General features: G+C 34.9%; 1 protein-coding gene across 9 annotated transcripts; it reads left to right on the forward strand.

Moving 5' to 3' along the window:
* The first annotated feature begins 1,461 nt into the window (after positions 1 to 1,461).
* POSTN (periostin) lies at positions 1,462 to 36,994 on the forward strand. 9 transcript variants are annotated; one of them, XM_033234708.1, is made up of 23 exons: positions 1,462 to 1,698; positions 3,020 to 3,118; positions 7,814 to 7,878; positions 9,754 to 9,911; positions 12,022 to 12,186; positions 13,073 to 13,219; positions 13,705 to 13,846; positions 15,048 to 15,260; positions 15,868 to 16,002; positions 17,451 to 17,599; positions 19,251 to 19,387; positions 19,949 to 20,079; positions 20,570 to 20,700; positions 20,807 to 20,909; positions 21,011 to 21,078; positions 22,126 to 22,171; positions 25,213 to 25,293; positions 28,391 to 28,480; positions 29,172 to 29,261; positions 30,016 to 30,093; positions 30,469 to 30,552; positions 35,082 to 35,123; positions 36,216 to 36,994. In XM_033234708.1, exons 1-23 carry the CDS (start codon positions 1,580 to 1,582, stop codon positions 36,251 to 36,253), a joined length of 2,511 nt encoding a protein of 836 aa, XP_033090599.1. In that variant the 5' UTR covers positions 1,462 to 1,579; the 3' UTR covers positions 36,254 to 36,994. The 9 variants fall into 9 exon arrangements, with proteins under 9 accessions (XP_033090599.1, XP_033090623.1, XP_033090617.1 ...); XM_033234732.1 differs by lacking the exon at positions 28,391 to 28,480; XM_033234726.1 differs by lacking the exon at positions 30,469 to 30,552 and having other exon boundaries at positions 36,216 to 36,867.
* The last annotated feature ends 35,095 nt before the right edge of the window (positions 36,995 to 72,089 follow it).

A 72,089-nucleotide genomic window follows, 5' to 3' on the forward strand; every position in this document is an offset into this window, starting at 1 on the left:
ATGTGCCATGTTGGTGTGCTGCACCCATTAACTTCTCATTTACATTAGGTATGTCTCCTAATGCTATCTCTCCCCACTCACCCCACGACAGGCCCTGGTGTGTGATGTTCTCCTTCCTGTGTCCAAGTGTTCTCATTGTTCAATTCCCACCTATGAGTGAGAACATGCGGTGTTTGGTTTTCTGTTCTTGCAATAGTTTGCTGTGTGCTTCTTAATAAACTAAGCAACAAGTTGTAGAATATTTTAATATCCCAGAGCGAGTTCAAGCATAACTCAGAATACTGAGAATGCTCTCTGGTCCAATCCAGTTCCCCAAAGGCCCTTCCAATAGAACAGGGAGAATTCCGACAAAATTTCTCTATCTCACCAGCGGGAAAAGAACATGGATATCACATTACAGAGGGAGCACTTTGTAACAAAATGGATTGGGATTACACTTAGGATGGTGTGCAGCTTGTCTTTTCACAGAAACTGATTGTGGTTACCATTTCAGCTCATTGTTTCCCTCTGACATTCAGATTCTTTTATCCAGAGTTTTCTGAACATTTGACTTATGTGTGGAGTAGTAAGAATGCACATTCCTTTGGCTAGGGGTTGCATAGTGTAACATTGAAAGGCTTTAGTTACTCCTGATAAAATCAGAAGAATCATTTTGGCAATGCCCCTGTTTCCTAATATGTATTTAATTATTCTAGTTATCTTTAGATTAGTAACACTTGCTTCCAGTAGTGGCTGCTTTTCACCAGTAGTTATCAGTAGATGTGCTTGCGTAGACATGTTCAACATCATGTGAAGTATGTCATGAGAAACAACAAAGCACCAATGTTTTTCCTTTCTGCTTCATTTCATGTTAGAGAAATTTGTCAGATTAGACTTATGTTCACTCTATATGTTCCTTGTTATTTGAAAAAGAAAGGAAATGTTGATATTTGAAAAAGAAAGGAAATGAGAAGTAGCTCTCCTTTTTGTAGGATAGCAAGGAAAATGTGGACTCCCACATGATTCTTCAGAAAGTTAGAATTCTTATTTCATATCTTACACAAGTTTTAAATCTATCCAGAGTTTGTTTTTAATCAACAGCCTTTACCCCCTTGTAATTGTCAGACTTGCATCTACCTTTGTTTCCTGGTAAAAATAATCATCATCATCATCTTTCAGTTCTGATGTGAACTGCAGTAAGACCTACAATAATCTTGAGCACACCGACATTATACATTCTACTCTGAAACGGACTGCAGAATACCTCTTACAACAAAAGAATTTTTCTCAAAAACTCTCTAAGATACAAAAGAATAAAACTGAGACATAAACATGCAGTGAGTCAATTGTTCGTATGATTAAAAATAAGTATCTTCTTTATAATGAAAAGGAAAAGTAGCTCAATGTGTTCCTTAAATATAACTAACCAAAACAAATCTTAGCTGGCAATTTGAAGTTGCTGATGTTTTTTGGAAAGAGTTCAGATTCTCAGGTTGATGCAGTGTTCCCTCCCACAACTCTGACATGTACATAAATTCAGAGCTCTGCAAAGCCCACTGCCAGTTCTCTTCGGGGACTAACTGCAACGGAGAGACTCAAGATGATTCCCTTCTTACCCATGTTTTCTCTTCTATTGCTGCTTGTTGTTAACCCTGCAAATGCCAACAGTCATTATGACAAGATCTTGACTCATAGTCGTATCAGGGGTCGGGAACAAGGGTAAGTGAGTGGTTTGATTTTATAAACCGTGTTTCTTTTTCCTTAGCTTGTTATATGTTCAAGTATGCATAAAGTTTCTCGTATATGCCTCAGGGTTTATTTTTTCTAAGTATTATAAAGTAATAGAAAAAAGGAAAATGTGAGTATTCTGTGATTCCTCTATGCACTTTAAGCTTTAAGATATAATTACTCTCTAAATAACTTGAATATAATTGCTTTTTTATGAAATATTATGTAATTCTAACACAATTTAGCTGGGCATTCTTTTATGACTCCATTTACTTATGTTTCTATTTTCTTCCAAAACATCTGAAATTGAGTTTTCAAAATTAAAAAATCTCTTGTTAGGAACTATCATATGTATGTGAACAGCTTTGAAATATCTCACATGATGTTAGAGAAAATTTTATTTAAATTACATATGAAGGTTAAATTCTGGGTAATGTAACTAGTTCTCTGAATTCTTTGAAGCATTTAAGTTACTTTTAAATTCTGAATTCTGTAAAATTTGCAAAAGTAATTTATATTTTACAGAACTAATGAAACTACAACTGAGCATTGTAAAAATCACACACAATTTTGTAACTCACCCAACCATTTATAATTTTTTAAGTGGATCTTGGCACTTCTTCCTATGCCCCACAGGGATTTTCATCATGTTCACAAGCTTCTTTGACTTACAGTGAAACAAGATCTCTATCCCTTTAAGAGAGGAAGGGGAACATTAAAGTTGTGACAGAGGATGTTCTAATCTGTTACTTCCATTCAAAAAGATAATTCTCCTCTGTGCAACCATATTGTTTCAAAGTTAATTTTAGCACTCATTTACTTCTGTGATTACTTAACCTAGAAAATTACAGAGTAGAGTGTCTGTGTACATAATAAATCTTGTCTCTTTTGCTCTCTGACCTCTCTTTGTTCCAGAGAGCCCTGAAGCTATGGCCATCCTCCAAGTGAGCACATGTTTGGTTTAAAAAGGGTCAGTAGATTATCTACTATTAAGAGTAACAAGGCACATAGAAATAAAATTATGTTCATACTGTTTGAATACTTCTATTTGGTTAACTTTTGGAAATGCTTGTATTTTTTACTCTCAGAAATGTATAATTTTTTTCTCTCTCTCCTCACCATCTCCCTTAGACTTTAGGTTTTCCAACAATTCAGTAGGATCGTGTCAATAGTCAGATTTGTGCAAGGCTAGAATCATATCTTTGAATATCAAATCCACATCTTAACATTTTCTTCTATCATCTGATCTTTAGATATGAAAAACTAGTCATTATTAGGACATTAACTTTTTTCCTTTCCCTCTATCCTCCAGCCCGAATGTCTGTGCCCTTCAACAGATTTTGGGCACCAAAAAGAAATACTTCAGCACTTGTAAGAACTGGTATAAAAAGTCCATCTGCGGACAGAAAGCGTAAGTCTCTTTTTTTTCCCATAACATGTCATTTCCAAAAACAACATCATGACGTATATGCCTTCCCCCTGGGTGTACACACCATTCTTCTTGAAAAGACTGACCCAAATTGTGAGTTATTTAAAGAAAAGAAAGGAATACATACGTGAATTTAAAAAGTTCTCCCTGCATCTCCATTATTACTGTTAGAACTCAGATTTCTTCCTGAATTCATGTGACGTGGAGGCCAGAAGGAAGCAGATCACATGGCTAAGGACTGGGTATAGAATCTGTGTGAGTGTATGATGTGGTTTCTACTCCTGGTTTGGCCCTCTTTTATCTTAGGCAAGTCACTTAACCTCTGACTTAGTTTCCTCGTTTTATAAAAAAGTGGGCCAGAAGAACAAACTGATTTAAAATATCAGAGTTTCTGAGGCAAAAAGTTCATGTTTTCCTCCAGTCATTTGGAAATTGTCTTAAGTATTCTTCCAGTTTACCTCAGAGTTTTTATCAAAGTTTAAAGTTAAAAAATACTTGACTTTATCTCTTTATTTAATCCAGTGATTCTCAGTTCAAGATGCTCCATCCCCAGAGGTCCACAAGGTGGTAATGGAAGCTCATCATTATAGTTAATATCTCAATAGCCCAAAGAATGATTATGTTTTCACATATGTTTCACTGATTACCTTAAAATTGGAAAGCATTATTTATTACTTAATAGACATGCCTTCTGGTTTATTTTACCAATAAATATTAGTAAAGAAAAGTAATAAACATTCTGGGCATATTAAGGTCAAGAACCACTCCTGTGATCCAAAATCTTTGTTTTACAATGAGGGAGCCCAGTCATAAATAGGGCAAGTAATACAATCAGAAAGGTTTAGGTGTCACCCCAGTCAAGAAAACAGTTCAAGTGACTTCTTCCTGCTTCCTATTAATTTGAAGTCCACCCTTAGTGAAGGATGCCTTGAGAATCAAAAGACCCCAGGAAGAACCTGCTTAATACATCAGCATTAAAATTCAGTTACTCTAAGTTCGGGTGGAAGAATTGATTGGAAACTTATTTCTAAGTTAATAATATTGGTATAAATACTAAACATGGGCCAGGAGTGGTGATTCACACCTGTAATCCCAGCACTTTGGGGGGCCGAGGCAGGTGGATTACTTGAGACCAGGAGTTTGAGACCAGCCTGGCTAACATGGTGAAACCCATCTCTACTAAAAAAAAAATACAAAAATTAGCCAGATGTGGTGGCAGGCACATATTTGGGAGGCTGAGGCAGGAGAATCGCTTGAACTTAGGAGGTGGAGGTTGCAGTGAACCAAGATGGCACCACCGCACTCCCAAGTGGGCAACAGAGTGAGACTCCGTCTCAAAAAAAAAATACTAAATATGGAATCACTTAACCTCTTGTAGACTTACCCGTAAAACATGGATCTAATAGCTGTATTAAAGAATTTCTGAGAAGATAAAATGAATTGATAAATGTGAAATTACTAAGTACCCATAATGCATAACATCAATTGTCCTTAAAATTAAACTCTTTTAACAAATGCGTAGATGTGGACAGGAAAGGAAGTTGTGACCAGATGCCTATTTGAAATGTACAAGATTGTCTTTATTTCTAAGTAAGAACACGTATACAAGGCATTTAACCTTAGCTGGGTTGCATCTCCACATGGTAACCAAGTCTAGGGCACCAGAGGACCTTGCTGATCATCCCCCTGCTCATTGGCTTAATAGAGTTTCGACTCGATATTATCTTTTGACCTGAACATTATTCCCATTATTGTGCAGACTTCTGCTAGACTTGTGAGTCATTCACACAATTATAATGCAATCAGTTGTTACAATGGTCTCTGGCATGCTGCAAGCTAGGCCCCAGTAGGGATTCTAAGGCTCTGAGTTTTCCTCTTTGTTCTTTATATTCATGGATACCATTAAGCATATTTGAAATGCACACTAACTAGATAAGAAAGGACCTTCACCCTGAAATGTTAGGGAGAATGCTTATTACATCCTTCCTAGAAGATAGAGAAGAATGCCATCCATTTACTTTAACCATCTAAATATATGAGAGATGTCAAGACTTTTACAGAGGATATACCAAATTCTTTCTTGCTTTCCATTAAAAAAAAAAAATCACTACTTTGAAGCCTGTCTTTTCTTTTTTTTTTTGTTTTTTTAAACCAGAAATGTAACAGTGTCTCCTTTGTTCAATTTTATCAGCTCAATTTTCTAAAGTAGCTTCATTTTCAAAAACATAGTTACATCTGGGCACTGAAATAAATGTAAATGCTAATTTCAAATGACCAAAGAAATCAATACTACTGACAGGAAGACTGGTCTGCTGTCTTCTTGCTTCGCTGAAATTTCCAGAGATATCTTCAGGACTTTACGATCAGATGACAGAAATGTTTGCCTTTCAGCTGAACAGTTGCTCTGGGGATTTGAGATAAGTAAACTGAGCAGGCCTAATGAAAAACATGAAGCCTCCTAGGGTCAAGATATTGCCCAAAATATATATTGGTCTAGTAATATAGTATTCTGGAAAATTCCTCTAGAGAATGTCTGTGACATTTTTAGCTGGCATCTCATGAAATATTAGATACTGTTCTGAAAGCAAAAATAAATCTCATGTTTAGAGCTATGTGTAGCAATCATATTTTTTAACTTTTGTTTTGCCCTACTGACCATATGGGAACATTGAGTTTTGGGTAGCATAAATGTTCTTCTGAAAAAAACTCCTTTCTTTTCAAAATATCTGCTCAGAGATAACCATATTGTTCAATTATCAGCTGATATTACAATGAACTGTTGGAATTTTATCTCATCTACTGCATTAATTCTCTACATTATGACTGACCCTTGTTATATTAGCATTTGCTGTATACATTTTTGTTAAATTTCCTTTTCTATTCACTATTTTACTTCAAGTATTATCAATCTATAGACTAAGCACATTTGTATCTCATTTTTTAAATTGTTTACAACATATGCTAAAGCTAATATATAAGCAATTCTTAATCTTTTGACATCCAATAATTAGATTTATTTACAAGAGCTCATGTAAATAAAATTATTTAGAGTCTCTATTATGATTTGCATAAGGCTCCTATGTACCTTGTATATGTTTCCAATACCAACTATTCTTCAAACTATATTAAAATTAGAGAATAACTTGAAGTGGGTATTTCCCATTTAATTTTGTCCATATTTTTAGCTATCTATGATTCTTAAGCCAATATTTCATGCCAGGAATTTTTTATTAACAAATAGAGAATATGGATTCAAGGTTATAAACAGGACTACAAATCCTAAGTAATTACTTAATGTACCAGGGTTCAATTTGAAAACATTTATTTACTTTTACTCGACTGTATAGAATTATCTCTTACATCATTAAAATTTTTGCTTCTTGATAGTTTGCTTTTATCATTTTTATCATACTAAAAAAATTTTATTCTTATACTTGGCAATCTCTTTCATGTATAAATTATTTGATTCATTCATACTTGATTACAATTATGACAACTAGATAGAAAGTCAGAAAAGAAATAGCATCCGAATTAGCTGATTCATGTTTAATTAGTGAATTACAAAATAACTAATCTATAATTGTCATAATCTGTTTGACACCATATGTATCAATTAAAAATTACAAAACTATGTGCATTTATTTTTTACTTGTAATAATCCCTGTTTCTAATTGTTAATTATTGCCTGTATAACTCAACACACTTTGTTAACTTTAAACAGGATGCCATTTTCTTGAATACTAAGCTCTAATAAAATAAACTTAGATTACTTTTATCAAATTTTACACAAATAAGACTTTAAAGTTTATATGTAATATAACACAGTTAATAATTATACTGGCAATTCAAACCAAATACAGCATTATTTTAGTTAGCAATGAGATAGCATGTTATGGATTCAAATAGTTCAATGTATTTTCTTATGTTTCCACTTCTATTAAAGCACATTTATACCCGTTTTTAGTTTACAAAATGATTTCAAAAGCATTATTTCATTTGAGATTCACAATTACTCTTTGAGTAGATATCATAGCTACTATATTCATGTTAAATACTTGGGGAAACAGGGACTCCAGTTGATTAAATGACTTGCTCAAGGTTCACATGTCAACCAAGTAGCAGAACTGGGACCCAAATTTCATTCTTCTGGATCAACATTCTGGAACTTTTCTATGGTAACATGAGACTGTAGTGAGAAATCAGATTCATATAAATATAGAAAAAAATCGGCCGGGCGCGGTGGCTCATGCCTGTAACCCCAGCACTTTGGGAGGCTCAGGCGGGCGGATCACGAGGTCAGGAAATGGAGACCATCCTGGCCAACACGGTGAAACCTCGTTTCTACTACAAAACATACAAAAACTAGCCGGGCGAGGTGGCGGCGCCTGTAGTCCCAGCTACTCGGGAGGCTGAGGCAGGAGCATGGCGTGAACCCGGGAGGCGGAGCTTGCAGTGAGCCGAGATCGCGTCACTGCACTCCAGCCTGGTGGACAGAGCAAGACTCCGTCTCAAAAAAAAAAAGAAAAAAGAAAAAAGAAAATATCAGGGGAGGAAAAAAAAACACCCTGATTTTTAGAATCTCAGCAAATCAAGGCAATAAGTGAAATATTTTGTCAAATTTTTGTCAAAATGTGTCCTAGTTTCTCATTTTAATATTAATTTTCTTCCAATGTACAGGACTGTGTTGTATGAATGTTGCCCTGGTTATATGAGAATGGAAGGAATGAAAGGCTGCCCAGCAGGTAAAATCTCAATTTCTTGAATTAAATAAGGAACACTTTATATGCAAGGAAAGGGTTGAGGTGGCTTGTGGAGAAGCCAATTGTGTATGTGTGTACTCAGCACCATCCTAAATCCAAATTATATCCCCTCCTATGTTTGTGTTAATCATGCATTTATCACGATGATGAAATGTAAGAACACATTTCTCATACACTGGATGCTGGGCAATACAACAGAAACTTAGTCATAAATTTAAATTAGTTCAGCTTCCCTTCAGGAACAAAACTCTTCATAAAATCCCGTTCTTTGAAGTTGTCTAGGAACATGGAACTTAACTACTTGGTGATATCTCATCTTCTCTAGTTGAACAGCTCTGATTTTATAATGTTCCTTATATTGAAATTTGGTTTCCTATACTTCTGCCAACTAGAGAAAAAAAAAAATAGTTCATCTATTTCCTCTTTGAAATGACAGCTGTTCAGATATTTCACGCCAATCATCACGCCTTTCCTCCGGCTACCCTCTCTTCTTGAATAAAATCTGTTTTCTGGGCTAACCATCCCCAATTATTTTAATATGACATAGACTTTGAAGCCCTCCCCATTATAACACCAAAAGACAGAAAGTCTCTAGTCCAGTAATCTTTTTTTCTGAATATAAACCTAGACTGATATTTAAAGTCCATCCATGTGGGTCTGAGCATTTAAGACAATACCAGGGGCCGGGCGCTGCGGCTCAAGCCTGTAATCCCAGCACTTTGGGAGGCCGAGGCGGGCGGATCACAAGGTCCGGAGATCGAGACCATCCTGGCTAACACGGTGAAACCCCGTCTCTACTCAAAAATACAAAAAACTAGCCGGGCGAGGTGGCGGGCGCCTGTAGTCCCAGCTACTCGGGAGGCTGAGAAAGGAGAATGGCATGAACCGGGGAGGCGGAGCTTGCAGTGAGCTGAGATCTGGCCACTGCACTCCAGCCTGGGCGGCAGAGCGAGACTCCGTCTCAAAAAAAAAAAAAAAAAAAAAAAAAAAAGACAATACCAGGATAAGTACCTGATTTGGGGAGGCCTTGCACTTTGTATAATGTCATTGGTAACCGTGTTACATCATTAGCTTATATCGAATTTGGAAACAAAATTGATTACCAGTTTTTTTACATACACCATTAAGTCAGTTCTCTAGGATTTGTTTTTCTCAATTTAGGCATAGGAATTACATGAAAACTTGTTAAATTTAACCTTGTTCATTTTGACTCAATTTCTCCATCTTTTTAGGGTCTTTTAAAATCCTGGTTTTATACTTAATAGTTGTGTCACCAAATCTAAGGATATTCACAAATTTAATAACCATTTATTCTATGCTATTAATCAAATTATAATAATGTTCAAATAGGGTCAGAAAAAATAAGGTGACTGCACATTACTAGATAAATCCCTTTAGGTTGACATTCATGCATGAATCTTTCTTCTGACGTTTGGAAGAAATAATCTGGAAGGATTAAATATTTTGAATTATTTGCTACCAGAAGTTATAATGAAAACAAGCAGGCCTACATATTTTTAGGGACTCAAATCTATACAAATGATAGATTTAAATAATATTGAATTATAATTGAATTATTATTGACATAGCAGGATTGACATCTAAACAGGTTAAATGTTAAACCAAGGTAAGAGTTTAAAATTTATCCTTAACACAAAGGATATGTAACAATGTTTTTCAGTAGCATTTTATTATTTAGCACTCAAGAGATAACTTTTATATAATAATGATTATTCACATAATTGTATTATTAAAATTATTAAATGTCTTGGGAAACATAGCATCAAGTTTAACTGATTATGAATCCTATCCTGAGAATATTATCCCCAGTACTGATTCATTTCTTGATTATTTCAGTTTTGCCCATTGACCATGTTTACGGCACTCTGGGTATCGTGGGAGCCACCACAACGCAGCGCTATTCTGATGCCTCAAAACTGAGGGAGGAGATCGAGGGAAAGGGATCCTTCACTTACTTCGCACCGAGTAATGAGGCTTGGGACAACTTGGATTCTGTAATTCAGTATTTTTATCAATAGATTTTTTGCTGTTATTGTTATTTCATTTTAACTGATTTATTAACTTGATATTAGTAGAAATTGTGTATCTTTCTATTGTACATATATGAGGATATCTAAATGGATGAGTTATTGAGGAAAGTAAAATATGTTAATACATCCGCAAATAGAATAACTCTCCAGGAAGCTTATACATTAATTTTTTAAAGAAGGGGAACCAAGAATTGGCTAAAAGGGCACTTGTTACTCTCTTTTGCTCCTTTCCTTTTTCCTGTTTGTTTGTGAGGATATGTATGTAATTTCAGATAACATGTCTAACAGAAAGGTAAGTTAAGAAGTCTACTGAAATTTAAAATTATCATAAGCTGTATTATATAGCACTATTTTATTATGTTTAATTATATGTAAATATACATGGATGTTCAGGTTGTCAAATTTGTATACATGTATGTGGATAGTTAAAGGAAATGTGAAAATACATTTGATTTTTAGACTTGTGCACAGTCTAATTTACAATGCCTTAAATTATTACTCAATTTCCGAATCTATAAAACTGATATAAAAATATATTCCTACTTTCTACTAGATATGGAGATGAAGTGATAGTTATTACTAGAGTCAAATATACTTAATAAAATGTAGGCTTATATCTGTAGGCATTATCTTGCTACATTAGCTGTGTGGTTGACTGCTTGATTATAGACCTCCGTCTTCTGGGTGTCTTTCACCACATCTGTAACCCCTTCTCCAGTCCCTTTTGCTGACTCCTCTTCTTCCTTGCCTTAAAGAATGGAACTTGTAAGAATTTCTTCCAGCAACTTGACTCTGCTCTTTAAATGCACTTAACATGGTTTCAGGTATTACTTCAGTGCATACAAACATTAAACCTACGCTTGTTGTTTGGACTTGTGTCTTCTTCGAACCTCAGTAGAATATTTCTACTGTTTATCTTAGTATTTATCCTTGGATATACCATCTGCATCTTTAAACAAAAGTTATCTAAAACATATGCAATTTTCTTTCACCCCATAAATAATTGTATTTTTAGTGCCTTTAACCCACAATTGGCAGTACCAGTCTCAATGTACAGGCTTGAAATTTGTAAGCCATCCTTACCTCCCGTTTCTCCAATTCTTACAAACTGCTTATCTCGTGTTTCATCTAAAGTGATCCCCCTAATACTCTCATTTCTCACTCAACTTTCCTGAAGCCTGGTTCTAATCATTAAATTTCAGTGCCACAAAATCTTCAGTGGTTCCTCATTGCCAGTTTATTTCACTCCTTCTTAGGGCATTAAAGTCATCCACATTATTGTCCAACATACCCTTCTGAATTTCTTAGTGTTATCTGAGAAACATAAAAGTATGTTTTAACCAAACTGGACAACTTTTGCTCTCTTGGCATTCACCCTATGTCAGTACTGGACTTAGAAGACCACTACATCATACTTATTGATTTAAATATCATGGTCTATCTACAAAGTACTTCTGAATAGCTGTTCTTTCTTATTTGAGCCCTGAAAGCACTTTTCCCCTGTGTCCTATATCTTATTGTGTCTAACTTTTACCTGCTGCTGATAAACAGTTGTGACTTTTTGATTTGTCATTATATTTCCCATAGCATTGAGTAAAGCTTAATATAATACATGGTGTTCGATAGATAAAAAGGTACAGGACGGTTGAATTCTTGAATTTGTTATGGAATAAACATGAAACCCTTGTTTAAAACTCTAGTGTTAGCATACAAATATGTCATTTTTGTTTTGTTTGCAACTTAAAACTTTTAAATATGTGATAATTTCATATCTTCCTAATTCTTACCATTTTATTTGTTATATCAAGATTGTCTCTTCATCAACATATTCACTTTAAAAATTGTGAGTTCTGTCTAAGTACTCTATCACATTCAGGATCCTTAACTAAGTATCTGAACTTATAAAATTCCTTACCCAATTTGAATAATATAATTTTAAGTTATTTATGTCAATTTTGTTTGACCATCTGATAATGCAATGAGAAAATAGCAAGAGAGTAGAAATAGGGTGATCATAAGACTTTTACTAATGTTCCACAATAAACTGAATTTCTATCATTGCAATTTTTCCTAGGATATCCGTAGAGGTTTGGAGAGCAACGTGAATGTTGAATTACTGAATGCTTTACATAGCCACATGATTAATAAGAGAATGTTGACCAAGGACTTAAAAAATGGCATGATTATTCCTTCAATGTATAACAATTTGGGGCTTTTCATTAACCATTATCCTAATGGGGTAAGTTTTATCAGTAAAAAGTACACTTATGAAAAATACCTTCTTTAATTTTGTGCATACTTTTTATGCAATGCTCACAAAAATAATAAAATATTAGTGAGAATAAGGTAAGTGCTATATTATGACTTTACCCTCAAATCTAGGGCATGCAAATTTCCAATCTGGTTATTAATTTCTACCGAAGAGTGATTGAAAAGGACAAATTACATGAACAGTTCATTGACAGTAGACAAGTATTCTAAAAAAGGAAATTTTAGTAGTTGATGTATTTGAAATCATTTATTGTAGAGCAAAAAGAATCAAAGAATGAGTGTTCTTTTACTACTCCCCCCTCTAGCTACTGTAGTACTTGTGTGTTTGGATCAGTTTTTGTGGAAAATTGCCAGTGGGGTCATAGAACTTTTTCCACAGCCAGATTCTCAGGAACAAAAGAGGTCAGTGACAAAGTAATATTTAGGAAGTTCTTGTACTAGAACTAATTATATCTATACAATAATTATTTCTTTCTCCTTCTCAAAACTTAGTTTTTAGGACTAGATTAGACTTCTTTACGTAATTCATTTACCCACATTAAAAAGTTTATGACTCTTTGTATAAAAGAGAGGAAAAAAGCAATCATTTGAAAGAGAAAAGCACCTTTGCCTTATATTGCTAGATACGTTAAGTATGAATCGACTTAGGTTCTCAACTGGTTCCCTTTTCCTTTACAGTTTCTTTTTTAGATACAACAACATGTAAATCTTCATCCACAGCATATCCATTTAGAATATAGTTTCCCATTTGTTACATTTACTAGTATCAATGAAAAACTGGGAATGGGCTTGCAGTCTCAGTGGTCAATGGATGTCTCTGGTTTCAGCACTTTGATTTTTCCAAATAATTATAGGTTGTCACTGTTAATTGTGCTCGAATTATCCATGGGAACCAGATTGCAACAAATGGTGTGGTCCATGTCATTGATCGTGTCCTTACACAAATTGGTACCTCAATTCAAGACTTCATTGAAGCAGAAGATGACCTTTCATCTTTTAGAGTAAGTCCAAGAGCAGATTGTCTTGAGTCATTGAAATCCCTCCTCTTCTCCTGTCAAAACCTAAAAACAATAAAAATGTTATTAAATCTGGTAAAAATGTAACAAACATTTTTTGAAATGGCTACTATTTTCATTTTACACAGGAGAAATATTCTCATATGAAATAATATTTCTGTGGAAATGACAGTAAGAATGGTTAGTCATGTGACTGGTGTGTATTTAGTGCATTTAGAACGCATTCATCTGTTATTGGATATTGCTACAGTCCCACAAACATGGGCAGAATTCCCATTCTTGCAGACACAATTTGAAGAAAGTTGGAAAAGACATGGTTGTGTCAAAAAGTAATATTCTGAAGATCGAACAACAACAAGCCTCTATAGTGTGGGAATCAGCTCCTTCATGTCAGCCTAGGCTTAAGTGTGTTGTAATTTTCTTTTGGATTTACAATGTGAAAGTCTCTGAAAAGCACATTTGTGTTTCAGGCAGCTGCCATCACATCGGACATACTGGAGGCGCTTGGAAGAGATGGTCACTTCACACTCTTTGCTCCCACCAATGAGGCTTTTGAGAAACTCCCACGAGGTGTCCTAGAAAGGATCATGGGAGACAAAGTGGCTTCTGAAGGTAGTTAAAATTCTTCCTCTCTAAGAAGTCTCCCAGCATTCTGAGAGGGGAATAAAAAAGAGGCTAGTTCTTGCCAATAATATTAGTTTTAATAAGCAAAGGCAAGGAAAAATTTTTATTCTGAGATGTACTATAAGTCTTCCAAAAGTCCTTGAAAGAGTAGGCAGAGTATAATTCTTAAATAAGAATATTCTTAAGATCACATTCTTTCATACTACTTTCAAGTAAATAAGTAGTAGATATTCAGAAAGATTAACAGGTATTGGAAATAAATATTAGATCATCAAATTTTAATATTGTATGCATGGTATGCAATGCTTTTAATTCTGTATTTATGCCAGAAGATACTGAGTTGTGAGAATCGTATGGTTCTCCTGGGCCTCAAATTACTGATACACAGAAGAATTTGGTGGCTTGCCAAGTTTCCTGTTGTCAGATAAGTTTTACTTTGTGCTTGCATACTTCACTTACTCAGCCTATCCCAAAATACATTTGACCAGTTTAAGATGAGAACATTTTAGGATGCAGGATAGACACAACGTAGCTGAGGCATAGATCCTTCCAGAGGCCCTTCAATAAATCAGCTTTATTTGGCTACTTTCTAGAAGTTGCCTTGCAGAAATAATTTGTCTTATCCTCAGCCTCTATCGACCTCATTACACGTTATGTACAAATATTCTGCCATGAGCAGCTATTACAAGATGCTGTTCTTGGGCATTTTGGAATTTAACAGGCCTTCCCTTTTTCTCTTTTGGTAGAGAGGGGTCTTGCTGTGTTTCCCATGATAGTCTTGAACTCCTGGCCTCAAACAATCCTCTCACCTAGGCCTCCCAAAGTGTTGAGATTACATGTGTGAGCCATTATGCCAGTCAAAGGTCTTCTGAAAGGAACAATTCTTGCTGTCACCCAGGAGTTACTTTCTTATGATAGCTGGAACTTAACCTCCCACGTTTTCTAATGCTGCACCAATCATGTCCTGAAGTTGATCTCCTCTTATTATTCCTACGAAGCTGAGCTGTTCCTATTTTGTAGTCGATAGGAAAAAACTTCTAGAACGTAAATAGGATTTTAAAGCTGTTAAGTGAATCCTCAGGTCTTACAACCTTTTAAGGATTACTTAGTTCCACAATTAAACACATCTTTTCAGGGTCAAATGTTATTTCCCTTGATCCGAAAGCTAACTTGTTATTGTGTTCTCCAGCTCTTATGAAGTATCACATCTTAAATACTCTCCAGTGTTCTGAGTCTATTATGGGAGGAGCAGTCTTTGAGACGCTGGAAGGAAATACAATTGAGATAGGATGTGACGGTGACAGCATAACAGTAAATGGAATCAAAATGGTGAACAAAAAGGATATTGTGACAAATAATGGTGTGATCCATTTGATTGATCAGGTCCTAATTCCTGATTCTGGTAAGCAACGTTTCTTTTTGTTTTATTTTACTTACTATGATTTACTAATTATGCTGTCTCAAAGAGTAAGTCCATAAAAAATGAATGTGCAGTATAAAGAATGTCATGCAAAGCACTAACACAACAAATGGTGAGCTACTTGCGTACTCCATAGATAGGCAGTGTAGTGACGGGCACTCCATGCATGAATCTTTGGCGTTCTAGGGTTTCTGACATCTAATATTTATAACGATTTTCACAGTGCCAGAGTTTTTCTTGGAAACAGAAGGAAAGATCTAACCAAGTGGTCAGCTTTGGATCAATGAAAAAGCTATGGAACTCACAGTGTAGAGAGAGATGACAGATAAACAATACAGAATTAAAGAAACATGTCGTAGGAAGACAGAAAAATATTTTCCTTCAGAAATTCATTGTGATTATCAACCCCCGCCAAAAAATGGAAGTGGAACTCTTTTATTAGGGAGCGGGAGGATGTCTTATCACATTGACATTGCAGTAAATAGCTTACAATATTAGAAAACAGTCAGGAATTGACTTACTAGTTTCATGATGGAGATAATAGCAATGATGACATTGTTGGGATGGTGATGGTTTATTTTTTTTTCAGCCAAACAAGTTACTGAGCTGGCTGGAAAACAGCAAACCACTTTCACGGATCTTGTGGCCCAATTAGGCTTGGCATCGGCTCTGAGGCCAGATGGAGAATACACTTTGCTGGCACCTGTGAATAATGCATTTTCTGGTATGTACTGGACACTGTTGTTCCTGCTCTCTGCCTACACTCTTTAATTTGTGATGATTGTTTGCAATAAGAAATAAGAGATGTTTCATGAGCCATTGATTAGTTCCTGCACTGGCTACACATACAGTGTGTTAGCACTGCATTGTCTCTACTAAAATGTTCTTCATTTCAAAACATTTCATTATAATGGATAATGGCCTACAGAGAAAGTTTGTAATTAGGAGTATTCATGCCAGGCACAGTGGCTCACACCTGTAATCCCAGCACTTTGGGAGAACAAGACAGGTGGATCACTTGAGATCAGGAGTTTGAGACCAGCCAGGTCAGCATGGTGAGAACCCATCTCTACTAAAAGTATAAAAGTTAGCCAGGTGTGGTGGTGTGCTCCTGTAATCCCAGCTACTTGGGAGGCTGAGGCAGGAGAATCGCTTGAACCCAGGAGGCAGATGGCGCCACTGCACTCCAGCCTGGGCAACAGAGTGAGACTCCATCTCAAAAAAAAAAAATTTTTTTTTAAAAAGCATATTCAGTTTCTCTGTGAATCTAATATTTCCAGCACAATAAGGATGCACTGATAGATCTTTAAAAAAAAAAAAAAACTGATTTATTTGCTACTAACATAATATTTAGAAATAAATAGGTGTATTTTGCATCTCAAAATTTGGACAGTAAGGGTGTCAAATTATAAATAAAATGAAGAGACCATTATACACTTCCATATCATGATGTAAAATAGTATATATAAAATTTCACCTAGTAGTTGCTATTCACAGACCATGATCAGATTCATGCAATCTGCCACCTTTCTCAGGACAATGATTTCACAGACATATTTAAATTGTTGGCAAAATTTATTAAAAATAGGTAATACATTTTTTATGTTTTTCCAAATGCTAAATTATGGTATAAAAAACGATCAACAACATTGAATTCCTAGATATCCTGACTTTCTTCTTTGTAATAATCCTACCCATGTGTTTTGATGGTAACCCATATTTAGGAGGTTGTTTCCTTTGATTCTCTTTCCAGTAATCAATATTAATTTACCAAGAATTCATCAATAGTTCTTTCATGTGACTAATGGATATCTAATTATCATACAAAACCCTGGCCACCATTAAGGTTTAGCATTTGCCAGTGACCACTATAAAACTATGTAGCCCTTACAGAGTTGAAGCTCATTGCTTGAACTGGTTGGAACTGTATTATTGTCATTTGATACAGTAGGTCACAGAGTTTCTACTTGGTGAATTGTCAGCTTTTAGCATTTAGTTGACTCATGTATTATATGAGTGCAAAATCCATATTATTATATTATATATTCTTATATACTATTATATTGATATATTATTATTAATGTCAGGGATTATCTGTTTATATGATTCTCTTACCAGGAGAAACTTTAATGTTTCTAAATAAAATAATGCTCTTTCTTAATTTATTTACAGATGATACTCTGAGCATGGATCAGCGCCTTCTTAAATTAATTTTGCAGAATCACATATTGAAAGTAAAAGTTGGCCTTAATGAGCTTTACAATGGACAAATACTGGAAACCATTGGAGGAAAACAGCTCAGAGTCTTCGTATATCGTACAGTAAGTGAATCAGAACAAAATAGTCTGTCAAATGACAGGTCAAAGAACGCGGTTTCAATGAATATTTCACAGAATTTTATGAGTGTGGTTCTAACAGCGAATATTCACAGAAGCATCAGGGAACTGGGTAGCGTGGGTGAAAAGACTGTGGGCAAAGTCCACAACAAGTGCTATGTATTAAAAACTCAGGCAGTTAGATAGTTCCCATGTGTTTCATTATGAGTAACTTTGTGTTCTAGAGCATCAATTATTTTAAATTCTAGAAAACGGTAAATTTTTTAAATAAACTTTTCATTTGCAGAGTACTTTACAATTTTTAAGGTAATTCTGTTCTCTGCCTACACACCATTTTTCTTTATGATGACTGTCTGCAATAAGAAATAATAAATATTTTACAAGGTGTTTATTAGTTTCTGCACTGACTACACATACAGTGTGTTAGCACTATATTGTCTCTACTAAAATGTTCTTCATTTCAAAACATTTCATTATAATGAATCAAATATGCAAGGTGGCCTCATACTGTAAAATAACCAGTCAGCATCTGAATATCTTTTGAATGGCTTTCAAGATAAACCTTTATTGACACATAGAGATTTCTGGACTCTATAAAAGGGTCTTAATGTACTTTTTTTTTTTTTTTATTAAGAGAGTTTCACTGTCTCTTAAAAGTGCAGTGGCACAATCATAGCTCACTGTAACCTTAAACTCTTTGGCTCCAGGGGATCCGCCCACCTCAGTCTTCTGAGTCGCTAGGACTATAGGTGCACAACACCACCCTGACTGATTTTTTGATTTAATTTTTCTTGAGATAGGGTCTCTCTCTACATTTCGCAGCCTGGTCTCAAACTTTCAGCCTCCAGTGAACCTCCTACTTTGGCCTCCCAATGTGCTGGGATTCTAGGCATGAGTCACTGCACCCAGCCCTAACGTACTTTTTGCTGCAGGAAAATTTATAGAAATATTGCTTATCAAAATTACAGTGCAGTACTTGTCCAGATAACACGTACAGCTATAGCTAAAAGACTTCACAGGAAGTCAGACACTACCTAGAACTGAATCTGGCACACGTCAGCAGCTCCCTACAGCTACACAATTCCAAACATTTTTAAGTATGCATTAAACGTGCTGCACTTTAAATTTTATATATACAAATATATGTGTGTATATATATATCACATTTGTTCAAAAAGCTATAAATATGTCAAAGATTTCACTTACAATGATGAATAGAGTCTTATAATCAAGAAAATAAATATTTATGAAGATCAATAAAAGCACTAAAGTGAGGAAGCCTTACAGATAGTATTGACCAAAAGAGGGTCTGGAGAAATAGTTCAAAACTGGATAGAAATTATAAAAATTGTAGAAGTGGGATTCCACGGAACTTTTGTGATTTGTTGACAAAATTACCTGCCTGATCCATAGGGTAAGCTTGACTTTTAATAAAAAAAAAAACCTGTCTAGGTAAGAAGTGTCTTGTGAGTTTGTGTGAGCCATTGAAAACAGAGGAAAGAAGCTGTTCCTGTGGCCTCAGACACTAAGCAACCTCTCAGAAGGGCCGATCTGGAAATTGAATTATGTAGTTACATCTATATGGGAAATTTCAAGCAAGGAAAAAGACACCCCGTACTTTTCTTTCCTTTCCTAGGCTGTCTGCATTGAAAATTCATGCATGGAGAGAGGGAGTAAGCAAGGGAGAAATGGTGCTATTCACATATTCCGCGAGATCATCCAGCCAGCAGAGAAATCCCTCCATGAAAAGTTAAAACAAGATAAGCGCTTTAGGTAAGCCTATTAGTGGCACCTCCACAAAGAATGAGAGCTATTGGCATATTTTTTTCATAGGCAGTATCCCAAAAGGCATTCAAAGTCTCCTATAGGGTTGAAAATGGAATTTAGAATAAAATGTTCATACAAGTGTTTCCAAAATTGATATATGTTTCCACTGATACTTTCTGGTACATCGTAACATGATTTCGTGTGTGAAAACAAATCTAACAGACTAAACTACTCCTTGATATTTTTCTTATAGTTTTTAGAAATTGATGGTATATATAGCAAAGTATTTTGTGAAGTATTAAATGGCAAAAATGCTTTTTGTTATGTGTGAACTTGTCAATTTTATAGGATGAAATCAGATGAAAAATTTAAAAATTATATTGTATATTTCAATCATTTTTCATGATAAAACTTTTAACAGGTGAATTGTATTTGAAACATGTGAAAACGTATGAGCCGTTCTCTCATGCTTTCCACAATACATGGATTCTATTCTATTACATGCACTGTAGGTGAACTTGCCTAAATCGAAATCTGACAAAATACATATACATTCTTCCCACTTAGCACCTTCCTCAGCCTACTCGAAGCTGCAGACTTGAAAGAGCTCCTGACACAACCCGGAGACTGGACGTTATTTGTGCCAACCAATGATGCTTTTAAGGGAATGACTAGTGAAGAAAAAGAAATTCTGATACGTAAGTAGAAGTGAATTCCAGATATTTTCCCTTTCATTTCAAGATCTCACTTACTTCTCAAGCTTTTCCTGTCCAGATGTCTGCCTTAAAAACGCCCCCTCTCTGGTATTTCATGGCTAGCTTTAGTTTCTTTTTATTTCCTCCACTTAGGATGTGTGGAGGGTCACTCAATCATGTTTTTAAACTGCTTACTGTTGGGCTAGATGTTTACTTACGTGGTTTCTATTAAAGACCATGTAATTAGGGGACAAAGAAGAAAAGTTATAATTTACAAAATAATTAGATGTTTTTCTCCCAGTAAGTTGGGTTTTTGATTAGGCTAATTGAAGTAACTGTTTTGACATAGCGTTGATATCTACTTGAGAAAATAATGACATTATGAGAAAGTACAATATGGAAAAAGATAAAGACAAATAAATGTTTTGTTTCCTAGTCTTGTCTATCAAAAAGACATATTAGTCAATAAAAATATACATATATTTTCCCCTAGGGGACAAAAATGCTCTTCAAAACATCATTCTTTATCACCTGACACCAGGAGTTTTCATTGGAAAAGGATTTGAACCTGGCGTTACTAACATTTTAAAGACCACACAAGGAAGCAAAATCTTTCTGAAAGAAGTAAGTTGTCTAGAATGAATTTATGATAGTGTTCATCCATCATTAAGTTATCTAAATATTCATCCTTAATTAAATTTCCTCGTTGAATTGCCTCCTATTTTGACAGGTAAATAACACACTTCTGGTGAATGAACTGAAATCAAAAGAATCTGACATCATGACAACAAATGGTGTAATTCATGTTGTAGATAAACTCCTCTATCCAGCAGGTTTGTAATTATTGAACTCATTGATGGACTAGTCTTAATATGAACCTAGATTTTTATTTTATGCTTTTTTACCAATATTTATTTAATATTCCTCTTCATAGATGCACCTGTTGGAAATGATCAACTGCTGGAAATACTTAATAAATTAATCAAATACATCCAAATTAAGGTACTAAAAGTTACTTGATTTATTTCTAATGTGTAGAACACATATTATAGGTTTAACATAACAGGCTAGAAATGTATGCATTAATAAGTAAATATATACTGGTCTTAGATTGCTCTTTGTTGTTTATGTAACAACTGGACCACTTGTAAAGAAATGACATCATTTCTTCGTGGTTTTGTTCAACAAATATCTATCAAAAGCTACTCAGGATCAAGTATTGTATAAAGTGTTATGAAAAGTATGTATTTAGGGCCGGGCGCGGTGGCTCACGCCTATAATCCCAGCACTTTGGGAGGCTGAGACGGGCGGATCACGAGGTCAGGAGATTGAGACCATCCTGGCTAACACGGTGAAACCCCTTCTCTACTACTAAAAATACGAAAAATTAGCCGGGTGTGGTGGCGGACGCCTATAGTCCAGCTACTGGGGAGGCTGAGGCAGGAGAATGGCTTGAACCCGGGAGGCAGAGCTTGCAGTGAGCCGAGATCGTGCCACTTCACTCCAGCCCGGGTGACTGAGCAAGACTGTGTCAAAAAAAAAAAAAAAAAAAAGAAAAGAAAAAAAAGAAAAATATGTATTTAAATTGGACATGGTCTTTATTCAAAAAGTTTACAGTCCAATTTAGAATAAGATGATACATAAATAACTAAAATATTTGTATCATTCAATGTTTTCACTGCAGAATATAAAGGAAAGAAACATTCACTTATAAAAAATTGTCACTAATCACAGATTAAAGGCAATGGAATATTTTTCTTTGTCAATGTAGGGTAAAAGTGGCAGAAAACATAAAGTAGTGTTTAATAAACATTTAACTTTGGATAAATTATTCTATAAATTTTTAAATCTCTGAGTAATGAATCCAGTGATTTTTATGCCATCTGACCTGATAGCATTGAATTGGATGATTTATATGAGGACTTCACTTCTATTAAATGTAATAACAGCTTCACTATTTTTACTTTAGTAAGAATTAAAATGGTGCCATGGTTTTTTTTAACACAACTATCGCAGTTCATGCTAATAAACATAAACATTTATTTTCAGTTTGTTCGTGGTAGCACCTTCAAAGAAATCCCCGTGACTGTCTATAGTAAGTATATAATAAATATTGGCCACATGGGTTGCAAGGTATGAAAAAAGAAAATATTTCTTTGTATTTACAGAGATTATTGATAATCTGGTATTTAGAATTCCAAACTACAGCCAATCTCATTTCACTTGAAAAAAAGGCTTGTGGTCTCAGATAACCTTCAACTCCAGTGAACTTCCTCCCTACTCATTGGAAAAACAGGAATGATATGACATGAGAAAGATGGCAAAATATAATATTAACGTGACAAAGAGCCAGGAAAAAAAAAAAACATATAAAAGGAAGAGATGGCGAAAAGACCCTCTAGACATATCTGAAAATTCAGATGTGTGGACGCAGAAATGACCTTAACAAAGACTTGTTTTATGCCACACTCAAGCCCCAAGCTATCTAAGGAGAGGCTGAGAACCACGTGTTAAAGAATACCAATGTTTCTGAAGTGCCAGTTCAAAAACTCTCCCATCCAAAACTGGACAAAGAACAAAAAAACTGCCATGTGACAAATCTAAAGTTTCCAAATTCCAGGGTTTTTTGATCTCTGACACTACCAGATTGTCAAAATTAAACCTCTACTACTTAACAATGGTAAAAGGTACTTCCATTCTCATAAGTGTATCTAGTAGGATGTATTTTCCATCATGGCTTTTTCTTTATCTTTTATCTCTTTCTTTCACTGTAGCTTTCAAGCAGAAATCCTTTTCATTTTGTTTTGGCTCTGTAATTAAACACTCAATATGTATCAGTAGCTAAAACATTACTTCAGTCCCCACATTTATTCTGGCTAGAAAATCATTCCATTTGATACCATGAGCATCCAGTCATTTAATTAAGAAAATTTCGCTTAAGGTTTATACTAGATATGGAAAAGGAGTAAAGCCAATGTAAGGAGCAAAACAAAATGTCTGCTGCTCTTGTTGATTCAATTATGTAATAATAACGTGAATTCCAGGATCAGGCCAGCTCAGCACTGTATTAAAGATTTAATTCGAATAATTATGATTCATCATGGGAATACAATCTTGTAAAAAAATATGTTTTCTGAAAATTAAGCAATCCTTATGGGCTCTATTCATCAGACATGTTATGTCATCTTTCTTCAAAGGTATACATATATATATATACACACACACACACATATACACACACACAGATTTCCACTATTTCTTTAGCTTTCCTTCTTTACCCATGTTAGTTTCACTCCTTTCTATATATGTGAATGCAGTATCTTGATTACAATGAGCAAAAACATAATTATTTTCTCCTACTAAATTGTATCCTCACTCAGAGAATAAGCCACATTTTATTAAGATATACAAGTTCAATGGTCCTTCCCTACCTACCCAGAGGCCTTGAAACAGCTCTAACATTTACATTCCAATGTAAGATGTTTCTTTTACTTGTCCTTAGATGATATGCTGTTATTAAGAAGTATTTTAAATAGAAGATAAATTAAACCAAATTTTCTATTTTTATATTTCATTGTTGACTTGTTTCTAAAATGCCTTTAATTTTTTGCTGCATATTATCCTCATCCCCAAAATAATATCCATTTTAAAGTGTATAGTTGAGGGGAAGGAAGCTGTGTTGGTATAAGTTATCAAATATGAAACATTTGACCTGGAGAGGGCTAAAAATCAATATTTAACCCTCAGAACTTCACCTGTCAAAACTATTTAAGTCTGCAGAAAATGAAGATTGAAATGAAAACTACCAACCAACTGAACATTCAAAACGTCAAATTCCTTAACATGATGTAAAAAATGTAAGCTAAAGTAATTAATCCATTCTGATAGTAGCAATAGAGACCCCTGTGTATTCGACCTTCATGGAAACTTTCTTCTGTGGCAAGACCACCTCTGGAACCAATACTTGAACACGCAGATTTGTTATATTTTAGAGCTTCACAATTTGAGATCTTAAAATACAAAATTTAATAAGGCTGAAACACAGTCTCTATGAAGGTTAAGAACCCTCATTAATTCAAACAGTTGACACAGCTAAACATCTTACAGCATGAGGTGAGAACTGCAGAAACCGAAGCTGTGCTACCATCTCACCTCTGCTGTTTTGATGTGATCTGGGTTCATAGTTAGCTTCAGTGTGGCCCGTTATCTAATAGAACCATCTTTTCAAGGCTTTTCATTAGAAATGACAAAAAGCCAGTAGCTCTGGCTTTGTGGCTTCAGAGGCACATTTCCAGTTAATCAGTATAACCAAAGTCAACCAAATAGTTGAATGGTGTTTAATTTAATTTACTTTTATTATAGATCCAAGGGGTACACATGTAGGTTTGTTAGATAGCTACATAGAGTAATGCTGGGGTTTGGGCTTCTAGTGAACCCATCGCCCTAACAGCAAACATAGTTCCTAGTTCAAAGACTATTATCTTCCTTAGGTAGATGACACACATTTAAAATATATACCTTTAAATTAAAAAAAAAAAAAGAATAGTGATAACAAAGCTGAAAATTAAAGACATAATACTGATCATATCACGTTTGTTGAAAAGAGCTCATGTCTGGCTGGCTGAAATGTAGTCTTACTTTTAAGTATTCTGAACTGCGTTTCATTTTTCTCTTTCTATGTCACTGTTATCAGATGCATGAAAAACATTTTAAAAGGCTTTTTCTTTCATTTTTTTTAATTGAGAAAGAATCCAGCAATGCAATTTAAGATATTATGAATTGCATGACATTAATCATATTTGTCTTCTGTTGCAATGCAGCCAGTATTTTCAAGAAGTACAAAAGAAGGTAAAGCGCTTTAGTGGTACAATTAAAAATTACAGATTTCTAGATATAATTCCTCACTTTGTGAGTATATATTTCACTGGATCAAATTCAAGTAACTAGACTTCAGAGTTCAACACCCGGACATCAGAAGATACTATATTATGTACCATGAATATTTCCTGTATCTGACTGCCTGAACATATTACCACATACTGTACCTTAGTACCCTACAGAGATAAAAAAGGAAAAACAAAAAACCTTTCTTCAGGTTTTTATATAAATGTCATGTTCCACTTTCTATACTTTCAGCAACTAAAATTATAACCAAAGTTGTGGAACCAAAAATTAAAGTGATTGAAGGCAGTCTTCAGCCTATTATCAAAACTGAAGGTAAAAATCAATGTTGTACATGGTTCCTTTTATTGTAAAAACATCCATAAAAATACTGATTTCTATGAATGTATCTACATTCTTTTAAAAACTAACATGTTAAATGTTATATAACCAATATTGTACCAATGGCATGCTCATGTAATTGCAGAATGCAGAGTGCAAATTATTTAGCAAAGTAGATGATGCATTCCTAATACTTTCAGTACATTTGCTTGTACTTGATTTAATTTGAATCTAATTGGCATTGCATTAACTTAGTACACAGATACTCAGTAAACAAATACATCATTTTTTTTTTTTTTTTTTTTTTTACTTTAGTCGGACTCCTTTAGGCTTTATACTCTTTATGTTGCTTTGTTTCCAATCTCCCCCATGTTCTTTTTTATAACAATACAAGAAGCTCTTCAAAAAAAAAAAAAAAAAAAAAAAAAAAAAAAAAAAAAAGAAGGCACAGGCATTTTTCATTCTGTAACCTAAGATAGCATAGAAGCTGTGTTTAATGAAAGGTTTTAAAATTATAACCACACGAGATATTTTTCAATCAGACCATCAGAACTATAAAACAAAATGAGTATTTATGCAGTGGATTTTTAAAACACTTAATTCCAGTCCTGAACATATTCTTACATACAGATGTATACATTATATGAGATATATAAATACATACACACACACACATTCTCTCCTGATGTTTCAGACTAGAACATTAAATAAGCAGTTACTTTTCTCTCTACTCCTACTACGTATGTTAGCCAACTTCAACACCTTTGATGTTACTTTCATGTATTTTAATTATGTCCAAGGATCACAACTTAATTTTAATTTCCATGTATAAACATCTTAATGTAGCAACTTACCCAGAGAAAAGAACTAGTTATCTTCTTTGTGCTATAAGAAAGCTAGAAACAGTCTTCCAAAAGGAGAACAGATTATATCTTTGATTGAATCTTCAGAAAACTATAATTGTAATTATGTTTGTTTTTGCTATTTCTTTTGGTGGTTTGAGAAGGTAACCTATTGAATACTTTTATCTGTATTTGTAAAGTAAGCCATTAATTTAAATTTATACATTGAAAACACATAGGTAAAAACTTATTTCCTAACTAGTTATCTATGTTAGTATTCATTCTTGAGACTTAAAATTGAGTTATTCCTTGAAATCTATCCTTGGTTTTAAAATAGTATAATTATAATTATATAATTGACTTTCTATAGTGGTGAAGAGAATCTGGTATTTTCAAAAGAAATCAGAAACTTTTGTTGAAAAAATGTTCCTTGATCATTGTAATGAAACATGACACAATGATCTTTGATAAGGCAATTGATTTTAAAATCAAATCTTGTCCTGTTTTTAAAAATCAGATTCCCTAAAATTTTGCACTATAATTGTGCACAGCTTCTTTACCTGAAATTATTTACATATACCATTGTTCTTATTTTCAAAGATTCTTCTCCTTTGAAGCTTCTTTATTCAGCTCATTTATCTCCTCAATCTTTTTCAGTAGGATTCTATCCTACTAATCTTTATTCAGTTAAGATCACACTGGACTGTCATCTCTACATGGCTTCTTAATAAAGGGAACATGGATGAAAAATGGAGTTGTGTCACCTACTCATTAATAACTTGAGTTCAGAAATTACACTCCTGTGTAGCATAATGAAGGAAACAAATATTTATCTTAGTAGTAATTTACAATGGTCCAGCTTCCAAGATTGCTATTGGCATTTCCTTCCTCCTGTTTGAACAATTATAGATTTATTGATGACTTTTAAATTCTTACGAAATAAACTCCAGGACACAATTTTAAAGTGCCTCTTATAAAAGATGTATAACAGCATTTTGGAATTAAGAATAAATCAGCTAAAATTCAATTCAACAAATACTTAGTAGTGAGCAGCTATTGTGCTGGGTACTTTCCAAGGTGTTGGGAGTGAATAGGAAAACAATTCTGAGAAAATCTCTTCTTTCATAGAGCTTAACTATAAAGGATGTCTCCAACATTTCAGTTTGGCTTTTCTAAAGAAATATTTAGATATTTTATTAACTCATTTTTGGTTCTTAAATTCCTTAGGCATCCTTTCTTTTGAAGTTACCACACCTTAAAAACCTGGCTTTATGTTTTGTGCTCAATATCCCTTGGCCTTATATATCAAATATTATGGCATGAAATACTTATGGTTTCAAAAAACTTTTATTTTATTTTAGATTGTTCTAGACTGGTTTAGTTTTGGTAGTCATGTACATTGACAATTTCCGAACAAGCAAAAAAAAATGCTCTCAAAGATAAGCAAACAACAGTTTCATTCCACTATTGAAGGTTATTACAGTATGAGATAAATGTACTGAACTTATTTTTCTTACTCCTCTGTGAAAGTCTTAATTAACTAATGTAGTAAGCAGCTTTCTAACCTTCAAAATGATTTTCTGTGGTAGCAAAATCATTTTGCAAGTCAAATGCAACACTAGTTTAACTTTTGCATTTGAAGGACTGTTTAACTAGTAATTGGTTAATTTTGTATCATTCCCATATAGAAGGTAAGTACTCAAATTCTTTTCCTCATAAAACCTGACATTCAGCATCTTAAAGGTAGGTATCCATTTGGTATTTTCTTATGTTCACTCCTATACCCAACTAAATCAAAAATATAAGGTACTGAGTGATTTTAAAACTTAAATGACAAATTTTAATAAGGAAAAATAGACAGTATCAGTATGATAAAGTGGGATCTACACCACTTATCAGAGAAACACAAATGTGTACATACTGCATAATTTGCAAAGTGTAGCCACATATAATATTTTGCATAATCATACTTTATAACTACCAATAAACAGATGGATTTATCCATCTGTTTAAAAGCTAAAGCAGATGAAAGTAATTTTAGTAGCACACCAACAGACTAAACTTTTTGTTCTCATAACTGTTGTCTATGTTGAAGACAATGGGAAATATTTAAAACTGATTTCATAGAGCCTGAAACCCACTTTGACATTTGAGTTGAGTAACACCGAATGTTGAAATAAATGTCCTATTCCGGTAAATTTAAAGGACTGTTTTAACATGATAATTTGTCTCCTAAAATAATGTCCCAGGACCCACAATAACAAAAGTCAAAATTGAAGGTGAACCTGAATTCAGACTGATTAAAGAAGGTGAAACAATAACTGAAGTGATCCATGGAGGTGCGTTCCATATGTTACCTGGTGCCGACTACCTTCGCTGTGATTATTTTGAAATAGTGTTGGTTTAGAAACATTGAACATCTGATATTTTCTCTTTGTTCTTATTTTGTAAAAATTGTGGGAATTATTTTCTCAGCTATGAGTTATTAGCTGGTCAGAAATAAAACAGTTAGCTTTTAATGGATCTAGTTGGAATTAATTTATCAATTAAATCACCAGGCCCAATAAAATGTCATTATTTTTGTATATACAAGTGAGGATTTAGGAATAAAATTGTAACACTAATGTCAGTATAAAAGGAAACATTAGAAACAGTAGGAAAAAATGAGCATTGCTTAAATCTCTAATAAGCCACTCCACTGCTAGGATTTATGGTAGGGCTCCCATGCCAATGATATAGAACTCCCTGGATTCTCACTCTAGCATTCATTCCACATCCAGAAAACAAGTATGACATGGAGAGTTAGCATGTCAAATGGCCCTCTCTCTTAACCAAGGTTCAGGACATTGCTATTACCTTTTAGATCCCTATTGATATGATTTTTTGGGGGTATGTCCTAAAAATGTTTATGATTGCACCTTAAATGGTAATATTTGTAGAAATATAGTTAATGGTTACAATATGTAGCTTATGGATGTATAGTCAGTATATGAGGGTAAATCAAATGCATTTGTATTCCCCTGCTTTTAGAGCCGATTATTAAAAAATACACCAAAATCATTGATGGAGTGCCTGTGGAAATAACTGAAAAAGAGACACGAGAAGAACGAATCATTACAGGTAGACATTAATTCCATACATGGATCTATGCCTAGATTATAAAGAACAAAGTATGGTTAATCCCCCAAAACAAGAATCATTACAGAAACCAACTCATTTTCATGGTGATTACTAAAGTTACTTCGTATTTTGGCAGATATAATATTATTCTAAATATGTAATCCATGTTTTACTCTCAATTGAAAATTTGTAGACAAATCTAAAAGCATTTGTTTTTATTACATGTATGCATACATACATTTAATATGATATACCATTGAGATGCTATACCATTTTCACTTTACTGTTTATTAATGAGTTAGAGGACCTGAGAAGAAAAGCCATTTTCCTCATTTGAGCTTCCATTCATCTTAAGGTCTGTACGTCTACATGCCAAAATAGAAGTTTATACAAAGCAACTGATCAATAATTTCAGTAAACCTCCTATCAGACTTCCAAACTAGTGTCCAGTTGGCCTAAATTAGCCTAAAATTAGCCTAAAATTCTTAATTCAGCTATTCTTTAAGTATTTGTTTCAACAATTAGTGAGCAAGTATGGCTCGTGCCACCTATTTATGGAAATAAAGTTTTATTGGAACACAGTCTTGCCCATCCACTTATATAATACCTAAGGCTGTTTTCACACTGAAGTATCAGATTTGAACAATTGCGACACCGACTACATGGCTCACAAGTGGAAAATACTTACTCTGTCACTTCTCAGAAGAAGTTTGCCTACTTCTGTTTTAGACCTTTTTCACTGTCTTTCTCATAGGTCCTGAAATAAAATACACTAGGATTTCTACTGGAGGTGGAGAAACAGAAGAAACACTAAAGAAATTGTTCCAAGAAGGTCAGCATTTCTAGAAAAACAAGAATGTGACTTTACCTAAGCTATCCATATACAAGTCTAAAATACTCTGTGAGGCATTCTACATGTTTTCCACTCTATCTCATTCTATTGTTCATTTCCAAACCAACAAGAAAAAAAGCACAAGAATAAGGAATTAAGCATAAATGGCAGTCATATTTGTTTTTTTATACAGTATTTTGTTCCACAACTTTATAAGAATATTGGTATGTCAGAAAACAGCACTAAAAGCTGTGAAAGAACCAAGTGTTGGACTGGAATTCATTATTGGGCAGATGCCATTATTTATGACATAAAGTCTGCTGTCTTTATTTTGTTATATAAACCAATTTCTGCTATAAACATGTATCCTCTCAGAGGTCACCAAGGTCACCAAATTCATTGAAGGTGGTGATGGTCATTTATTTGAAGATGAAGAAATTAAAAGACTGCTTCAGGGAGGTTAGTAAAAGGACAACAACTAACCCCCTTAACAGGTTGTAGTGACTGAGTTCAACTTTTTAAAGACTGAGCAAGCAGATTTTTTCTTTTAATTAAGTTAAAAAAAAAAAAAGACAACATCTGCTGTTGTCTTAATAGATGGATTGGTTCAATGGTAGTTGCAAAGAAATGATTGTTAGTTTAAACAGTCTTTAAAAAGTTCTATGGTATAAAGCTTGGGGAGCAATGAATATTTTTTTGCTTTGATTCAGATAATTTTAAGGACCTTTTAAGTAGGTGAAAGGGAAATAATTGTTAAATTGCTAGTTGTTAAACAAGCCCAAATTTGACATACGTTTTACATTTAAAAAATTATATTCACTGCCCCCATAAGAGCAATCAAGGCATGTCTTTAAATTGTATGCATAGATATAGCCAAAAACAGTGCATTTAGTAACATTCTTTTCCAAAACTACATTCTTGGGAATGAGTATCTTTTTCTTCTAACAGTTTGAGTGATAATCTATACCTGCAGATACAAATTATTTTGCATATAAAATTAATCTTAATCTTTTATGGAATGTTGTCTGTCTATGGCATTAATGGACCTTAAGAACAAAGAAAAGAATTCAAAATCTTAAATGAACCCTACATAGTAATTATTCAAAGATGCTTTAAGTGTTTATATAGATACATAATTTGTATCATTGGCATTTGAATAAGTAAATTTCTATTTTTTAACAAGGAAAGTATTAACTTGAAAAATTATTTTTGTGAAACATGTACTTAAATTCTTTAGAAAAACCCAAGAGGCACTTTGAAATATACTATTAATTGAGAAACATAACTGAAATTTGATGTTTATCCAAAACACAGTCCAGATGACTTTTCAGTTTATAATTTTTAAAACTGTATCACTATGTCCAAGAAAATGTAAACTATCTTGGGACTTTCTATATTTTTAGCAATTATTGTTTCTATATTCTGTAGTTTAATAAACAAAATCTCTTAAATAGTATTTAGAAACTTGTGACAGTTTAAAAAAATTTTAATTCAACCAGCGATTGAATTTTCCCTCAATAGAAACATACATGTCTGAAAAATACAAGTTTCCTCCCAGAATTCCAAGGGTACGTAGCACAACAGAGCCATAATGGAACCAAAGATTCCTGTAGGATCTAACAATGAATTCACCTCTACCCACAAATGCTCAACTGTCTGCTAGGAAAAAAATCTAAGGATTTGAGGGAAGAGACAAACACATTATGAAGATTAAATTGAATTCTTTTTTTTTCTTTTAGTCCTTGCCATAGTAAGCAGCTTTGTAGAATGGTAGTGCTTTTCAGGGAATCAATAAATTAGTAGCTGCATCAGTTTATATTGCTTTAATTCATCTAGGCTTAAATTTCAGGTAAGTATATTTTCTTTCCCTTTGATAAACCGGTTATTGAGGTCACTATGAAAAATCCAGCTAAATAACTAAGGAATTACTTCAGCCAAGAAAAGATATAACTGCTATAAGTCAAGTATATGACATTCAATTTTTAGTTAATGAACTCCTTTCTTAGCTGTTGTCTGTTCATTCCAGAAGTTTATTCCTTTAGTACCCAGTGTATGATCTCTCTACATATCTGTAAGGCATCAGTTTTCACAATGCCACATCAACTATTGCAGCATTGTGAAAAAAACAAAAAAAACATGAAAAGTTTTTATCAAACCATTTCTCCAAGGTTTTTCTTTTTGTAGGAAAGACACTATATGCAGTAGAGTTACTTGCACCAGCATTAATTGGACCTGCTTGTTTTTTTTCTAGCTATCTAAAACCATCAGGTCATTACTGAGTCACAAGTGTCCCCTTGTCTAGATCCTAAAAGACATTGATAAAGGAAGCTAGTAAAGATTACATTATGTAAGACTTTTTTCCCAAGGTCTTACCAATTGATGCATATCTGAATCATGCTCTTCATCTCAGTAAGTTCTACCTAAAACTCAATTTTCTATCTAAACAGTTCATATTGTATACATTGTGGTACATGTAGTACATTTTGTACTTTGGATAATTTGAGTGTATTTCTCAATCATTTAAGTCATGACTATTAACATGGCTAAGTGGTTCTTTGAGTACTGATGTTGTGATTTGTCACTGATATATTTCCGAGACCTTAACTGAAAAAATTTCTCATTAAATGCATAAGATTTGTGCTTACCTTAGAACTATGCATTCTGAAATGACTCAAGCAATTCAAGGAGAGTAACAGACTATGTTGAAAGGAACAACAACAAAAAGTCATTTTTGAAGATTTTTGCAAATCTGCCAATATAAGAGATTAAGATTTGCAACCTCTATAGAGAATAGTAGATTGGGTTGTAGGTCTGCATTCAATCTGAGCCCCAACTCAATCCCAAATTAGTTGCCTCTTTTCTGCTTGTTTCCTTTGTCTGAAAGTGAGGATAGTCATGATACCTACAGTCTAAATGAGTTAACGTATGACAAGCTCTTAGAACAATGTTCAGCACAAAGTAAGCTGTCATCAAATGTTACTGTCAGAATCAATTGACATTAACATGGTCAATTAAGTAATGTTTCACACTCAACTTTAAATTTTCATAGTAATAGCCATGGAAACATACAAAAAACACGCAAATAAGGTGTCCAAATAATTGGGCTGGGCACTTTGCATGCTTTAGAAAATATGATGTAGGGTGGTTCTTTGTGCCAAGCTATTCAGGTAATTGGTTTATCTTCCCATGTTTTGCTGATCTAAACATGATCTAATGTAACTCTCATATTGACGTAGCAGAGAGCTGCTAGGAGTAAACCTGTTTTCTACACATTAATCAAGCTGTTCTTTCAGTGTTTGACACACATTGAATGTTTTTTATTCTGGAATATTATCATAGCAAAACCTCATTAATTGGATGGTGTCAACATTATGAAAGGAAATCTAAGTGAGCACACTTGCTTGTTTTGAAAAGAAATTGATAAATACTTCTATGATGCAGTTTTAAGTTATACAATTAATTGCTATTTGGAATTTAATAAGTTCACTATAAGCAGTGTGTCATATAGCCAAAACTATTCATGGTGATTGTTTCATTGCTTACTTTTTATATGATTTCAGAGAATTGAAAACATATATATAATAGAAAAAATTGGACTTCATGCTGAGTATAGATGACATATATAAAAGAAGTCAAAATTTGGAGAAAAAATTTAAAAAGATAAGTAGAAAAATGAAGTACCAGTTAAAGATTGGATCTGTCTCTTCTTGACAATTTTTTAGAAGCCATTATTTTGTTACCAAATAAATCTGAAGTTAAGAAATACTTATATTTACATCGATTTATATCTGAGAATATTTCATAATTCAGACTTGGCTGTTTTACAGACTTCTCCCCATTACCCAACATAGTGAGATTTTTCTATAGTTCCATATTTTCCTCTAGTATTAATGTGGTTTTATAAATGATTATATGCCTTATATTCTGGGGGAAAAGACATGGGAAAATGTGCTAAGTAGACAGAAACAGAATATATAAGTTTTTTTAATGTTATTTCTTTTTTAAAAATTTGCTTGGTGTCATATAGCCAAAACTATTCATGGTGATTGTTTCATTGCTTACTTTTTATATGATTTCAGAGAATTGAAAACATATATATAACAGAAAAAATTGGACTTCATGCTGAGTATAGATGACATATATAAAAGTCAAAATTTGGAGAAAAAATTTAAAAAGATAAGTAGAAAAATGAAGTAACTGTAGAAACCATATTCACTCTTTGATCTCAAATGCCCAAAAACTAAGTGAAAATGTGAATTTAGGCCTACCCGGTGATCTTGTCAAAAAACAAAGAAAAACAGGAGAATTGAGAAATATGTTACAACTATAACACAAAACAGCATAGTTCTGAAACACTTGCAGTTCTTAAATATAAAAGCTTTTGTTAGTAAATTTTTTAAAAGGATTTCATAGGATTGACACTGAATCAGGTTGGGGGTGGAAAAGGGTAATGGCATATTCTTCCTGAATTGCTTATTATAACATTTCTAGAATCATTAGGTCAATGCTACTTTGTCGTCCTCATGTACAATAGAGGAATCACCAGTTGATTTGAATGATAATTTTACAGAGGCATACATTACAAATAGGTATGACTGCAAAAATAGGTGGCTAACTCTGGGAAGATGTGTTAAACTTTATGTGACATTTAATAACCCTTCATCATAAGGCAATGTTTTTTACAAAAAGGTTGAAAAAATCATGTAAGTCATTTACTCTACAAAAATGGCACATTATGTGGGACTCCAAAATCCATAATAAAACAATGTGTTTTGCAACTAAGAAACATTCATTATGATATATGGAAAACACTGTCTACTTGTCCTTTGTCAGAAAATGTGAAACTGAGGATCATAGAATTTACTACTAAAAATAATATTCATGTTTAAGTGATACTTAGACTTTACACTGTTCTGCTTAACCGTGGTCTCCTGTCTGATTTTAGCCATAATTGCAAAGTATTTCTAACTACAACAATTTAATTTTAGACACACCTGTGAGGAAGTTACAAGCCAACAAAAAAATTCAAGGTAAGTGTATTGGCTATAGGAATGTGTGTATACGGCCTCTTCTGTTATATGAAGAGAAATCAAACAGAAAAGTCTTTTAAAGTATTTTATTGAACCTTGCTATCGATCAGAGAAAAGTTAGGCAGTTTCAATGAAAAATATTTTGATATCAGAAAATAAATCTCATGTTCTATACTATCAGTAGAATTTAATAACAGATATTAAGGGAAAGGCCAACATACTAATGTAAACTGCTAGGCATATTGAACCCTTGAGATAGACTCAAGTGTATAATCTCCATATATATACATATATACGTAATGTTTTACATGTACAAGAGAAGTATACATGTAATTTTGTGTATGTAAGAGTTAAGTCAAAAAGAAATTTTTGAATAACAGAGATAAACAAATGTAGAATGCAGGCGGAGGGACCTGGATCCTCAAAAATGTTATTATGTGAGACGATGCTACAGTTTGAGACAAAGAAATATATATATGCAAAAAGCCATTAATACAGCTATTTACAAAATGTTCATTTAAATGTGTAGATTATATATGTATATATCACATATGCATTACAATTTATTTCATAATTACACTATGTGCATTTTCTAATTCCTCCACTTAAGTTACCTTACATTCCAATACACTAAGAGAGCAAGAATTTCCCTTGTGGAACCTAGAGTAAATCGCAAGCTTGGAATTACAAGTTTGGAATTTCCGGGTTAATTACATACTAGTAGTCAAAAGACGACGCAAGGCTTATCAATGCACTATAGGAACATCTTACTTTAAGCCAACCCAATGTATAGACCTTTGAAAGTAAAAGATTAACTGTGCAGATTTTTTTAACTAATGTATCAGTAAATCTATGTAAATATCCAAATTCACACAAATTTTCTAAAGAATTAAAGTTATTAAATTTCAAATTATTTTTATATACTTTTGATCAAAACATATTTGCTTCACCATAAGTTGATATTAAGAAAACATCAAGTTTATTACAATAAAAAATAATTACTTCTGATAGATATACAGAGAATAATATATTCTTAAATGTTAAAATTTCCTTACATTTACAGTCTATACATTCTCCTTTCTTTCTCATTAGGATCTAAAAGACGATCAAGGGAAGGTCGTTCTCAGTGAAAATCCAAAAACCAGACAAAAATGTTTATACAACCCTAAATCAATAACCTGTCCTTAGAAAATTGTGAGAGCCAAGCTGACTTCAGGAACTGAAACATCAGCACAAAGAAGCAAACATCAAATAATTCTGAACACAAATTTAGTATTTTTTTCGGAATGAGAAACATGAGAGAAATTGTGGAGTTAGCCTCCTGTGGTAAAGGAATATGAAGAGAATATAACACCTTACATGCTTTTTCAACTTAACATTAAAAGTTCTGGCTGACTTTGGAATCCAGAGAAAAATGCTTGTCACCAGATTCATTACAGTTCAAATCGAAGAGTTGTGAACTGTTATCCCATTGAAAAGGCCGAGCGTGGTATGTATGCTATGGATACATAGAATGTATGCAAGCAGTTACCTCTCCATGGGAAGCTAAGTTATAAAAATAGGTGCTTAGTGTACAACAAAACTTTTTACATAAAAGGCTTTGCACATTTCTATGAGTGGGTTTACTGGTAAATTATGTTATTTTTTACAACTAATTTTGTACTCTCAGAATGTTTGTCATATGCTTCTTGCAATGTATTTTTTAATCTCAAATGTTTCAATAAAACCATTTTTCAGGTATAAAGAGAATTACTTCAAATTGAGTAATTCAGAAAAACTCAAGATTTAAGTTAAAAAGTGGTTTGGACTTGGGAACAGGACTTTATACCTCTTTTACTGTAACAAGTACTCATTAAAGGAAATTGAATGAATTCAGTGTTTGAGTTTTTCTTTAACTTTTAAGTTCAGGGGTGTGCAGGCATGTGCAGGGCATGCAGGTTTGTTATATAGGTGAACGTGTGTCATGGGGGTTTTTGTATAGATTAAGTTATATAAAGAATCATTACACATCTGGGCACGGTGGCTCATACCTATAATCCCAGCACTTTGGGAGGCCGAGGGTGGATCATGAGGTCAGGAGATCGAGACCATCCTGGCTAACACGGTGAAACCCCGGCTCTACTAAAAATACAGAAACTTAGCTGGCTGTGGTGGCGGGTGCCTGTGGTCCCCAGCTACTTGGGAGGCTGAAGCAGGAGAATGACATGAACCCAGGAGGTGGAGGTTGCAGTCAGCCGAGATCACGCCACTGCAGTCCAGCCTGGGTAACAGAGCCAGACACTGTCAAAATAAAAACAAAAAAAACAAAAAAAGAATCATTCGAGAATGAATCAATTGTTAAACATCAGCTGAATGCTTAATATAACCCTAGGATTGTGCTAAGCCGTGAGGATTCGAAGGATGAATCAGGCACATTTACTGTCCTCAAACGATAAGGAGACATGTAACCCATTATCCTCAATACACCATGGGCTATGCTAGTATCATGAACAGCACGACACAAGCATGGATGCGTCAATTCATTATTCCTGGGTTAGGCATGGGGGAGCCACAGAGATGTCCTTATTTGATGTAACAGAGTCCATTGCATGGCAAAGAAGAAATTTGTTTGTTGGGAATGAAAAGATTGACTTGATCAACTCAGACCTCAACAAGTGTCATTCTAACTTAGACTGATTGACGTAAGAGCCTTCTGGAAACAGAATCCATAATGATGAGAAACTGAGTGGTGAGGGTTAAACAGAATTATACCATGCATTATAGGGCAGTCATTGCGAGATTGTAAAACGTAGGAAGGCCAGACTGAAGATAAGGCTTAGGCATAAATGCCCACCTGAGAGCAGAAAATTGGGCTCAGCACAAAGGACCTAGAAAGGGGCTTGGGTAACTGAAAGATTCTTGTTTGATTAGTGATTAGGGTGACGAAGTGAGCTGTAAGATTGTGAGAGTGTCATTTACTAAAGTGCCGGATAGCTTTGGTTTTCGAGAATGCCTTCTTGTCTGGGAGAGCAGAGAGATTTCTACCATTTAGAGACCTGCCATTTACAGCAGAGAGATTTATTTCTACCATTTAGAAAATACCCTACTAACTCTGTGCCAATGGAGAGAATCTCAGGTGGAAAGGGTGTGGCTATGATCTTCCCAAGATGATTCAGAAGAGATGGTTACATAAGGTGGTACTGGTACAATAGACTAAAGTATTATCAGTATTGATGGCTAGTCCAAACAATTACCATGTGTTTAGGATGCCAGAGAAAATAATCAGTTACTTGCACAGAAGGGGCAATAAATAGGTCCACTCATTTAGCCACCTTCAAGATTTTTGTTTGAAAATAAGCTAAATGCTCCAAGATTGGGCTTTGAATGTGGTAATCCAGGACAGTAAGACTGATGTTGAGGTCTTTTTAGACTGCTGACTCAGGCACTGGAATTTTTTTTTTTTTTTTTAAACCATAGAAGAAAAAGTGCTCTGCTTTTTACCACAGAAGAAAACTCAACAATGGCTCAAGCGTACACATAAATCCAGCCTTTCTGGTGAAAGACAGTCTTTTGAGTGACACATGTAATATGTTTACAAATAAAATCTAAAGAGAATATTAAGAATAGTAATATAAATCAATAGAAATAAGATTGAAAGTATAACAAAGAACAATTTAAAACCTTAAAATCAGGACTAAAAAATAACCACTAAATACTAATTCTATTCAGACACTTTCTAAAAGTTGAAGAGGCATTGTAGTATGTGATTTTTTCATACAATAATCTTTCAACAATTTTGAAGATTATCTCGTTTTGTGTGAAAAAAATGAGGATCAACAATTTACATAACTTTTCTTCTTTTGCCTTGTACTGAAATCCTGACATTGATCAACTTACCACATCCCATTACCCAACAAGTACAAACTTGGGCACAGCAAACAAGTTGTTTGCAATAGTGATGACTCTTCTTACCTGATTTTGACTCATTCTTTTTTCTGTTTAAGTGGCATATTAACTTTTGGTTTGAGCACACTGAACTTAGACTTGTGGTCTTAGCAGAAACCTCTATAAAGCATTGTTTCTCAAGATTAGGGCTATGACATTCTCTGCATCAGAATCGACTAAGAGGGCTTATCTTTATAAGAAAGATTTCTGGGTCCATCCAAGACTTAGAAAAGAATCTTTTGGTCAAAATTCCCTGTGGCAGACCACCACAGTTACTACTTGAGACCATCACTACAACAGTTACTACTGTTACTACTTAAGACCATTCATTATGACAGTTACTACTGTTACAGCTTGAGACCACCATTATGAGACTGAAGGAAGGGACAAAGGTAGAAAGTGAAAACTTAAGACAAAAGTAACTATTTTAAAGTAAGTGGCCAGGGGAAGAAGAGGGCTCCCTGTTTCTAGTAAGCAAGGGCAGCTGCAGCCCGAGCTTCCACAGCTCTTTATATTTATTGGGTAGAATGAGCAGGGAGGAGGAGGTAATGATTGGTCAGCTGCTCAATTGATCACAGGTTCATATAATTACTAACGGGCTTCAGATGTGCCTAATCACGAGAAACGCTGCACTTGGGGCTTAACTGTTGGGTGGTAGATGCAGTTTTGTCAGTTTGCCAACACTCTACATTTATGAGAACAGTCTGCTATTTACTCCTATAGCCTCCAGCGGTATACTGAGTTGATCATGACCCTCCATCTTTCAGCCTCCAACATTTCCCCCTTTGTTTTGAATTAATTTGAGAAAGGCAATTGCAAAGTGTGCAGCCTTCAATTGCTAGTTGGTGGTTCGTTCCATCTTGTCATTCAGTTCTCACTGGGGAAACCAGGCCCATGGTTGGGATCCATGGGTCCCTCCAGTCTTCTGTTCCATGGTCGTACACCTTGAGGGCACCCACACGGTTTGTTCCTTTTCCGTGAAAACACAAGCATACCCCTTTGTCCCCATGCTGGTAAATCTACCGCAACAGAAGCAAAAGGCTTCATGGCTGTAGCCGCAAGGCATGCCACTCCCGAAGCATCTGCTCTACAAGCTGCAACTCAGCCTCTGCCTCTTTGGTTAATTGCCATGGGGTAAAACTTTCCACTGATAAGAAACAGGGTATTTCTGATTAATGGAAGACACAGAGAAAGCACATCGAGGCTTATCCTTCTTGTACAACAGTATAGCAAAAAAGCAATCCTTAAACCTTCAATTTGCACTCTACAGGTGGGTCCACTAGATGCTATGGGTTGTGATACAAAAACCTCTTCTAGTTGTACTTCCAAATCCCTGACCTCCTCATTTCTCCTTACGTAGAGAAGGATGCAATTTACAGGGAATAAGCAACAGTTGTGCAATATATTCTCCTGGTTCAAAACCCAGATATCTTGTGACATTACCACTACCTGAATTTCCCCTTCATAATCCGAATCAACAACACCTAGGCCTGTAAGTTAAGACAGGTTTTGCCCAAAATTAATCCCAAGTATCCTGTTGACAAAGGTCCCCAAATACCAGTGTGAATCTTGGTGGGTTTGTCTCCTCCAACTAACGTAACCCGTTCTCTGAGAGATCTAATCCTGCGCTTCCAGGTGCTCCTGGGGCGAGCGAATCAATGAGCCTCTGGAAACCCACCCCTGAAATGGAACTGTGGTCGGGACGGGGAATGCCTTCATTGTTTCAAGTGTCCAAGTCCCGGCCCCCTTCTTGTTTCCCAATAGGAGAGTGCTGTTTTGATGAAATTTTGAGTGGCATTGATTAGTCCAATGATTTCTTTTATTGCAATGAGAGCAAAGTCCTGGCATTTTTTTCTGTTGAGAGGGGAACTGTTGTAAGATCCCTTCTGCCCAGAGGTCTGACAGCATTCTCTTTTGAAACGTCCAATTTTTCTACACTTATAACACTTTGCCTCTTTAGGGCTTAACGCTTGGCTTCTTTTAGATCTGTCAGCTACCAAATTAGCCATTGCCTGAGTCAACACCATAGAGTGATGAAGCTCAGCTCCCACATCCTGACAAAGCTGTGAGAAAACTTCCCAAGTCCTACGGCACATCTCACAGGTGCCAGTACATTTACAATCCATGAAAGCCAAAACTAAAGTTAGCCTTTCTGTAGCCACAAAAGAAGATGGTACAGCCTCTCCTGTTGACCACTTTCAATAGGTTGTAAGTGGGGCAAAAAATTCTCAAGCCCTTAAGTAATGACAAAAGATAGTACGTACCAAACTCAAAACAAACAAGAGAAAAGAAATAACCAAAGTATTCCCCCATGTTATCCTGATTCAAAAAATTCCCATTCTTTGTACCTCTAGGGCACTGACCTTATGCTGCTGCTGCTGGCAGACTTGTAACTGGGTTTCTGATTCATCTGGTTGGTTTCAGTTTTTTCTGTTCCAGCAGACCTTCCTAGTTCAAGTCCCCATAGGACTTTATCTGTCCCTATCTTTGTCTGTCCCTGCAAGTTGCTACTAGTCTTTGCTAGTCTCTTCTAGTCTTTTGCTAGTCTTTATCTATCCTATCTGTCTGTCTGTCTCTATGTTCCCTGTTCCTTCAAGTCTCTGTCTTTCCCTACCTATCTCTATTGTGTCTCTATTTCTATCTCATCTCTATGTCTATTTATCCCTACTTATCTCTATTTGTCCCTGCTAGGCCTCTTCAGGTCTCTGTTCGTCCACTGTCTGGGTGCCACTCTTTTGGCAGACCACCATGGTTAACTACTTGAGACCATCACTACGACAGTTACTACTGTTATTACTTGAGACTGTCATTACGAGATTGAACAAAGGGAAGAACATAGAAATAAAAACTTAAGACAAAAGCAACTATTTTAGAGGAGGAGCCAGGGAAGAAGAAAAGAGCTCCCCGCCTCTAGTGAGCAAGGGCAGCTGCAGCCCCTGAGCTTCCACAGCCCTTTATATTTATTGGCTAGAATAAGCAGGGAGGAGGAGGTAATGATTGGTCAGCTACTCAATTGATTACAGGTTCATATAATTACTAACAGACTTCAGATGTGCCTAATCACAAGAAACACTGCACTTGGGATGTGACTGCACTCAGCATTCCTTCTGAGCAGCAGAAGCAGTTTGTCAGTTTGCCAACATTCTGGATTTATGAGAACAGTTTGCTGTTTACTCATATAGCCTCCAGTGGTATACTGAGTTGATCATGACCCTCAATCTTTCGGCCTCCAACACCTTCCCTGTGATTCGTTTTTAACTTTTATTTTGGATTTGAGGGTACATGTAAAGATTGGTTATATAGGCAAACTCATGGCATGGGGCTTTGTTGTACAAATTATTTCATCACCCATGTATTGAACCTAGTACCCAATAGATACATTTTCCATCCTCCCACTTCAAGTGGACCCCAGTGTCTGTTGTTCCCTTCTTTGTATTCATGAGTTCTCATCATTTAGCTCCCACTTATGAGTGAGAATATATGGTATTTGGTTTTCTGTTCCTGTGTTAGTTTGCTAAGGATAATAGCTTCCAGCTCCATCCATGGTCCCACAAAATACACGCTCTCATTCTGTTTTATGGCTGCATAATATTCCATGATGTATATGTACCACATTTTCTTTATCCAATCTATCTTTGATAGGCATTTAGGCTTATTCCATGTCTTTGCTATAGTGAGTAGTTCTGCAATGAACATTCACTTACACATATGTGTCTTTACAATATAATGATTTATATTCCTCTGGTTATATACTCAGTAATGAGATTGTTGGGTCAAATGGTAGTTCTGTTTTTAGTTCTTTGAGGAATCACCATACTGCTTTCCACAATGGCTGAACTAATATACACTTCTACCAACAGTGTATCAGTGTTCCCTTTTCTCCACAACCTCTCCAGCATCTGTTATTGTTTGACTTTTTAATAATAGCCATTCTGACTGGTGTGAGATAGTATCTCATTGTGGTTTTGATTTGCATTTCTCTAATGATCATTGCTATTGAGCTTTTTTTATATGCTTGTTTTTCTTTTGAAAAGTAGCTGTTCACATACTTTGCCCACTTTTTTATGGGGTTATTTGTTCTTCTCTTGTAAATTTGCTTCAGTTCCTTATAGATGTTAAATATTATACCTTTGTCAGATGCATAGTTTGCAAATATTTTCTCCCATTCTGTGGGTTGTCTGTTTACTCTGTTTATAGCTTGTTTTGCTATGTGGCTCTTAATTTTAATTAGATCACATTTGTGAATTTTTGCTTTTCCTTGCAATTGCTTTTGAGTGTCTTTGTCATGAAATCTTTGTCCATTCCTATGTCCAGGATGGTATCACTAGGTTGTCTTCCAGGGTTTTTACAGTTTGTGGGTGTTTTGTTGTTGTTGCTTTTTTTTTTTTTTTTTTTGACAGAGTCTCGCTCTGTCAACCAGGCTGGAGTACAGTGGCACAATCTTGGCTCACTGCAAGCTCTGCCTCCCAGGTTCATGCTGTTCTCCTGCCCCAGCCTCCCAAGTAGCTGGGACTACAGGTGCACACCACCACACTCGGCTAATTTTTTGTATTTTTAGTAGAGACAGGGTTTCACTGTGTTAGCCAGGATGGTCTAGATCTCCTACATTTAAGTCTTGAATCCATCTTGAGTTGATTTTTGTATATGGTATAAAAAAAAGGTCCAGCTTCAGTCTTCTGCCAGCCAGTTATCCCAGCACCACTTATTGAATAGGGAATATTTTCCCCATTACCTGTTTTTGTCCCACAACCAACATCATACTGAATGGGCAAAAGCTGAAAGCATTTCCCTTGAGAACCAGCACAAGACAAGGATGCCTTCTCTCACCACTCCTATTCAACATAGTGTTGAGTCCTAGCCAGAGCAAACAGACAAGAGAAAGAAATAAAGGACATACAAATAGAAAGAGAGGAAGTAAAACTATCCCTGTTTGCAGATGTAATGATTTTATATCTAGAAAACACCATAGTCTCAGTCCAAAAGCTCCTTCAGCTGATAATTTCAGCAAAGTTTCAAGATATAAAATTAACATACAAAAATCAGGAGCATTCCTATACAGTAACAATAGCCACGCTGAGAGCCAAATCAAGAAGGGAATCCCATTAATGACTCACAGAAAAAGAATAAAATAACTAGGAATACAGCTAACCAGAAAGGTGAAAGATCTTACCATAAGAATTATAAAACACTGATCAAAAAAATCAGAGATGACACAAACAACATCCCATGTTCATGGGTAGAAGAAAAACACATCCCATACTCATGGATAGAAGGAAACAATGGCTCATGCCTGTAATCCCAGTACTTTGGGAGGCGGAGACAGGCGGATCACCGGAGGTTGGGAGTTTGAGACCAGCCCGACCAACATGGAGAAACCTGTCTCTACTAAAAATACAAAATTAGGCCAGGCACGGCAGCTCATGCCTGTAATCCCAGCACTTTGGGAGACTGAGGCAGGTGGATCACAAGGTCAGGAGATCGTGCCCATCCTGGCCAACCCAGTGAAACCCCATCTCTACTAAAGATATAAAAAATTAGCCAGGCGTGGTGGCAGGCGCCTGTAGTCCTAGCTACTTGGGAGGCTAAGGCAAGAGAATGGCATGAACCCAGGAGGCGGAGCTTGCAGTGAGCTAAGTTCGTGCCACTGCACTCCAGCCTGGGTGACAGAGCAAGACTCCATCTCAAAAAACAAAAACAAAAACAAAAACAAACAAACAAACAAAAAAATTAGCCAGGCATGGTGGTGCATGCCTGTAATCCCAGCTACTCAGGAGGCTGAGGCAGGAGAATTGCTTGAACCCAGGAGGTGGAGGTTGTGGTGAGCCGAGACCATGCCATTGCACTCAAGCCTAGGTAACAGAGTGAGATTCCTTATTAAAAAAAATTAAAAAATTAAAAAAAAATTTTAAAAAGGCTTACTGCCCAAAGCAATTTACAGATTCAATACTATTTCTATTAAACTCCCAATGGCATGCTTCACTGAACTAGAAAAACAACTATTTTTAAATGTATATGGAACCAAAAGAGAGCCTGAATAGCCAAGGCCATTCCAAGTTTAAAAAAGGAAAAAAAAAAAAAAAAACAATGCAACAATGCTGGGAGAACCACATTACTAACATCAAACTATACTAGAAGATGGCGATAACCACAACAACATGGTACTGATACAGAGACAGGCATGTAGATCAATGGAACACAATAAGGAGTCCAGAAATAAGATCATACACCTATGACCATCTGATCTTCAACAAAGTCCCTGTGATTCTTATAAACACTAAAGCTTTTGTTTTATTGTCTGTTTGAATAGCTATTTTAAAGTAAAATTACATTACAATGAATTGAAAATATTTTTGTGCAATTTGATAAGTTTGGGCATACTATATACCTGTGAAAACCATCACTACACTCAGGCTTGTAAATATATTCATCATCATCAAAAGTTTGCTTATGCCCTTTTTAATTCCTACCTTCCTACCCCTTCATGCCCCAGCTCCAGCTCCAGGCAACCACATATCTACCTTCTATCATGACAAATAATTACATTTTCCAACTTCTATACAAATTGAATTACACAGTATGTATAGTTTCTTTTAGGTCTGATTCTACTTTCTCTTGAGTTAATACGTAATAGTGGAATGACTGGATCATATAAAACGTATAAGACAAACATGTTTGGAAACTATCTGGTGATACTCCAAAGAAGTTCTACTATTTTGCATTCCCATCAGAAATATGTGAGAGTTCCAGTTCCTTTTACCAACACTTAACATGGTCAGTCTTTCTAATTTAACTATTCTAATAGGTATGTAATGGAATCTCATTCTGGTTTTAATTTGCATTTCAGTAATGCATGTTTTCCATGTGCTTATTTGACATCTGTGTATCTTTTATTTGTATAAATTTATTGTACAAGTGCAATTTTGTGACATGCATAGATTGTATAGGAATCAAGTTACAGCTTTTAGGACATTCGTCACCCCAATAACACACATTGTATCCATTAACTAATTTCTCATCATCTTCCCCCCATCTTCACCCTTCCAAGTGTCCATTATCTATCATTACACTCTCCATGTCCATGTGTACAAATTATTTAGCTCCCACATGAAGGAGAACATGCAATATTTGCCTTTATGCATCTGACTTGTTTCACTTAAGATAATGATCTTCAGTTTCATTCATGTTACTGCAAAAGACGTTCTTTCATTTTTATGGAATAAATAGTATTCCATTGTGTAGAAGTATTGCCTTTTCTTTATCCAATCATCTTTGGATGGACCTTCAGTTGATTCCACATATTTGATATTGTTGATAGGGTTGCAATAAACATACAAGTGTAGGTACCTTTTTAATATATTCATTTATTTTCCTTTGGGTAGATACACCATAGAGGGATGGCTGGATTCAATGATAACTTTATTTTTAGTACTTTGAGAAATTTCCATATTGTTTCCCATAGAGGGTGTAAGAATTAACATTCCGACAATGGTGTATTAGAGCCCCCTTTCCTCTGCATCTTTAGTGATCTGTTCAAATCTTTTGCCAAATATTAGTTAGATTCATTTTCTAAATTAATATTATAGAGTTTTGAGAGTTTCTTATACATAATTTGAATACAAATTTTTTATCAGATATATAGGGTGAAATGTTTTCTCCAAGCATGTGGACTTTCCTTTCATTCTCTTAAAAGTATTTTCAAAAGACTGAAGTCAAATTTATCTCTTTTTTTCCTTTCATGGGTAGTGTTTTTCAAGTCATTAAAGAAATATTACATTCACTGAAAGTCACAAAAATATTCTAATACATTTTCTAAGTTTTATTAGTTTTTTTTTTTTTACATTAAGTGTAAGGTAAAACAAAAAGTGTTCATGGTTAAAGGAATGGTTCTTTTTTTTTCTATAGGTTACCAATTATTCCAACTCAATTTTCTGAAAAAATGATTCTTTCTCTACTGATTTGCCTTTGCATATTTGTAAAAAGGGCCACATTTTGTGAGTCTGTTTCTGTTACTTTCTTTCTATTCTTTGTTTTTGTTTAATTCATCTATTTGTGTATCTTAGTGCAAATACCACACTGACTTGATTACTGTAGGTTTGAAGTAAGTCATAAAATCAAAAAGAGTAAATCCCCAATTTCACTCATCCTTTTCAAAGTTGTTTTGGCTATTTTAAGTTATTTGCATTTCCATAGAATGTTTACATCAGCTTGGCAATTTCTATTTAAAAAAATAAAAATATCTGCTGGGTTAATAATTGGGAATGTGCTGAATCTACAGATCAGTTTGGAGTTCATTGAAATCTTTATAATATTTAGTCTCCAAACCAGGAACAAAACATGTCTGTTAGTTTACTTAGGGTCTTCCTTATTTTCTCACCAATGCTTTATCATTTTAAGTTCATAGGTCCTCCACATCTTTTGTCAAGTTCTCCCTAAATATTTAATATTTTTGATGGAATTACAAATGGCATTGTTTTTATTTAAATTTCTTATTATTTACTTTCTGTATTTTCATCTTGTATTCTGTAACCTTGTTAAATTCAAGGTTTAATTCTAGTATTAGATTAATTCTAGTAAGATTATATAGTATTTTATACATAGATAATTATGCTGTTCGCAAATAAAGAAAATTTTACCTCTGTCTCTGTGATCTGGATGCTGTTTAAATTTTCTTTTCTTCTGTCACAGGTTGATGTTGAATAGTGGAACAATATCGAGTAGAAGTGGTAAGAGTAGACATGTTGAATCTTCATGATCTTAGAAAAAAGCATTCAGTCTTTCAACTTTAAGTTTGTTGTTTTCTTCCTTAAATGTTTGGTAGAATTCACCAGTGAAGTTATCTAGGCCTGCAATTGTCTTTGAGGGAAGGTTTCTAACTACAAATTCTCTTTATTTAATAAATAAAGGGTTATGCTGTTACCTATTTTTTCTTGAGTGAGATTTTGTAGTTTGTGTCTTTCAAGGAATGAAACTTATCTATTTCACATAATTGTCAAATTTATTGTATTGTTCAAAATATTCCATTATTATCCTTCAAATATCTTTAGTGATATTACCTCTCTCATTCCTGAAACTGGTAATTTGTGTCCTCTCTTATTTCCCTAACCAATCTACTAAGCCTTCAATCAATTTGTTGATTTTGCTCAAAAAACAATCGTTTGGTTTCATGAATTTTCGGTATCATGTTCCTGTTTTCTGTTTTGCTGATTTCCACCATAATATGTGTCATTGCCTTCCATCTACTTAATTTGACTTCAATTTGATCTTTACTTTTTAGTTTCTAAACTGTGAGTGTGTGTTTGTGTCTCATGTCTCTACATAACTTTTTGAATATATGGACTATAATTATAGTAACTGTTTAATGTCTTCTGCTAATTCTAACAATTGTGCCAGATTTGGATAAGTTTAGTTGGTTATTTTTTTTCCTCATTTTGCACCGTATTTTCCTGTTTCTTTTCAAGCTTGGTAATCTTTGATTGCCAAACATTGTAAATTTTGCCTTGCTGGGTGCTGGATATTTTTGTACTTTTATAAATATTCTTGCACTTTGTTCTAAGATGTAGTTTGGTTATGAAAACAGTTTAATTCACTGGGGTCTTGTTTTTAAGATTTATTAGCAGAGTCAGATCTGTGTATAATCTGGAGTTAGTTATTCCCTCCAACTTAGGCATGACTCTTAGAACTATTCCCAATTTCCAGTGAATGGTGAAGTTTCAAAATCTAGATGGTGGGAATAGGTGCTATTTAAGGCTTTATGTGAGAAACTGTTTTCTCTAATTTTTCAGATGCTTCTTTCTCTGACCTTTATTAGTTTTCTCATATGCATGTGTTGATCAGCATTCTGCTGAATACTTAGGTGAACCCTCTACAGATCTCCAGAGTTCTCTGTCTCTCTACAGCTCTGTCCTCTCTGGTTCTTAGTACTATGAACTATATTTTCTTGGCCTCCTTCAATGCTCAGCTCCATCTTGTCTGCCAAGATTCACCTGGATTTCCCCTTACTGCACTACAGCCTAGGAAAAGACAGAAAGCTTGGGGCAATCACGGGGCTCATCTCACATTTCTTTTTATATCCAAAGAATCACTGTGATTCATTGTCTGATGCCCAGCATTTTGAAAACTGTTCTTTATTTTGTTTCCGGGTTCAAGCAATTCTTGTGTCTCAGCCACCCGAGCAGCTGGGAATTCAGGCGCATGCCACCATACCCGGCTAATTATTGTATTTTTAGTAGAGATGGGGTTTTGCCATGTTAGCCAGGCTGGTCTCAAACCCCTGACCTCAAGTGATCCGTCCACCTCATCCTCCCAAAGTGCTGGGATTATAGGTGTAAGCCACTGCTCCCAGCTCTGTTTTTTAAATTTATTTTTGTTTTTTAAAAATTGTTTTAGTCAGAAGAGAAAATATGGTACCTGTTATTCCATTTTGCAGAAGTGCAACATCCTCTGCCATGGCATTTAGTTACATTAACTCCATTTTATAATCATAAGCTGCACCTTTACATAGGAGCAGCCAACTAGAAAATGCTAAATATAAGAGGAACCAGACTGGAAAATGTTGAAGACACTCACAAATCTATTATGGGTAGCAGAAAAAGAACCCAATATGAGCTATCTTACAGCCAGTATCATTGTTACACAGTATGCACACATACTCAAACATATACCAATTACTTATTCAAAAATGGCAGCTGAATTTAATTTATTGAGATTTATTTTTTATATTCATCTGAACAGCTATTTATTTTCAATTATTGGAAAAACATTTCTTGAAGTTTCAAGTACTTTTTAGTTTGTTTTGTTTTGTTTTTTGTTATCAATTTGTTTTTTTACAAATAGGATTATTGCCTTTACTTCTGGGGGGTCTTTGTAAGGTCTTACACAACATCTGATAATACTCATTGATGAAATTTCTACAATATAATGAGAAAATACTGGTGATTTTCTAGCCAACCTAGGTTCTGAAAAACTCTTGAAAAACTAGGCCATATGTGAATAAGACTGCTAGATGACTTTCACTTTTAGCAATAATGCAATTAACTAATACATTTTCTTAACTTTTATGTAGTCTCACAAAAAGTTACAAAAATAAAGGAAAGTCTGAAAGATAAAAGCATCCCAACAACTTCTTGCAGGGAAAATGCTTTCACAACAAGCAAGATGCAGAAAATGCCTTCCAAGAGTTTGTCAAATCCCAAAGCACAGATTTTTACACTACAGGAATAAACAAACTTATTTCTCATTGGCAAAAATGTGTTGATTATAATGGTTCCTATTTTGATTAGTAAAGATGTGTTTGAGCTTAGTTATACTGATCTAAAATTCACGGTCTGAAACCACAATGACAATTGCACCAATAATGGTAAAGGATTCAATTCAAAAAGAATATCTAACTCTCCTGAATATATACACACCCAACATAGCACCCAGATTAATAAAGCAAATTCTTAGAGATTTATGAAGAGACTTAGATTCCCACACAATAATAATGAGAGATTTCAACAACACTAATAATGTGACAGTATTAGACACATAATAGAAGCAGAAAATTAACAAACATTCAGTACCTGAACTGAACACACAACGGGACATAAAACAATCTTTTGCAAATGCAAAAGAACCAAACTCATACCAACCATGTTCTTGGACCACAGCACAATAAAAATAGAAATCAACACAAAGAAAATCACTCAAAACCATACAATCGTATGGAAACTAACCTGCTCTGGAATGATTTTTTGATGAATAATGAAATTAAGGCAGAAATCAAGAAATTATTTGAAACGAATGAGAGCAAAGATACAATACCCCAGAATCTCTGGGACACAGGTAAGGCAGTACTGACAGTGTAATTTACAGCACTAAATGCCCCCATCAAAAAGTTGGACAGATTCCAAGTTAACAACCTAACATCACAACTAGAAGAACTGTAGAAGCAAGAATAAACCAACCCCAAAGCTAGCAGAAGACAAGAACTAATCGAAATTACAGCTGAAGTGAAAGAAAGTGAGATGATGTGAAAAACCATACAAAACATCAATGAATGCAGGAATTGGTTCTTTAAAAAAAATAAGATATGCAGACTGTTAGCTAGACTAATAAAAAAGAGAGAAGATCCAAATAACACAATTCGAGATAAAAAGGGGAACATTATCACTGACCCCACAGAAATTTAAAAAAAGTATCAGAGACTACTTTGAACACCTCTATGCAGACATACTAGAAAATCTAGAAGAAATTGATCAATTCCTGGACACACACAACTTTCCAAACCTAAATCAGGAAGAAATTGAATCCCTGAACAGACCAATAATGAGTTCTAAAGTTGAATCAGTAATAAAAAGTCTACAAACCAAAAAAGCCCAGGACCAGACAGATTCATGGCCAAAGTCTACCAGAAGTAAAAGAATAAATAACTAGTACCATTCCTACTGAAACTACACCAAAAATTGAGGAGGATTAATTCTTCACCAGCTCATTCTATGAGGCCAGCATCATCCTGATACACAACGATGAAAAAAAAAATTCAGATCAATATCCTTGATGAATATTGATGCATAAATCTTCAACAAAATACTAGCAAACCGAATCCAGCATCACATCAAAAGCTAATGCATCATGATCAAGCAGGCTTTCCTCCTGGGATACTAGGTTGCTTCAACATATGCAGATCATTAAATGTGATTTGTCACATAGACAAAATAAAAACAAAAACCACATAATTATTTCAATAGATGCAGAAAAGGCTTTCAATAAAATCCAACATTCCTTCATGTTAAAACCCCCTCAGCAAACTAGGCATTAAAGGAACATATTTTAAAAGTATAACAGCTATCTATGAAAAACTCACAGCCAATATCAAACTGAATGGGAAAAAGCTGGAAGAATTCCCTTGAAAACCGGCACAAGACAAGGATGAAAAGTCCAGTGGTATCAGGAACACATGGGCATACACATGAAGACTTTAAGAGTGTCTTAGTGAAGAGCCTGCCTTCTAGTCCTGTCCTGCTGTTTGCTGCATTTGTTTTATTTTTCAGTTTTCCCTGAATCTGGCCTTTGCTCCCATTACTATCCTTTGGATCCTTATGATTTGCTTTCTAGACTATGGCAAATTTCCCAATTGGACTTCCTACTTAGAGTGTCTCTTGCTCTTATTTCATTTTAAAAATTCAATTCATTTTTATTTCTAAAACCTGCTCTGATAACGTCACTCCATTGCTCAGTGACTTTGAACACTTTCACTTAACTATAGAAGAAAGTCTACACTTCTATTCAGACATTTAAAATGCCCTTGGAAAATTAATACTAACTTAACATCATTCTAAGAGTTGACAAATACTGTACATGCTGACATAAATTGTATTACTCCCCATTTCCCAGCGAGCTTGGCATAATATTTCCGATGTTTCTTTCCTCTTTATATTGAAGACTCCTCTCAAGTCCCACATCATCCCAGGTACCCATGTGGATGTGGATGTGCCCAGACAAAGCATCTCATTCTCTTCTGATCTCACAGAGTGCTTTCGTGAAACCTCTCTCTTTTGCCACGTATTTTAGCTAATCTTGTCTCTCTCCAGAATTAGTTTATTCAGCAAACATGAAGCTGTATTATGTCATCTTTCCTACAAAATTTTAGACTTCAGATAAAATGCCACATTTTCTTCTCATCCTTGTATCCCCATGGCTCCTAACGTTTCATATGGATTACATTTAATGAATGACTGAAATAGATTTATTTAAAAATTTTTGAAAGGCCTTTCAAATATTTCTCCTGAATCAGAATTGTAGTGTTTCCAGTTGTGACTCCATCCAATTTCTCTCCATTTGTAATAATCATTCGTAGACAATAAGGCTGTAAACAACACATTTAGAGGGGGAAAAAATGGTCTCAGAATCTTTTCAAGCTGTTGTCATCCGGACACATCTGGTGGTGGTTATTAGTCACAGGAAAATGCCTAAGAGTTTACAAGTTGTATTTTAGTCAGTTCTCCTTCAAAGTCTCTCCATGTTAGCCAACCATGATTAGCCCCTGACTGTACCAGCCCACTTCATGTACACACACGTCACTTCCTACTTCAAATCTTCCTGCTCATTCTTTATACTGGTGAAGTGAGAAACTATCATCAATCCCAGATTGAACACACTTCTGAGAACTCCAGAACTGTATTTTCCCTTCACATGGATATAGGGCTTTAAATTCACACCAGATATTTTTGTTTTGTTAAGGATTATTTGGCTCTTAATAATGTGTTGTTAATCAACTGTTATTGCATTTCGCAAAATGATAGCCCCATTATGAAACTGATCTCCTAGTGCAGATCCAACTACAAATACAAGTTACTGATAATTCATCAACTTGTAGAGTTTTACTCTTCAAATACTGCAATTAATACCTATTCTTAAGCATAATAATAGATTATTGTCACATATATGCACAGAGTACACCAAAGTGCTTGGGCACAGATTTCAGACTTATTCCAAATTTATTGTGGTATGTTATTTCTCTCAATTTTATGAGTCATGACATATAGGAGATAAAGAAAATAATTTAAATGTTATGTTCTCACATCATCTAATTGGATATGACACATAACGTTTTTTAGCCGCATTTCTCAGCTTTTATATTAATGTATTTATTAGGATCCATTAGCTGGCAAACAACAGAAAATCAACCCATAACAAATGGAGCAAAACAACAAAATTATTCGTTTATATACAAGTAAATACACTCAAATAGCTGACAGGTGTCAGGGAAGAGCTGCACACCAGGAATTTAAGAATTGGGACTGGGGACTGGGGACTCTATCTCTTTCTAGTTAGATTTTTGTTTTGTTTTGTTTTGTTTTGTTTTGTCTCTGTGTGTTCCTAGGGTGTGGAACATGGCTACTGATAATCTCAGTCCACAAATCCTAGATGAAAACATTGTTTTATATGTCAATGCCAAAAAAGGGAGAGCAATTGATCTTCCACCAGTTACGTGTTCACTCTTCGGACCAGTCATTCTGGGCAAGAGTACGTGGTGATAAGAATGCACATAACTTACCAAGACCTAGATCTCTCACATAAAACAGCTACTGCAGTGCACAACAACCTGTAACATGTTGAGGACTTCTGTGTTAATGTCATCAGAGGTGGTGCACGATAATATAGAGGAGTAATTAGGAGAGTCCCATGTTTCATGGGATAGTGAGGTTTGGATGAGCAACAGGGGACCTTAATAGTGTGATACTATTTTAACACATATGGTTAGGTAAAACTGAGTTCTTAGGTATCAAGTGGGTTGATAATAGTTCAGATATTCTCTCAAGAGGTGAAATGTAGCTGCCACCTCATCTGTCACCGTAGATATGTTCCCCTCCTATGCAGCAATAGCCTCTTCGCCTAACGTCCCTTGTATCTGCCTACCCTGCTTTTTTAAACAGTTTTCCTTGATCCAGGGAAGGAAATGTAAGTCATAAAAGCTTTTATTTTAATTTCTTACTCTCTTATCTTTTTTTTCTTTTTTGGGGCTGGGACAGAGTCTCACTCTGTCACCCAGACTGGAGTACTGTGGCACAATCTCAGCTCACTGCAACTTCAACCTCCCAGGGTTCAAGTCATTCTCCCATCTCAGCCTCCTGAGTGGCTGGGACTAAAGGCACATGTCACCAAGTATTTTTGCACAGACAGAGTTTCACCATGTTGCCCAGTCTAGTCTTGATTTCCTGGGCTCAAATTATCCTCCTACCTAGGCTTCCCAAAGTGCTGAGATTACAGGCGTGAGCCACTACACCCAGTCATATTCTCATATCTTTTAAAGCAAAATTTATTCTCTTAGAACACAGCATTCCTGAAATTACAAGTAGCGTATGAAGCAATGAAAATACAAGTAGCATACATCAATTATGAAAAATCATCAAGTCCTTGTTTAGTCATTTTTATAGCTGAGTATCCTTTATTTATGCCTGGGTGATCTAAAAAAAACTCATTGTTATCAATTTCTTTTATTTTTGCAGCTCTAAAGTGTTTTAATGGAGTATATAATTCAAAAAAGAATTATCCCTCCTAATTTAGAAAGTACTTGGAATTTATTTTTAGCAATAGTCACCCAAAACATATGATTTAACTTCTTATCCAAAGACAAATTTCTGAAGGACTACTACATCTATATTAAGTCATAAACTGAGGTATATACGAGCTGTTACCTGCTTAGTACAATACTATTGTTTCTTGCTATAATCTGAATGTTTGTGTCCTTCTAAAATTCATATATTGAAATCCAATCCCCAATGTGATAATATTAAGAGGTGGGACATTTCGAAGGTGAGTAAATCATAGGGAAGGGGCCCTCATAAATAGGATTAGTGCCTCTGTAAACTCTTGGGATCTTTATAACCAATCAAATGGATATATCAAATAAGTTTTTGAACACAAGAATTTACAATTCAAATAAGAAAATTTAACTAGAATAGCTATAATCTGTTCCTGTATTGCCACACTGATATTTTTTGGAATTATAAAATTAATTAGATTAGGAGACAAATTAGAAGAAAGAAGACATATGCATGCCCTGAAGAACTTCAGTAGCTGGAGGTTAGTAAGAAGAGGAGCATCTAGGACAAGAGATTGAGACAGAGAAGCAAAAGAGATAGGTAAAAAAACAAGGTCATAGTTTCAAGGGAAGCAAATGTTTCCATAACAGTGATCAAATGATGGCAGAAGTACATCCACTGACTATTCCAATGTAGATGTCATTATGGGCAATTATGGGCAAGGGAAGTATTGGGAGCAGAATCCAAGAGTAGATTAACAAGTAAATAAAAGTCAGACAATTAAGGTAGTGTAAATTTTGAGAAATCTGCCTTTGAAGGGAATAGAACATGGGAAGTACTTGGAAAGGGTTAAGGAATCATGAGAGGTGTTTTCTTAAAGAAAAACATATGAATATTTTTATTGAAATAATTTATTAAAATATATTAATTATAAGTATTACATGAAGCAAGATACTTCATGTTATAAACTGTTCAGGAAAATTTTCTGGGTGGTAGACAGAGTAAAAATATATCTAAAATACCTTATTCAAATGTTCCACACATCCAGATGAGACAAATATGAGCTCAATATTTTGTTTCCATAATCTTTTCTTCATTAACACTCTCATGATTTTTTTTTTTTAACCATAATTTATCACCTGGATTACTACATGCTATGGTTTGAATGTGCCTTCTCCAAAATTCAGGTGTTGCCAATGTGAAAGTATTAAGAAGTGGGGACTGTAAGAGTTGATTAGGCCTTGAGGGCTCCTTCCTCAGGAATGAGATTAAAGATCTTATAAAAGAAAGAGACTTTACACAGTGTTCAGCTAGCTTGCTCTTCCACCTTCCACCATGTGAGGACACAGCAACAAGGCACCTTGGAAGCAGAGAGCAGCTCTCACCAGACTGAATTTGTTGGCACCTTGATCTTGAACTTTGCAGACTCCAACATGGTGAGAAAATAATTTTCTACTCTTTATAAACTACTAACTTTCAGGCATTTTGTTATCACAGCACAAATTGACTAAGATACTACATTACTGTCTAATTGCCTCCAGCCTCTTGCTTCTCTGTTATCAATAATTTTTTCAAAACCACAAATATGATGTCTGTTATTTAAAGTTTTCACTTTATTTTCTCAGGATAAAGGGTGAACTCCTTCCTCCAGCTCTTTATAATCAGCCTCAATCTCCTTAATATCTTCTCTCACTTCATTAATCATGTACCATTTTTTGAAACTACAATAATGTATTCAATATATCCTGACTCTTTCCTTCATACTTTTGCATATTCTTAGAATACACATTTGCTTAAAATGTTCTTTACAACAATCTTCAAATTCAAACCACACTCCTAAATTCCTACACCCTCACACATAAAATCCCCTTTTATAACTAGTTATAGTCATCTTTCAACCCTCAACTTAGCTTTCACTTCCTTTGATAAGTTGCCTTATCGCATAAATTTGTTTGAGAGGCTGTCTTCATAAAGTTCATTTCACCCATCATAGCACTTATCCCACTGTATCATGTCATTTATTTTCTTATCAGAATTGAAAGAAATTAAAAGTCTTTGAAGGTAAGTGTAGTAGTCCACGGACCTTGTATCTGCAGAACATACTGCAATGGCTGGCAATTGTGCTTAACATAAGATATAGCAAAATACCTGGAAGAAACTTGAAAAGAGTGTTGAAGAGAGAAAGGAAGGATTTACAATTTATAGAAGTTTCCCAAGTGAATGTCAGTTCTAATATGCTTACCTATTTGAGAACTATAATCTGGATGAACATCTATTCCTGGGAAGCAAAAGGAAAACAATACTTCATGATTTTGTTTATAAAGCTGAAATCATACCTAATTAAAATAACACTTTGTTTTTCTTAACATAGCGTATACTAAGAATTGCAGATGTCAAATTTTGGCACATTTGCAATAAACTTACTAAACAGAAACTTAAAATTCATTACTTGAATCAGATAGGAGATTGAAAGAAAATAAAAAACAACATTAATGATAACCATATTTTCTTCAAAATAAACTGCACGGTTTTTTTAAAAACACAAACCAAAGAAAACAAAACACGTTATTCCATATGGTTTGGCTAATCCAGTTGGAATTGTCACTGCAAGTTTTGAAGTGGTGTATTTTTACCGTTAAAACAAAGAAAAAAAAAAGTCTACAGCCGGGCGCAGTGGCTCACGCCTGTAATCCCAGCACTTTGGGAGGCCGAGGCGGGTGGATCAGGAAGTCAGGAGATTGAGATCATCCTGGCTAACATGGTGAAACCCCGTCTCTACTAAAAATACAAAAAATTAGCCGGGCTTGGTGGCGGGCGCCTGTAGTCCCGGCTACTCAGGAGGCTGAGGCAGGAGAATGACATGCACCCGGGAGACGGAGCTTGCAGTGAGCCGAGATCGCGCCACTGCACTCCAACCTGGGCGACAGAGAAAGACTCCGTCTCAGGAAAAAAAAAAAAAAAATTAAATTAAATTAAAAGTCTACAGGCTTCAACCATTAAATAATACAGGAAAAAACTAGAGAAATTCTTTTGCACAGTTTTATGTAAACATTTTCAAAACTGCATTTAAAATCTGCTTTAAAAATCTGCATTCTATTAATGTCTGCTTAGTAAAGTGTTTTCCTTCTCCAGTCACCTATCTATACCTTCTTCTATTCTTTTCAAAGTAATAGTAGGCAACAGAATCATCTGTCTGCTATAAATACATTCAGAAGTTACTCCTGAAATTCAGATTACATTGTAAGAGCAAGGGAAAACAAGGAGTATATTTTACTTCTCATTCTCATTTGTTTATAGGTCATAAACTTACAGAACTTGATTACTTGATTGTCATTTTCAGAATTATTTGTCATGATACTATGCTTACTAAATTGTTGGTTTTTGAGAGGACATACCATCTTTTTACAGAAAAACAGAATAAAACCACAGTAAAATATTTAGAATTTTTAATGCCTTTTGGATAATACAATTCTACAGCTACAATTTTTAAAATGAAGCAAATTGAATTTTATTTTCTCCTGCCTTTCCACTTTTGAAATGCGTCAATGATTTCATGTCTAATCCACGTCTCACCTTGAGGCCACCTCATTTATTTACCCACCTCTGTCCTTGTCTCACTCCCCTTCCATATCTAAGCCTTCCTGAATCTCAACCCACACTCACATCGCATACTCAGATCTGAGCCTATTGCTAAGCCAAGCGCAGACATAAATGAGAAGTGAATTGAGGGATATCATGTTTGATACTCTTTAAAACAACTGTGTCATAATGAGTCAGGTCGAAATCACAGAACTCTGAACTGCCACCACGATGAGACTGCATTATTCCACAAATGACAACAAATGAAGCTTTCCTCCAAGAATGTAATTGAATATAAAAAAAAATTAGAAACCATATGGAAAATAGGTTTCTCATTACTGGAAGGACATTAAGGATATTAAAGTTATTAAAATTAAATTCATAAAATAATTTTCCTGGAACAATTTCCTCTGGCTAGATATGTATTTTTGAAATATTTGTTTTGGATATGTGATTTGCTTTTATTTCTCCTTTTATATGTTTGATATTTATTTTTTAACATTATTTTATTTATGGTCAGGCTTATTTGAGACAGACAAGATCTTCATTTGGAATATTTAAGCAAACACAAGCACTTTTAAACTAAGTTATTCAAACACTCTGGTTTTTTTAAATACTATTTTTCTGATCAAAATTATACTAAATCTTTATCTGTGACACTTAATGAAGTAAAATGGATAACTGGAATAATTATATTAAAAAATCAAGACTAAATCCAGTTTTCTGTTTCATTGGTACTAAAAGACAAGAAGAAAGAGTGAAAAACCAAAAGCAGAAGAAAATATGTTAGAAAATAGTGCATTGATCTCCCTGTAACTATAGCGTAAGTTCTGTAAAGTGTTTTCTAACCATGATTTTTTTTCAGTATGCAAGGACAACATTTTTCAGTTATCTGAAAAAATAACCATATTGCTTTTGAACATCCACAAATTAATAACACAAATGTTCTTTACAACAATCAAAAGAGCCATTCCACTCTGAGATCTTTGCTTTGGGATCAAAACAATCTAAATGTTAGTTGATACCATCTGTACAGGGTTATAGATTAACCACTTTCAAGTTTCAGAGGATATGAAGTAGTATACTTCAGCTAAACCTTGAGAAGATGTGAAAGACTACATCAACAGCCATCAATATTTTCATAATACACAGATGAGAAAAACAAACAAAAAGTGAAAAGCCTAGAAACTACATCAAGAAAGCCAATACCAATTGAGGAAGTGTCTGGCTTTAATACAGAATAAAGAAAAAGAACCTGCTAAGAGTTTACAATGCAATGGCACATCATAAGTTACTGCAGTATAAATAATGCATGTCTACCATATGCCATTTCTGAAGAAAAACAGATTTTTTTTTTTGGTAATAATCTATCTCAGTCTGTTTTTTGCAACTATAACAGAAGACTACAGGCTGAGTAATTTATAATGAAAAAATGTATTGCTTCACAGTTCTGGAAGCTGGGAAGTTCAATAAAAAGTGTTGGCATTTTGCAAACACTTTCTTGCTGTAGCATCTCATGGTACAAGGGCAAAGAGAGGGAAGAGAGAAAGCCAAAAGAGGTTGAACTCCCCTTTTTTATAACAAACCCACTCTTGCAATAATGGCCTTAATCCATTCATTCTGGCCTCATGACACAATTGATTCTCATTAGGCCCTACCTCTTAACACTGTTGCATTAGGGATTAAATTTCCAATGCATGCTTTTTGGGGACATATTCAAACTATACATAGTCTATAATTTAATTGTAGCTATAAAAGTGGAAGCAGCAAAATAATCTTTATTAATAGAAAGCAAGTTCATCTATTGGAATGGGGTTAAGAGTCATCGAGTATCACCTAAAAGGCATTGGGCAGACAGTGAGAAAACAATAATGGATATTTAGAAGAATCACAGAGATAATGGCAAAGAAAGCTGCCAATTTCTTCATACAGCTAAAAACTTAGAAGCTGTAAGTCTTATTTTCCCAAACTGTGACCTCTTGTATTATAGTTGTCAGCCATTTAAATTCTACATATAATTTAGGCATATCAGTAATATTTTATAGTTAATATTCATTTATATCAACCAACATATTTACTCTTTTTTTTTTTTTTTTTGAGATGGAGTCTTGCCGGGCGCGGTGGCTCAAGCCTGTAATCCCAGCACTTTGGGAGGCCGAGACGGGAGGATCACGAGGTCAGGAGATCGAGACCATCCTGGCGAACACGGTGAAACCCCGTCTCTACTAAAAAATATAAAAAGCTAGCCGGGCGAGGTGGCGGGCGCCTGTAGTCCCAGCTACTCGGGAGGCTGAGGCAGGAGAATGGCGTGAATCCGGGAGGCGGAGCTTGCAGTGAGCTGAGATCCGGCCACTGCACTCCAGCCCGGGCGACAGAGCGAGACTCCGTCTCAGAAAAAAAAAAAAAAAAAAAAGAGATGGAGTCTTGCTCTGTCACCCAGGCAGGAGTGCAGTGGCGTGATCTCTGCTCACTGCAACCTCTGCCTCCCAGGTTCAAGTGATTCTTCTGTCTCGGCCTCCCAAATAGCTGGGACTACAGGTGTGTGCCACCATGCCCAACTAATTTTTGTATTTTTAGTAGAGGTGGGGTTTCACCATGTTGGCCAGGCTGATCTCGAACTCCTAACCTCAGGTGATCTACCTGCCTCAGCCTCCCAAAGTGCTGGAATTACAGGAATTTACTCTCATTTTGTTCTTTATTCTCTTCTGCTCTTCTGTGTTTTGAACTTTTTTTTTTTGCCTAAAAAATCCCTTCATTTATTTTCTTTAGTTCAAGCTGAATGCTGATAAACTCTCTTCATTTTTGTTTGTCTGAAAATGCTTTATTTCACCTGCAGTTTTGAAAGATAGCTTGACAGTATATTACATTATAATTTGGTAATTATTTTCTTTCAACACCTAGCAATGTCATTATATTATCTTCTGGTTTTCAATGTTTCTCTTGAGAAATTAATAATTTTAGTTTTAATAGAAATACAGCTTGTCTTCAGACTGTTTTTAAGATTTTTTTCTGTCTTTGGTTTTCATTGATTTATCACTTTATATCCAGGTGTGGTTATCTTTTTTAAATACTCTGGGTTTCCTGAGCTTTGGATATAAAGGTTGATATCTTTCAAAGGTTTGGAGAAATTCTTGGATGTAAACTCCTCAATATTATTTATGATTTATTCTCTCTTTTTTTTCCTGGCACATCAGAAAGATGTATGTTACATTATTCTAATACTAGAATAATGTAATGTCTGATGCTTTAACTCCGCTCTGTGGTTTCCGTGCTTTTTACTCTCTGTGCTTCTATTCAGTTATGTTCTTTATTTTTCACTTTTCCACTTTACTAATCTTGTCTTCTCATGCACCCAGTTGTTACAGGACCAACAGTTTCCTACATCTGCTGTGTAGTAACATACCAATACACTGAGGCAGCAGAGTTTACAGCAAAGAAAGAGTTTAAGTATCCAAGGGCACCTAAGCAAGGAAATGGGAGGAGACCCTCAACTCCATGTCCCTGAGGAGATCTGGGCTCGGATTTTTAAGGGGATTGTGCAGGGTGAGGGGCTGGAAAATTGGGGTCATTGATCGATCAGGGTAAAGGGGATAAAATCTTCAGCATGTGGAAACTGCATTCTTTGGTGAGTCGGCTTCTCATGGAATCCTTCAGACCAGCTTATTTCAATAGTTTCACTGGTATGCAGGACCTGAAAGAATATCTGAAATGGAAAACTTTACATTTCACAATGTTCAAGTTGTTGTCTATAGGGCAGTTAAGATGATCTATAACCTTGTAACAAGGTTTTCATGCTTCTGGGATAGTAGGAAAACAACTATGAGGAAGTGGGTCCAAGAGCAAGCTGACCTAACAATTAATGGTGAGTGTGCTTGGCTTATTTTCATTTATCTCCCTTCCTTCCTCCCTCAGTTTGTAAAGTTTACAGAGGCAATTTCACAATCTACTAATAAACAAGTAAATAAACTCATCTATTTACTTGATAATTTTAGATTTTTTTACTTGCGGATTATCAATTTGATTCATTCCATCAATAAACATCTAATGATATTTTTATACTCTCATTTATTTTGTACAACTTTTTCTCCATTTTCTTGAATAAATTTCAAACATATTTCTTAAATATATTTAAACGTTTATTTCAAAGTCATTGACTGCTAACTATAACATCTCTATTACCTGTGTCTTTACTGTTGTAAATTTTTTTATTTTTTTATTTTTGGTTTACTTTTTTTCCCACTGGTAATCACATTTTTGTAATTATCTGATTATAATAGATATTTGATCACAGGACAAACACTGTGTATAAAAAAAAAAAATCAAAGACTCTGTATGATGTTATATTCCACCAGAGGATTTCTCTTTTTCTTTGTTAGGCAATAATTTGAGTTGCTGATTCTATCAATTAAATCCAAGGATAAACTATCTCCAGATTGGCTTAGAGATTTAGTTTGGATCTATCTACTCCCAAGTCAGCACTGTTGTTCTACCATATACCTCCTTTGTTTTAGAAAAAGAAATTAGCAAGTATCTATCTCATCAGTCTCTAAATTCTGCAGAAGATTAACCTCTGAATATCAGATTTCCAGTCAGCTTTCCAACTTGTTACCAATATGGCTTCAAAATCTGGCAAATATTTTGAGAAGAAAATTGGCAGTGAGATCCAGGCTGTCCTCCTCTCCTGTAAGGCTGGCTTCCTAAACTATGTAAAATCGCCAGAGATTTCATTCTGCTTTTTTAGAAGGCTAATCCCAACTCTCTCACATTCCACAGAGCCCCAGATTCAACAAATGACCCTTGGGTAATATCAGCCTCAAGTTTCCAAAGTATTATTCTAGTTTAACATGACCACTAAAATTGCTACTTTAGCTTCCTCTCCTCCCAACAGAAACTATCTGTCAGGACTAAGCTCAGCCATTAGCTTGCCCACTAAATCAGCAAATAACCCCTGGGGTTGGGGGTGGGGTGGGTGGGGTTGAAAATCCATTAGAGCACAGATTGTGTGTGTGTGTGTGTTTTAATACAAATATTGCTCTGACATCAGCTGTTTCATCTTACCAAGAAGTGGAAATTATCTTTCTGAATTGTTTAAGCTTTGAAATTTTTTGACCCCGATTCTTGTGATTTGTATTATCAAACCAAGCTAATAAAAATTTATAATTTTTAGTGTTCTGAATATTTAATTACATTTTATGAAATATGCCACATCAGCCCTTCAAGATCCGTATCCATCCTCCTTTTAAGGGTTCCTCCACATGCCCTCTGCTGTTGGTAATCCCTTTCCAGTTTAGAACATGTATTTATCCTGGAAACAGTTCCAGAGCTTTTGTGATGTTCTCATTAGCTCATAACAGCCAGGAGGAGGGACTAAGTTTATTGTATAATTTGGGTGATTAAGATAGCAGAAACAAAAGAAAATGTCAGAGTTTGAGAGTTAACAGTGCTAGAAAAGCAGATTAAAGCCTCTGTGGAATTGATCAAAAGCTAAGAGCTAAATGAGAAACCAAATAAAGAGGTCTCACTGGCATAGAAAAATAAGATTCACAAGAGTAAGCAAGTGGAAAAACAGAAACCTTGATTTTAATTATTTTGTTTGGATTAGGTAATTTATATTTTATTAAATCTTTTTTAGATGATACACAATCTAGAAATAGTAAATAAAAGGTAGGCTGGAAATAAGTTTGATTGTTTGAAATGGGGACTAAAAAGCAGAATACTAAACACCAAACAATACCAAAGTTTTTACCATGGAATAATGCAGAACAAAGTCTATAGGATATGGAAATACTGACCATTTGTTTGTGCAATATAATATGCATGGAAAAGATTATAAAGTGATTAAGCAATAGATTATTGACTTTTGTATGTAGCCTCTGACATCCATTGTGATAAAATAAAAAACTATTGTGAGTCCAAAGCTCTTTCATTAATTGGGTCCACTGCCTTTCCATATGCCTGATTCTATCATGGGTGATTGGTCACAGACAATAATTAACCTGTATTAGGAAAAACACTTGGGAAGAAACAAGTAAAAATGGAAACCATTTATTTGTTGCCAGAAAAGAGAATCCCGATCCAGACTCCAAGAGTGGGTTTTTGGATCCCGTGCAGGAAAGAATTTGAGGTGAGTCACAGAGCACAGTGAAAGAATCTAGTTTCATCACAGTGTGATGACATGGAAAGAAGATAATTTCATCAGGAAACAAGCTTTAAATATTTGAATCAAGGTGTTAGAGGAACCCCTGCTTATCAGGTCTCTGTTTTAATAAAACTTGACCAGAGTGACTCCATCCTGAAGTGAAGAACTAGGTACTCACAAGGCATCTGTAAGGTTAATACTTATGGTCTGAAAATAGCCACATCCCAAACTGACCACCAATTGTAATTACAGAATATACACGGCCATACAGGACATCTCCCACAACCAGGCAGAATGTCCAGATGTCCTAAACTACTGCCCACTTTACCTGAAACTAATGTTAATGAGCAAGCTTAGGTTGAAGAATTAATCGTCATCAGTAACATTAATAGCCACTACCTTTAATGAGCACATTTGCACATTTAAGTTTGATTATAGCCCCTTATAGTTTCTTATCAGTACAGACACTTGTAACAAAGGACGGCATGTCCCTCCTCCTGCTTTCCAAGGATGTTCTACCTTTAACGGAGTAGTTGCTAATAAACTTGCTTCTTTCACTGTGCTCTGTGACTCACCTCAAATTCTTCCTGCATGTGATCCAAGAGCACACTCTTGAAGTCTGGATCGGGACTCTCTTTTCTGACAACAAAGGGGTTATCAGTTCGGTTTTGAGAAGTCCTAACTTCTATAGTACGGAGCACTCTTTTTTTAAAAAAAATACGATTTTGTAGCGGTAATGAATAAACATGGTATAGAATACAGAGAACACATGAACATACGGTTAAAACATACATCTGCTTTCTATCCCTACTCATTCTTTCCAAGTTTCAGCATTGTTTTCAACAAATATATAATGCGTATGTAGGCCTATTTATCGATCAATTGATTGATTAATCCATCCTATACATAAAAGGTAGGATATCAAACCTATTTCTCATGCCAATCTTTTTTAACAGTAATACATTATGAAGATCTTTTATATCAGTATATACAGAGCTACTTCACTCTGTTTTAATCCTCCTAAGCTCTGTAGATCTCTTCTTTGTCACGATGTGTTCTCATAGTTTGTCCATAAACTTTTTTATCAAAGAGGAATATTTAAAAATGCACTTGTTTAGCTGCTGGTGAGTATCTTCCACAGTCCCGTAACTGACTTCTTTTCATGTTCACCATATATAATAATTTAATGCATTTTCAAAATTGGCAAAATTTTCTTTTGTTTCCTTTATTAATTCAAAGTTTGAGAACCATGATTTCAAATAATGTATGGCTGTCCTCCAATTTTGAAAATCCTCTGCCTTTAGAGGAATGGGGAGAAATATGGAGAAGTAATTACTAGGTTAAAACTGGCATCCATAAACTAGACAGAAAACTAGTTACCCAGCTGAGAGACTGTTGTGGATTTCATATCCATTAGCTCTGAAAGCCTCTACAAATATCATTTGCATGTGTGCATAGTCTTGTGGGGATTTGGTCTGACTTGACCGGTTTGGGAAGCTGACAGACACAGATTCTTTAATAAAAGAGCATCCAAACTAAACTGTAATCCTTCCAGGCTAGTAAACCACTTGGACAAAAATGGCCAAATGTGGTCACGGAGCTGGAACAGAGAAGAGCCATCATGTGAGGAGCCTTGAGCTACACATTCTGGTAGGTTCTCTGAGCTACATGAATAAGCTGAGATTATTTGAAATGTATTTTAGTCAACTACCAAAGAAAGAAAAAAGAAAAAGAAAGAAAGAAGAGAGAGAGAGAGAGAGAAAGAAAGAAAGAAAGAAAGAAAGAAAGAAAGAAAGAAAGAAAAGAAAGAAGAAAAAGAGAGAGAGAGAGAGAAAGAAGGAAAGAAAGAAAGAAGGAAAGGAAGGAAGGAAGGGAAGGAAAGAAAAGGGAGAATGAAAGAGAGAGAGAGGGAGAGAGTAAGGGAGGGAGGGAGAGAGAAAGGAGCGAGGAAGTAAATCATACAGACAGTGAATGGGCTTTGTGTACCAGGTCACAGACGTTTAAAATAATAATTACTAGCATTTGTATTTGTATGATGTATTTTAGGGCTCACAAAATACATTCACAAATACTTATTCAATTAAATATTTGAAATCTTGTGCGCTCCATATGTATGAGGATAACCACAAAGGGAATATAGTGATTTGCACACAAACATAGTACCACATGTTCACGTAAGACATCTACCTAAGACAGATGTTAAAACCTTTAATAACATTATTACAGGGCAGTCAACTGCAAGGGGTCAGGGATGAGGAGGGAGTTGCTTCTGAGGTGCTGATAAAGTCTGTTTCTTGATTTGGGTGTTGCATACTTTGGTATAGTTAACTTTTAAAAGCCACTGATCTATACACTTATGATTTATGTACTTTTGTAAATTTTTATTATAGTTCAATTAAAACATTTACATGATAGGCCGGGCGCGGTGGCTCAAGCCTGTAATCCTAGCACTTTGGGAGGCCGAGACGGGCGGATCACGAGGTCAGGAGATCGAGACCATCCTGGCTAACACGGTGAAACCCCGTCTCTACTAAAAAATACAAAAAACTAGCTGGGCGAGGTGGCGGGCGCCTGTAGTCCCAGCTACTCGGGAGGCTGAGGCAGGAGAATGGCGTGAACCCGGGAGGCGGAGCTTGCAGTGAGCTGAGATCCGGCCACTGCACTCCAGCCCGGGCGACAGAGTGAGACTCCGTCTCAAAAAACAAAACAAAACAAAACAAAACATTTACATGATAAAAGTAATACATGCTTCAAAAATTTTAAAATATCAAGCACAAATATATTCAACTCTTCAGTGCTAATACACATTTTTTATTGTATATATTTTCCATTTTTTTCTATTCATATGTGTATACACATATTTCAACAAAATATACAATCACAATGTGACACTTTTTAATAATACCTTTTTCACTTTATTACATATTGTAAACAAACATTTTTTCACTGATAATGATACTTCTAAATGGCATTTTATCGATTTTCTCTATATGGTCATATTATCATTTTATTTGGGTTGTCATTTTCTTCTTCATGGAACAATTCATATCAAAATGAATTGGCACTTTTGCCTGTTCTGTTAGTGCCCTTGTGCCTTTCTCTGGAAAGCTATTTTGGCCCTTCTTACTCCAAACCATCTAGTCAGTTCTTTCCAAAATGTTGCTTAATCATTTAAGTTACCTAACAATATCTGAATATAGGACTCCTCCAAGGATTATTTCTGTTTTAAAAGGGATTTTATAAAAAGGGAAGACACTGAGGTCCTGAAAGACTGGAACAATAATCGTGAAAAAATAGGTGCTACTGTGGATATCTCAGGGCAGTGGAACTGGTCTAGACCATTACTACTTCTCTAATGCAAGGACTGGCCTTGTTCCTATTTAAGGTAAATTCTTGTAGACTGTAAAACTTTTCATGACAGTAAACATGGTATTTGAATTTCAATTTAGAATCATTTAAACTGAAGCACAGTATATTGAAGTACATACACTTCTTATATATTTCCAGACCCATGTTAAAGAAAAAACAGGCAGTTGTAGATTTACATCTTTACTATAATTATGACTCCACTCTTCTTTTTCGGTAATTTAAAAAATGGATTTCAATATTATTTTTCAAGATTTTGGTGTATACTCTTCTTAACACTAGATAGTTTGTGTTATCTTTGGTGGAAGTTGATCATCGCTCTTTCAGTCATGTCTAGTAATTGTTCTTTAAATGAGCCCAATATTGAACTGTAACTTCATATAAATATATGCATGTTAATATCTGAATTTTATTGTTAGGTTTCAGATTTGTAATATTTATTTCTTCTCCCTTCAGCCAATAAAAAATAATACTAAGATAATAAAAAATAAATGCATAATTTAATGTAAATTAAATATATAACTAAATATAAATATATAATAAAATGCAAATTTAATAAAATAAAACATAATAAAGTTTACTATAAGAATCCATAATTTTAAATTACAAGCAATTTAGAAAAAAATTCCATTATATTTACTTTTACAATATAAATATAGCAACTAATTATTCTGACGATTTAACTTCTTAAAAACTCGAAGATACTTGAAAAATTCAAACATGTAAATATTAAAACAAAAGTTACTAACTTGAATTTCAACACAGTTTCATGACACTTTTTATTGGTGTTTTTCTTTCTTATATTTCATAATAGATTGTAATTGACAGTTAACAAGCAGAGCCTTAATTCAACCAACTTTGAGCAAGATGGATATTAGAAGAGACAATATTACCTTACACTCCTTTCAGTCTCTCTTCAGTCTTCCACTGTCTTGATAAAATCCTTGGGAAGAAGCTTTTTTTCCATCTCCACCATTCATTCATTCTTTTTCATGAAAGTGTGACCTAAGGAAATGGACGATATTAGTGTCTGACAGAGTCCCTTGGTTCTACAAGGAACTTGCCTCTCCTCCTTGCCCACCCCCTTGCATTTTATTAGCTCCCATTGACACGAAGAACTCTCCAGTTGTACAGCCTAGGACAGGATGGGTCACAGTATGCAGCCCATTTTTACTTCTAGTTGAAGCCATATTCTTCAACCAAGCTTTGCCACTGTTAAAGCTGAATTTTCACCCTAATCTGCTTGCTTGTCTGTTTCTCACTTTGTTGGAACCTGAAAAGAAGGGATACGACTAATTAGCCTCCTCCAACCATAACCCTTAACACATGCAATGACATGAATGTAGCCTAAATATGGCTGGGCATGGTGGCTCAGCCTGTACTCCTAGCACTTTGGGAAGCCTAGACGGCGGGTCACTTGAGGTCAGGAGTTTCAGACCAGCCTAGCCAACATGGTGAAACTCTGTTTCTACAAAAAATACAAAAATTAGCTGGGTGTGGTGACGTATACCTGTAATCCCAGCTACTTGGGAGGCTGAGGTGGGAGAATTGCTTGAACCCAGGAGGTGGAAGTGGCAATAGGCTGAGGTCGTGCCACTGCACTCCAAGCTGGGTGACAAAGTGAGACCCTACCTCAAAAAAACAAAATGAGACAAAAAAAAAAAAAAAAGCAAATATAGCCTAAACATGCTGTCATATGGTAACTCTATGTTCTATCAAATGATTTGGAAACATTGGATTTGTAAAGCGATAGACAATTAAAGGAGAGCTATAAAAACTATTAAAAATAATCAAATGGAAATGTTATAACTCAGAATACAATGTTTAAAATCAAAATTTTGACAGATGAAATTACAAGAGAGTATACAGCAAACAAGATACAAAAATTAATTAGAATGGAGTTATCTCTGAATCTGCATTAAATACCGACCCAGGTATGAATAGCTTAAACTCCACAAGACCAAGAAAATTATGATTAAGGTGCAAATTTTCAGAGGTAGAAAAGGACAAGAAGACATTTGAACTCCCACTAACCAGAGTGAGAGATCTCATGGGTTACCCAGAACATTTAGTAAAAATCCCAAAAACATTGCATCATAGTCATGAGGTTTAATTATCTCTAGAATAAGCTTATTATAGACCTGTCTTGTAAAGGCTTAACATCAAGATGCAGAAAGATAAAAATTATCTGTAAGTAACTTATCTTTTGACCAGATCAAAGTCTAACATTCTTTTTAAAAAGGTAAAAATTCAGACACTGAAATGCATAACATTTACAATATAGAGTACCAAATCAAAAATTGCTAGATATACCACAAAGCAGGAAAAGATAACTTGCCCAGTAGGAAAATAATCAGTCAATAGAATCGACCCCAAAGTGAAAGTTGTTAAAGTATTAGCCAAAATATCTTAAAGATTGAAAAGAAAAATATGATGAGGAAATGCAAGCTATTTAAAAATAAAAGAATGAAAACAAATGTCCACAATGGAAAATTCCTGGATGGAATAAACACTAGATTTGATATCATAGAAGAAAAGATAGTTGAATTTGAAGACATAACAGTAGACACCAACAAAATTTTAAAAAGGGGAGAAAACAATGGGAAAAAATGGGCAGAGCTTCAATGACCAGTAGGAAAATAAGTGGCCTAACATGCATGTAGTTGGCACCTCAGAAAAATCTGTATGTGTCAATAACAGAGAGGTAGGCAAAAATTATTTGAATTAATAATAATAATAGTAATTTTTAAAAAATTTAAACTATCAACCTATAGATCAAATAAGATCAATCAACCACAGCAGAATAAAGACAAAATAATTGACACCGGCACACATTACAATCAAACTGCTGGAAACCAGTGGTAATGAAAAAAGTCTTACATCAGTCAAAATCATTTAAAAAAAGAAAACAGTTATAAGAATGACCACGGAATCTGGCACATATACACCATGGAATACTATGCAGCCATAAAAAGGAATGAGATCGTGCTCTTTGCAGGAATATGGATGGAGATGGAAGCCATTATCCTCAGCAAACTAACACCGACTTGTTCTCACTTGTAAGTGGGAGCTGAATGATGAAAACACATGGGTACATGGCGGGGGGCGCAACATAGACTGGGGTTTTCTGGGGAAGGCTGGAGGAGGGAGAGCATCAGGAAGAATAACTAACGGATGCTGGACTTAATACTTAGGTGATGGGATGATCTGTGCAGCAAACCCTGGTACATGTTTACCTGTGTAACAAACCTGCACATCCTGCACATGGATCCCTGAACTTTAAAGTTGAGTACTTTTTAAAAAATTACCACAGAATCTTCATGAGAAATTTTGTAAGCAGAAAGAAAATGAGGAAGCAAAGCTAGAATTGTGTAGCCAAAAACAATATCCTTCAAAACTGAATACTGTATAAAGACACTTTCAGACTGATGAAAGCTAGGATTATTTGTTGCCAGATTTACACTACAATGAATAATAAAACGGCTATACAGGCAAGAGCAAAATGACTCTTAATAGAAATTTAGATCTATATAAAGAAATTTAAAGTGCTAGAAAAGGTGCATACGTGGATAAATGCAACAGATTTACTTTCTTGCTTTTTAAATCCTTTAAAATATGATTGCTTGCTTAAAAGTTAGAAACATTGTGTTGTGTCATTTTTATAATATAAAGAAGTAAAATACATTATGACAACAGCCCAAAGGAAGAGAGGGAGAAACAGGAGACTGCTGTTACAAGGTTCTTACAATATATGTGAAATGGTACATTCTTATCTGGAGATACACAGTGATAATTTAAAGATGCAAATTGTAAACTCTGGATAAAACAAGGCCCAAGTATTTGCTGTAATATAAATTTAAACTCTGCACATGTGTGTGCATGCATACACGCACACAGACTTAGGTGAAAACACAGGGAAATAATCAGCTCCAA

The sequence above is a fragment of the Trachypithecus francoisi genome, unplaced genomic scaffold (assembly GCF_009764315.1).
Source record: "Trachypithecus francoisi isolate TF-2019V2 unplaced genomic scaffold, Tfra_2.0 Contig01461, whole genome shotgun sequence".
NCBI classification, from domain to species: domain Eukaryota; kingdom Metazoa; phylum Chordata; class Mammalia; order Primates; family Cercopithecidae; genus Trachypithecus; species Trachypithecus francoisi.

Bases quoted from the DNA above. Each gene is read 5' to 3' on its own strand.
- POSTN (XM_033234708.1), top strand. From the start codon at position 1,580: ATGATTCCCTTCTTACCCATGTTTTCTCTTCTATTGCTGCTTGTTGTT. The intron at 3,119-7,813 runs GTAAGTCTCTTT...TCCAATGTACAG, and splicing joins TCCATCTGCGGACAGAAAGC to GACTGTGTTGTATGAATGTT. The intron at 13,220-13,704 runs GTAAGTCCAAGA...TTTGTGTTTCAG, and splicing joins ATGACCTTTCATCTTTTAGA to GCAGCTGCCATCACATCGGA.